This window comes from Lactuca virosa, chromosome 4 (assembly GCF_052849685.1).
Source record: "Lactuca virosa cultivar CGN04683 chromosome 4, Lactuca_virosa_CGN04683_v6, whole genome shotgun sequence".
Classification (NCBI taxonomy): Eukaryota; Viridiplantae; Streptophyta; class Magnoliopsida; order Asterales; family Asteraceae; genus Lactuca; species Lactuca virosa.
The window spans coordinates 416,911,098-416,983,186 of NC_136429.1; the positions used below are offsets into that span (position 1 = coordinate 416,911,098).

Here is a 72,089-nt window from a genome sequence, read left to right on the forward strand (position 1 = left end):
ATGGGGGTTCGTTCCAAGGATTTGGATTTTCATTGGGATCGGAAAGAAGAGTTACACCATGTCCTCAGGGTAGACGAGGTAGCACGAGAGGAGGTGGTCGGGATTCCTTTAGGTGGATATCAGGAATTTGCATCATTTTGGAATTATGATAAGTTGGATTTCAGGTCGGTTTTCTGCTATAGTCTGAGTTAGCAAGTGTATCAGATGCCAGTAAGCATGCCGAGGAATCTTTGAGGAATCTTCAGACGGACATATCTCGCGGAGCAGGTTCCGCATGTACCGTGATTGTTCCGAGTCGTTGTCGGAATCTGTTCAGTGATCTGGGTTGCTACAGGTGTAGCAGGTTTGGCTACATTAGCAGGGACTACCCATAGGGCGCAATTCCGACATATTGTCGTTGTGACAGGTGGGTAATGTAACGCCCGTAGATCCGGGCTAGTCAATTTAGAGATAATAGGGGTCGAAAACGACTTTTCGACAAAAGATTATTTAGAATAAATAATCTTAACCAAGTTGTAGAATATGTCTCAAGGGTTCCGTACATATAAAGAGAGCCGAAATCCGAGTTATAACGAAGAAGTTATGGCCCGTCGAAGTTTTTCGAAAAAACCGGCACGGCACCGGGAGACGTAAATAGTGAATTTACGATAGAGGACTTTTTAGCCTTAGTGATCTAAACAAAAGTTGTAGTATACGTTAAACCGAGAACATACAAAAAAGAACACCCAAATCTGACTTCGTATGAGGAAGTTATGATTTTTCTAAGATTTGGCATAGCAGTGTACGACCCGAAACTCGAATTTTAGTTCGAGCTGTTTTTGGCTTACACAACCTTAATGAGAGTTGAAGATCTAATTAATAGGAACTCAACGGTAAAAAGACAAACGAAAATGGAGTCCGTATGAAGGAGTTACGAATTCTTCGTGGTCATTTAACAGTCTAATCTCCTCCTACTGTTAAATTTAAGATCGGTTTAGAATTAGCCGACTGAGTCTAAATAAATTTGTAGATCTTGTTTTTAGCTACGCGTGGAAAAAAAGAACGTCGAAAATGGAGCTCGTATGCGAAAGTTACGGGGTTTAGAAGTCGGCAGGGTGCTGCTGCAAAAGGGGTGACGTGGCTGAATATGGGCCAAGGCTTTCTCCCCAAGAAAAGCCATCAGGTGATGACACGTGGCACCGACTCGGCGAGTCAGTGAACCGACTCGGCGAGTCAGTGAACCGACTCGGCGAGTCCATTAGGAAATCAGCCTACAAATAGAGGTGTCGGGTCCTCCATTTCCCACACCTCTCCCCTTCAACTTTCTCTCTCTACACTCTCTCTCTAGCCTCCCTTAAGGCCCCTAAAGTCTAGGTAAACCCCCTAGCACCCGAAGGAAGCCCCGATGCTCCCGGAGTCCCGAGAAAAGAGCCTTTCAGCTCGGGAATGCTGCTCCAGCGAAGCCCGGTTTTCGAGAAAACCCGCTGTAAGTGAGCTATGCCTACCCTATCTTTAGTATAGCTTATGTTACAATATAGTAATGTTATTAGGACCTTATAAGGAGTATTTGGGCTATTATTATGGGTTATATAAGTATTGTTTAACGCTTATATAATAGTAATAATAGCTAGACTATTAATTAGTCTCGTCAAACGTTAGACTAAACTCTAGTGGTAATGATACTAGGTTTCGTCAAGGGAAAATTGTTTTAAGAGTAACGAAGTGCTGTCCGAGTGCCGAGTCACCACCTTTTCAAGTGAGTGCATAGTTACTTTCATCTTACACATAGATATGAAGTATTTAATATAAATTACGTGCTATGTGTGCATATTGTCTGAATACTTGCTATCTATGCTGGGTGAGAGATTTTTATACATGTTTTAAATGTTTTAAAATGTATACGTATTTTTATATCTACAAAATATGTTGGGTAAAACATGGGTAGATGAAGGACGAGGGATGAAAGCTGAAATAGAGGAATATTAGTGGTATGGACCTAGTGCCCTATAGGTGAACATTGGCAGCAATGGACCTAGTACCCTATAGATGAGCACTGACAACTGCGCCACAACCTGTAGATGTTGTTAATCTACGATAAACATCCTAGCAGATGCGCTCTAAGGATAGTATCGGCAGCTGCGCCTAATAGAGAACATTATAACCATGACAGTAGCGTCTAAAGGACAATACCGACAGAAGCGCCTCATAGAGAATGTCACAACTCTGGCAGCTGCGCCTAAGTGATAGAACTAGCAGCTGTGCTTGACAGCTGTGTTATTGACAACGATGGACTTCGTACCTATTCCTTAGGATAATCCTTAGGAATGAATGAATGAGAAATAGCTGATTCTTAGGGTAGACCCTTAAGAGTAAAGAAGATAATGGGGATGGGTAATTGGGTTAACTGTTTGATGATTAAACATAACAATTATATTATTGTAGGTTGAAAACCCTATGTACTCACCAGGTTTCCCAACCCGACCCACTCAGTTTATTTATATCACAGGTGTTGATATGAAGTCACATTACACTAAGAGATTAAGGAGATATAAATCACTAGTGATAATGAATGTAAGTTTTGTTTATGCTTATGTTTCTGTATTGACGATGACATCCCAAATGTTTTAAAATGTATAAAAATACTTTTCTTCGGAAATGCTTTGATAACGTATTTATCATGTTTTACTGGGAACAAATTCCGCAACATTTTTATTAAAAGAGGTACTCTGATTTTTATAAATCATAAACAAAATCGGTCTTTTCTGGCTGTGAAAATGGGGATGTCACGGGTAACAAGGAGGTCGAGTGCCTGGCGATCAGGGAGGAACAGCGAGTGCACCTGCTCCAGTTATCTGGGGGTTGGTTCGAGGGCTTGTACGAGGGAGTTATGACTAGTTTTCATTAGCCTTAGTATTTGTGTTTAGAAGAACAATCGGGATTACCGAGGGAAGAGAGAATTGTTGCTGAGGTTTTGGTTAGAGCATCCGTCCTTTGGACTGCGAGATCTTAGTGTGATATCATTTTTAAGCATCTGAAGCCATTGATGTGGTTGGGATTCAAGATATGCTAGCTGGTTTTTGGAAGTTGTGTTGTTTTGAGAAGGGTTACTTATGGTGCACTAGTTTGGTAAGCACTGGCCGTCAGCAGATTGATCATTGGAACGTAAGAAGGATTGATAATCCTTCAATTTTCATGTGCCAAGCGGACTAAGTCGAATCTAAGTGGGGGAGAATCGCGCAGGTGTTCAGGACAGGGGCATGTATGAGACCGGGATGAGTTTCTCATCCCCATCGAGGAAAATGGTGGTCCAAGTGGCTGATTAGTTTGAGGGTTGTGCGAGTTTGGAGTTCGGTAAAATTTTCCCAGCATGTGAATCACGTTTTCTTGGTGCATGATAGCAGAATTTAAGGAAGCAGGTTGGGGCTCCAGTCATGAATTGAGTTCAGTTCGGGTGTTCGGTCGAGTGCGTGCTCGACTCCGTATGCGATTCGAATCCATGGATTACGGGTAAGGCATTGGGATGCGGTTGTATTAGGGCAAAAGTGTTGTAAGACTACGGGGGAGCTGTAGCATTCACTAATGGTCAGTTAGGATGAAAGTGTTGTAAGACTATGAGGGAGCCGTAACATTCACTAATGGTCAGTGGGAGTGAAAGTGTTGTAAGACTACGGGGGAGCCATAGCATTCACTAATGGTCAGTGGGAGTGAAAGTGTTGTAAGACTACGGGGGAGCCGTAGCATTCACTAATGGTCAGTAGGGTGAAAGTGTTGTAAGACTACGGGGGAGCCATAGCATTCACTCATGGTCAGTAGGGTGAAAGTGTTGTAAGACTATGAGGAGCCGTAGCATTTATTAGTAGTCAGATAGCGTGGAAAGTGTTGTAAGACTACGGGGGAGCCGTAACATTCACAAGCGGTCAGATAGTGCGGGAAGTGTAGAAAGACTGCAGGGTAGCTCCGACATTCACAGATTCGTTCGGATGACTTAGGCCAGTGTGGGCCAGTTCGCAAGGTTGTGAGTAGGTCACAACATAATTGGAATAAGGGAACGGTAGGTCGAAGGAGACCGGGTATAATGTAAGACTACAGTTATTCTGGTAGCATTCACCTTTTTGTACGTCGGATTCAGTGGCGACAGGTTGTCAGCCTATCATGATCGGATGAATCAAAGGATTGAAGGAGCCATGAGTGGCGGTATAGATAGGGCAGTTATTGTCAGACGAGGTATCTTTCGGAGGTCATGTGGGACTGCTATGCGTGTGATGATGGCTCAGCAATCGGGTAATTGGAAGACATGTTGGGACCAGGGAGGTCCCGGTTGTTCCTCAGGTAGGCAACTATGTTGCAACAAGATGAGCTGGAGTGATTTCAGTGATTTGGGGTTCGGGTGTGGAGTTGCTTGTCATTCGGGGCATACACTAAGTTGTTTGCAGTTGGATTAAATAATCTTAGAGTAGTTGATCTGACCCTGTTGCGCAGCTCTCGTCTCAGTCTAACCGTTGCAGGAGTGGGTCTCCTACTCGAAGGATTATCTGAGCCTACTGACAAGTGTAGTGATATGCAGGGATAGTTGGTCAATGACTCTGTTCCTAACAGGAAACCCTAATATCAGAAGCCGAGTAGTCGTTTGGGACATTTATGGGATAGATTCAGCTTGGGTTCAGCACGGGCGTCTGTCAGGGAGACAGGCCATCTCGAGACTTCAGGTCTCAGATTGAGTAAACGGAATTATGTTGCAAGGAATTCGTTTCATCTTCGGGTTTTAGAACCCTGCGGGGTTGGTCTTAGTTGCCTTGGGAAGGATGTGGTATTCTCGGGTATGTGGTCGTGTTGCTCAGGTTGTCTGGTATGTCGAGGATGGTGATGCATGATTTCGAGGACGAAGTCTAATTTAAGTGGGGGAGAGTTGTAACGCCCTGTTCCGAATTGACTCCTAGTTTGAGGTTGTGGCTCGAAGGTCGGTCATTAAATGGATTATGGCTTTTGATAAGGTAATATCTAGGCCCATTTGGGTGGGGGTGATGTATTAGAAGTGATCCGGGTGTTCGGTTTGTGTTTTGGAGCGCAGGGGTATTTCGGTAAAGTGGCAGTTCGGGCTTTTGTGGAAAATGAATTTTGTTCGGATGGTTTTAAGAAAGGTATGAGTTAATAGAAGTGTAGGGCTTCTCGTTACCTTTCCGTGCATATAAGGATCGCCGAAATTGGGCTTAGAACGAAGAAGTTATGGCCTTCGTAAGTTTCGTGGTTTTCAGGCTTAGCCGAGTACACGGGGCGTACTAGTGAAGAAGGCAGTAGGCGGGGTGTACCTTGGAGTACGTTGGGCGTATTGACTAGGATAGTCGTGAATGTTCTTCGGAGTACGTTGGGCGTACCATAATTACGCTGGGCGTACGCCAGTCAGATCTGAACCCTATTTTAGGGTCTTGGACCCTATTTAAACTCCTTATCTCAAAACCTAACCCTAATATCTTCAGCCTCCACCCTATAAAACCCTAGAAATCTTCATATATCATTCATGGTGACATTTTGAGCTTATGGAGTCCATTTTTGGGATGTTTGGCCCATTTTCAAGAAGATGGAGCTTGTTGCAAAGATGGGAATCAAGGAGGAGCTTATGGATCTGGCTTTTGGGACTCATTCTCAGCTTGATGAATGTATAAAGCTTTGAACTTGATCATTCATCTCTTAGATCTACCATTTGTGAGTTTTTTTTTTCATTTTGGTCCCAAGTATGAGATCTAGTGGTCTTGATTTCATTCCAGGAGCTTTGAGTTGCCCCTCTTAGTGTTTCTGAAGTTCCACCTCCATAAAGTTGGCACCTTTAGAGTTTAAGACCATCTATGTTGGAGTTTGAGCCATTTCGATGAAAGTAGAATGCTATTTGGTCTTATTGGGGGCATGAAAAGTCACCAAGTCAGTGACTTTATGGGTTTAGACATTATGTGGGACTCAGATCTATGGTTTGGACTTATGACTTAAAGCATTAAGTGCTTAATGGCAGGCGTGAGGCTAGAGGGTAGTACGTTGGGCGTACAAGCTAGTACACGCAGCGAACAAGCCACTAAGCGAGTACGCGCAGCGTACTGCTGAGTACGTCCTGCGTACTCAGCCAGGTTGGGTTTCGGGCTTTGGGCTTCGGGTTTCGGCCATCTGTTTCGGGCCTAGATTCTTGGGCCCTAATGGACCATCAGAGTGATTGTGTTCCGGACTAAATGAAGGATTGGATCTTAGGTTAAGGCCCAATAAGGAGCATGGGCCCAATTTGGAAAATTAGGCCATTCGTGGGCCTTTATGGATCTTATGGTTTTGGACTTCGTGTTTTGGGTCCTGTTGTGTCACAACCAGGAATTCTGATCCCTTGTAAAACCCTTAACAAAGATAACATTGTAGCTAAAACTTGAAAACATGTATGGTGCTTATTCAATGACCACAAATTCCATCAAATACTCTATACACACATTCAAATAGTCAACAAAAAGGTTGGAAACCCTAAAAATCCCGGTTCAAGTCCATTTTGGACTAGGATTTCCTTATTGGGCCTAATGGACCAATAAGCTTCCAATTTGACTATTTTGGGCTTAGGACCCTTAAATGGACCCTAATTGGACCCACTTCCATAAAACTTAACCTTTTTGAGCCTTATATTCCTAAAATGGGCTAGTTTATCTAAATGGGCCTTATTGGGCCATAACAAATCTAATTAGCCCTAATGGGCCATAAAACTCATTCCTTGATGTATATTGGGCCGTGAATTGATCTAAAAGGCCCATTGGGCCGAAAACCATCAAATTGAGCCCAAATTATGGACTTAAGCACAAATGGCCCAAATCCTCTTCTCTCTTTTCTCCCTCTCGGCCCAACATACATTTATAAAAAAAAGGGAAATAGAGGTTGACTTTGGAGGTGCCACCTCCATATTACACAACAAATAACAGAGCCTTTGCATCGCATACTTCCATGCAAGCTTGTATGATCCAACATGCATCAAGGCCTCTTTCTCTCTCTTCTTCTTATCTCTCGGCCGAGATCACAACACACACACATTACACCAACTTCTTTCAACCTCACTCTCTCTAGAAAGTCTTCATCTCCTTCACAAATTTTCGAAGATCTAAGGTGGATCAAGAAGGTTTCCACCAAAAACTCATCTTCCCTTGGTAAGTCCTTACACCTCTAAGTTGTATAACTTCATTTTTATGCTAAGATCATTCATTCTAAGCAATTGTGATCATACTCTTAGAACAACCTCCATAAGTTCGAGATCTATCCAAGGAGGGCTTGCTAAAGCCGAAAATAACATCAAACTATTCCATTCCTCTTCAAAACCAAACCCACAAACTCAAGGAGAGTTCATACCCCTCTCTTTTTGGTTTTCCTAAGTTTTATGGGGGGAGAATACAAGTAAATTGTGTAGATCTATGTGTATGTGTATGTTATGTGTGATTTCATGTATGTATGTGTGATTTTATGTGTTTATGTGGTAAATATGTAACAAAAAGGGAAGAAATCTCGAGATCTATGGCACAAGAAGGGAAACAAACATGATCTAATATACTTTTCATTAAACAAGTCAAGAAAAATTTCTATCTAAAGTCATAATAAACATAATGCAACATGAAACTCATTTTTGGGCTATAATTGTCAAATAAACAAAAGTTGAGTTGAAATTTGTCATTCACGGTTTTATTAAGGAATAAAAGAGTCAACACAGTAAAATTAAATGTTTTTATGAACATTATACTCTTTATAGGACTAGAAATGTAAATTATAGCTTAATGGGCTAATTTTTGGGCTTTTCGGCCCATATGCCCAAAAATTTGCAAAAATATGATTTTAAGGGGCTGAAATGGTACAATTCTCGAAACAGGGGGCAAAATGGGTAAACAAAACTATTTCAAGGGTTAAAATGCTTTTCTTTTCCAAAAAGGATCAAAAATATAAAGTTTTTGGAATTTGGGCCAAAATTGTAAAAGTGGTGAAAAAGTTGGACTTTAACCGAAAGACTCTTTGCTGGAAGGGCTGAAACTGCCAAAGAGTAAATTTTGAACCAAAAACATCACTAAAACAAGTCTATGGGTCAAAAATGTAAAGAAAATGGTTTAAGGACCTAAAATGTTTCTTTTTCAAAATAAGGGACTAAAATTGTCATTTTTATTAAAGAAGGGCTGAAAAGGATCAAACCAATATTTTGAGCCAATTATTTTATGATTAAGATATTTGAGTCAAAAAAAATACCAAACTACAACTCGTGAAAATAAAAAGATGAATATACATAAAATTCCAAATATCGTTATAAACAACCAACCGACCTCGTGCCGATACGAAATTAACAATCGTTCAATCAAACTTCCCAACAATTATACTATACCTAAAACAAGTAAATATTCAATTCTTTGGGCTTGGAAGTCTCAAATCATGCTTATTGGGCCTTCGTGACCCATTAGCATAACTTTTGAGCCCAACGAATAAAAATAAACGTTATTGGGCCTCCTGTGACCCAATTATATGTTTAAGGGATCCTCAATGGCTTTCAAGTGCTATTGGGCCTCAGTGGCCCACTAGCATTGCTAGTAAGGTCCAAATAAATCAAATGCGAAATGGGCCAACGTGTCCTTCGTATACCCAACAGCCTTACATAACACACATAATTAGCAGGACCTTGTAATCCTCTTCTCCTCGTTTGCTAGGCTTACCTTCAATTCAAGTAATCAAATACATGTCGTTAATCAATAGTAATCAATTTCGTTTGGATTAAGTGAGTAATAACGGGCGACACCTCTAAGGGTCGTTCGTAGTCTGTAGTTATAATCAAAGTCTCCTGGAAGGAGAGTGAGATTTTGTGTATAGATCTATACGGGGGTGACTCCCCCACACCTCAGCTGTTCGCTACAGTTAGACTCGGCCAGTCTAGGGTGACAAAATCTTAAGATCAATTCCGGCATCCGCTAGAATGCCAAGACAGACGAACTAGTCATTATCATGCATGGTTATAACGACTCACATAAATAAATGAATCCAATACTATCCGAGTAATCAAGAAAAATCATAATCATTCGTTGTGACGGTATAACAATTTGAAACAATTATATTATAATATCAGAAAACATCGGGTTTTTCGAGGAAATCAACACCATTCACTTGCACTTTCAATAACTATAATGCAAAACTTCTTATTTATACATGTTTGAAATCATTCATACACAAACTTATGGATTTTCACACCTTGGTATAAACAATTGTCTTTTCAGAAAATATCGGATTTTCTGGGTTTTATAAACTACACAAAACATTTTTATAACAACCCTACTTATCAACTCACCAACATTCCATATGTTGACGTTTTCAAAATAACTTGTATTCTCAGGTAACAGGTAAGCTGAAGAGTAATACCAAGTATGTTAGGATGTTATGTTTTGAAAACTCTCAAACATTTTTGCTATGAATATGTAATATTTAGTCAATGTACTTGATGTGAACAATGTCAGTTGTAATGTATTAATGCATGGTGAAGTTTATGTTGCGTTTCATGTATAATCATTGTGATGATATTCAATTTAAGTCACGCTAGCCCTCGGACGTTTCCGCCTTCTGGTTCGGGGGTGTGACAGGTTGGTATCAGAGCTCTGTTTATAGTGAACTGGCATATCTAACCACACATTGATATGCAACTATAAACCAAAGAGGGACTAAAACTGTTGGATTAGGTGTCTAGGCCCATAACTATAATTGGTATGTACTTGAATTGATGGCAGCACAGTCCTTTTGGGTTGCCCTCAACCTAGCAACTGGACAAGGAAATTATGAAAGGAGAGATATTAATTTATAAGAGTAATAAATTAATATATAAATGATTTATTAATATGTTAGTGCATTAATATATTAATTAGAAATCATTATGTTTAATTAATAGTTAGCCAGAAATTAATCAGAATTAATTTTGGGGTTAAAAGAATTAATTATAAAGTGCAGGGACTAGTTTGCAATTAACTAATAGTTGAGTGGAAGGGTCCAGAACCTCCTTGGAAGGAGGTGGACGAAATCCATAGGGGAAACCCTAGAGATTTCGTCCAAGGGGTTCTAGATAAGGCCCTTGGGCTTTGCTTAGGCCTTAAGCAAGGAGCATTAGGGTTTTCCCAAAACCCTAGATCCCTCAGCTATTTAAGGAGCCTCCTGGCTCACATTTTCGGTGACTCTGTTCTTTGGAAGAAACCCTAGGCCGAATTGCATACTCCCTTCCTCTTTCTCTACTTTCCTTCTTGCTAGTTCTTGGGTGTGATTCCATTAGAGGCATTACACTTGTGGTGCTAAGCTTCCAAGAAGATCAAGATCAAGATCAAGGGAATTATCAATTGTTTGCTATAACAATTGAAAGGTATGTAACTCTTAAACCCTAGTTTGTTAATTTCGAAATTAGCCTCTCTCCTATAGGGTTCTTGTTTTGCAATTCAAAGTTATATGTTCAATAGTTAAAACATAGATCAAAAGTAGGTTGCATGTGAACTTAGGAATTGTTTTCTAGTTTATTTGTTTTACCTAAAACCCATCAGTGGTATCAGAGCCATTGTTTGTTTTGAATTGAATTGCTACAATAGTTGAATTGCAAATTAGGGTTTATAGCCATTAAACCCTAAAGGCCAAATTTTCGCTATTAGGGTTTTGGATTGAAGGGTTTTCGTAAACCCTAGGCTCCAAAGAACCCTAATCGAAATTAGGGTTAGGGTTTTGAAAACCCTAGCCTCCTCCCTTGTAAATTTCGAAATATGCTAGAAGTTTTAGGGTTTCTTTGTTTTGGATAATTGTTACTTGATTAGATTAATTGGATAATTATCCTTACCCTAATTTTCGAAATTTAGAGGGATAAGGATTAGGATTAAATTAATTGATTAATTTAATTAGATAATCCTTACATGATTTAATAAATTGATTAAAAGTTAATTAATAGATAAATATTAAATCTAGTTAATTGGTTTATTTAAATTTAAATTTAATAGTTTGAATTTCGAAATTTATATAAACCTTGAAGTTTTAAAAAGTTTTAAAACACACCTTATATATGTATTATGATTAAATGTTTAATATTATATATGTATAAGAATATGGTCAGTCAAATCGCTAGTATGCCTCATTCACGAAGCTAGTCTATAAGGGGGGTATAAGGAAATTGCCTATAAAATGGTAGTTGAATGGGTGTCCACTCTCACCCACCGCTCCCTTGATTAGTGGAGGGTCGTTAGCAGAACGGATTTGATAGGACAACTACTTCTCATTAAAAGTATAATGCTATTAAAGAAAGTACTAGAACATTATTTTACAAAATCCCAACTCTAGTTACTTTAGAAAAAATGTGAAAAGTATGCTAATCCATGAAATTGCACATTATGCTTTATTGGTCGTTAGTGGAGCGTGTGTGGTTAACCAGCACACTAAAAGGCACTAATAAAGAGTAGTAATGGTATCTCATAATTGTCATTTTGATGGAGCGTGTGTGGTTTACCAGCACATTAATAGTTAATGATAAAGACAATGAGGTTACCAAGCACATTTGCATGGTTATTCACATCTTGTTTGTGATCCTCGGCATCCCAATCACAAATAGAAGAGCATAATCTGAGATTAAAACATGCCATTGAATAGTTTCAATGTATCTCAAAGGAATTAGGAATTTCACTTCGTTTGTTTCGTCTAATGGTGGAATTGGTGAATCGTCATTCACCTACCTTTATGAAATTTACACTTGGATCTCGGCATCCCATTTCTAAGTTGTGAATCTTCATAGTTGGATCCTAACCTTAATATTTTATCTTTGGGTTATTATATTGAGGTATCTTGAAATCTAACTTGAACTTTCTTTCTTTTCAGATGTCTACTCCTGGAAACACTTCTGCTTCATCCTCCTCCAACCATAACTTCTCTTTGCTCAATATCTGCTCCAAAGTCGTTATGGATGGCTCTAACTATAACGATTGGATGCGCAACATCAAGATGGCTCTTCGTTTTGAGAACAAAGAATATGTTCTTGAAAAGGAGCTCAAAGAACTTGATGAGTCTGAAGCTACTCCTGAAGAGCTTGCTGCCTACAAGAAACACTACGATGATGCTACCAAAGTGGCATGCATCATGGTAGCAACTATGTCCCCAGAACTGCGGAGGTACTATGAGGACTACTGGCCTTTTGAGATGAACAAGGACCTTATGGAAAAGTACCATAAGCGAGCTCGTCAAGAAAAGTTTGAAGTAGTCAAGTCACTCATGGCTTGCAAGATGAAAGAAGGGGAGTCAGTTGTGTCCCATGTGCAAAGAATGCAACGCTACATAGAGCGTTTGGTCAAGATCAATATTCACTTTGATGAGGAATTGGCCATTGACATGGTTTTGAACTCACTTCCTGAATGTTATGGTCAGTTTATTCTAACTTACCATTTGAACAACACTGAGCAGACTCTAGCCCAATTGCACAACTTGTTACAGACAGCTGAAGCAGGGATGAAGGGTAAAAGTATACCCTCCACACCTGCAAGTGCCCCTGTCTTGGCTATTGGACATGGAAAGGGGAAAAAGAGGAAAGGTCCTCCCAAGCAAAACTGGAAGAGCAAGGCTCAAGCTGGGTCATCTAGTAATGGCCCAAAGGCTAAGCCCAATGGTTCCACTCCCCATGTTTCTGATCCAAAAGAGGCCGTTTGATTTTACTGCAATCAAAAGGGGCATTGGAAGAGATCTTGCCCACAATATCTGCAGGATATCAAGGATGGTAAAGTGAAGCCATCTTCGGCAGGTATTTACACTATTTCTGCTAATAACTCATTATCTTCTCGTTCATGGGTCCTTGATACAGGATGTGGTTTTCATATCTGTTCTGATATGCAGGGGCTAAAGGAAAGTGAGGAGATAGAGTGAGGAAGGATAAACTTGATCATGGGAAACAGAAAGTCTTCACCAGTGACTAAGATCGGAGTTTATCAGCTTTTGCTTAGTAATGATGTTAGATTAGATTTGATAAATTGTTGCTATTCGTCTAAGATGACGAGAAACATTATTTCATTTCATGCATTGTTCAGACAAGGTTTTAAATATTCTTTTAATGATTTGAATGGTTCAATTTCTGTTTATAAGAATGGTGTTTTCATGTTTGAAGCTTTACCTTGTGATGGTGTGTATGAAACAGTGACTTGTGTTGATAGCTTAGGAAATAGTGTACTTAATATTGACTTGTCTAATAGTGTAGACAAGGCATGCTTGTGGCATTGTTGTCTTGGACACATTAACAAGAAACGCATAGCCCAACTCCAAAAGGATGGAGTGTTGGAATCATTTGACCTAAAATCAGATGATATGTATGAATCTTGTCTTTTGGGAAAGATGACAAAATCACCATTCACAGGGTCTTGTGAAAGAGGTGAAGGTCTATTGGATCTCATACACACAGATGTGTGTGGGCCCTTCAGATCAACTACAAGAGATGCTAATCGATTCTGTGTGACTTTCACTGACGATTATAGCAGATATGGTTATATCTACTTAATCAAGCATAAGTCAGAAACCTTTGAAAAGTTCAAAGAGTTTAAGCATGAGGTCGAAAATTAATTGGGCAGGAAGATAAAGATACTTAGATCCGATAGAGGCGGGGAGTATCTTAGTATCGAGTTTAACGACTATCTGAAAGAATGTGGGATAGTCTCACAATTGACTCCTCCTAGGACACCACAATTAAATGGTGTAACTGAGAGGCGTAATCGGACCTTGTTAGACATGGTTCGTTCTATGATGAGTCGTGCTTCGCTTCCTATTCACTTCTGGGGGTATGCCTTAGAGACAGCCGCCCACATCCTCAATCTTGTCCCTACAAAGAAGGTTGCCAAAACACCTCACGAAATGTGGACGGGGAAAGTTCCCTCGTTGGCACATATTAAAGTCTGGGGTTGTGAAGCTTTCGTAAGACGAGAGACTCACGACAAGCTAGCAGCTAGAAGTGAGAAATGTGTTTTCATTGGTTACCCAAAGCAGTCTTTTGGATATTTGTTCTACAGGCCTAGTGAAAACGTAGTCTTTGTAGCACGAAGAGGAGTCTTTCTAGAAAGGGAGCTCATATTCAAAGAGGACAGTGGGAGCACCATTGAACTTGAAGAAATTCAAGAGTTAGCCAATGAAGGAACCTTAGATGACACTAGCACTCAACCAGAGGAAACAGTTCCTGTTGAACCAGTTGATAACTCATTACCTCTTCGAAGGTCCACTAGGGTGAGTGTGCCACCTGAGTTGTATGGCTTTCATATTACTTCAGATGGTGACACATTCATAAGTGACAGAACACTGGTAAACTTAGATGAACCAGTCACTTATAAGGAAGCGATGGCAGGCTCAGAGGCTTCCAAGTGGAAAGAGGCAATGGACAGCGAGATTAAGTCCATGTATGACAACCAAGTTTGGAATTTGGTTGATAGTGCACCAGGTCGTAAGACAGTTGGGTGCAAATGGGTCTTCAAGAAGAAGACATACATGGATGGGAATGTGCATACATTCAAGGCTCGACTGGTTGCAAAAGGTTTCACTCAAACCCCAGGGGTTGACTATGATGAGACTTTTTCGCCAGTAGCTAAGATTAAATCTATTAGGATATTGCTCGCCATAGCTGCCTTTCATGACTATGAAATCTGGCAGATGGATGTCAAGACTGCTTTCCTTAACGGGAAGTTGGTTGAGGATGTTTACATGAATCAGCCAGAGGGTTTTGTTGATGCAAAGTTTCCCAATAGAGTGTGCAAGCTTGAGAAATCCATTTATGGATTGAAACAAGCATCTCGCAGCTGGAATCTTTGCTTCCATGAGAAAGTTAAAGAGTTTGGTTTCTCTAGAAGTGAAGATGAGTTTTGTGTGTATATCAAGGCTAGTGGGAGTATAGTAACTTTTCTGGTGTTATATGTCGATGACATATTACTCATTGGTAACGACGTTCCAACCTTGAAAGATGTTAAGTCTTGGCTTGGAAAGTGTTTTGCCATGAAAGACCTTGGAGAATCTGCCTATATTCTTGGGATTAGAATATTGAGAGATAGAAAGAAGAGACTAATTGGACTTAGTCAGAGCACATACTTGGATAAAGTACTAAAGAGGTTTAGTATGGAAAATTCCAAGAAGGGAGAGCTACCTATCCAGAGCAATACCAAATTGAGTAAGACTCAATGCCCGAGTACAGATGAGGAAATAGATGACATGAGTCGTGTACCTTATGCTTCCGCTGTCGGATCGATCATGTACACTATGACATGTAGTCGCCCTGATGTGGCTTTTGCTTTGAGCGTGGTCAGTCGCTATCAGGGAAACCCATGTAGAGCTCATTGGATAGCAGTAAAGAATATACTCAAGTATTTGCGAAGGACAAAGGACTGGGTCCTTGTGCTTGGTGGCAATGATACTTTGAGAGTAGATGGTTATAGTGATGCCAGCTTTCAGACGGATAGAGATAACTTCCGTTCTCAATCAGGCTGGGTATTTTTACTGAATGGAGGAGCAGTTACTTGGAAAAGTTCCAAGCAAAATACGGTGGCTGATTCTACTTGTGAATCAGAGTACATAGCAGCGAGTGAAGCGTCGAAAGAAGCAGCTTGGTTGAGGAACTTCATCGGAGATCTCGGAGTTGTTCCAACCATCCAGGAGCCTATGAAACTGTTCTGCGATAATGAAGGAGCGGTTGCCTTGACAAAGGAACCAAGAGATCATGGTAAAACCAGACATATCGACAGAAAGTACCATTTCATCAGACATAGAGTAGAAGAAGGCCATCTTATAGTAAAGAGGGTGTCATCTGAAGATAACCCAACAGATCCTCTCACAAAGGGTCTGAGTAGGGCTAAGCATATTCAGCATGCTCGGAGCATAGGACTGAAAGATGATATTAGTTTTAGTAGTTAGATTAGTTTTGTTCTGAAACTTGTAACAAAGTAAATGTAATTGACTTTTGGTGATTAAATAATAAAGTATTGTTTATAAGTTTGGTTACTACCTTCTGTCAATTGTTTATTATTGTGTTTCATATTTTGCATGTTTTACTTCCTGAATAATAAGATTATTCAAACTCCACAGTCGCTCATACTTTTGGAAGTAAGTAGTGAATTAAGACTGTCATGAACTGGATTGTAGATTGTCTAAGGATAGACATGGCAATAGAATTGCTGCAACGTTCATGAGTACTCAGAAATTGAGATTTGAGTATTGGATAAACCCTCGCTCAGAGTATCACTTCATGGAATTCATCACGAGTAATACTGAGACGATAATATCCTATAATCTTGAAACGAAGATATATGAGTTGTAATTTACAAAGTCGGTTATACATTGGTGATACGAAAACGCATCAGTAACTTGGTGTTATAAAACGTATTGTCATGTATAATTTGATGAGTAAAAGATACAAGCATATGAGTCAACGTTTAATCGTTCCTTTTGCCCTAACCGGAAAAGCGATATATGTGGGCCCCTCGATGATTTGGTGTTGACTTATGTGCTGGGCCCAGCCAGGACTAAATTGATGTGTTCGATTAGAAGTCCTACATCATCACAAATCAGGAATCGGGAAACATAGATTCTGGACAAAGAGATTGATTACATTCCATGTCTTATGTCTAGGGATATCTAGCAGAACGAAGGATTATATGATCACTTATCTTAGGACACGTAACTGACTGGGTCAGAGTTCGGCAGCAGCTTTTGGAAGCTACAATTTGCTGGTCATATTTAGAAGGCATACTAGCAATTATAGTTACAGACTTATCCAAGTGGGAGACTGTTGGATTAGGTGTCTAAGCCCATAACTATAATTGGTATGTACTTGAATTGATGGCAGCACAGTCCTTTTGGGTTGCCCTCAACCTAGCAACTGGACAAGGAAATTATGAAAGGAGAGATATTAATTTATAAGATTAATAAATTAATATATAAATGATTTATTAATATGTTAGTGCATTAATATATTAATTAGAAATCATTATGTTTAATTAATAGTTAGCCAGAAATTAATCAGAATTAATTTTGGGGTTAAAAGAATTAATTATAAAGTGCAGGGACTAGTTTGCAATTAACTAATAGTTGAGTGGAAGGATCCAGAACCTCCTTGGAAGGAGGTGGACGAAATCCATAGGGGAAACCCTAGAGATTTCGTCCAAGGGGTTCTAGATAAGGCCCTTGGGCTTTGCTTAGGCCTTAAGCAAGGAGCATTAGGGTTTTCCCAAAACCCTAGATCCCTCAGCTATTTAAGGAGCCTCCTGGCTCACATTTTCGGTGACTCTGTTCTTTGGAAGAAACCCTAGGCCGAATTGCATACTCCCTTCCTCTCTCTCTACTTTCCTTCTTGCTAGTTCTTGGGTGTGATTCCATTAGAGGCATTACACTTGTGGTGCTAAGCTTCCAAGAAGATCAAGATCAAGATCAAGGGAATTATCAATTGTTTGCTATAACAATTGAAAGGTATGTAACTCTTAAAACCTAGTTTTTTAATTTCGAAATTAGCCTCTCTCCTCTAGGGTTATTGTTTTGCAATTCAAAGTTATATGTTCAATAGTTAAAACATAGATCAAAAGTAGGTTGCATGTGAACTTAGGAATTGTTTTCTAGTTTATTTGTTTTACCTAAAACCCATCAAAAACAACTCTGAACAAAACAAATAAAACACAACGATAAAACACCTTTACTTGTGCGATATAGGAAAAAGAACATAATACCAAATCAAATAAGATAATACCGACATCTCGGTTAAGTCGGGACTGTTCCTAGTTGTATTAAGGGGTGAATGTAGCCTGATCAACTACATTTCCTCTGAAGTACAACTATCACATGCCTCGAGGAAATCGTGATGGTCGGTAAACTTAAAAACATACCCCTTTATTACCAAGTAAAGAACATCAACTCAATTTATATAATAATTAAAACATCTTAGGAATAATATTAGTACATTTATATACTCTCGCAGACAGTATGGCCGGCTTCCATCTCCCCGGAGATCCGTATTTCCCTAATCAGGGGAATAACGGATGGTTGGAGGAGGAACCTGAAGAAGACCCTGAGGAGGGATCTGAAGAGGAACCTGAGGCAGAAGTCGAGGGCGGACCTGCTGAGCCAATGGAGGGCCTGGAAGAAGAAGAAGCCGAAGAGGACTTCGAGGAGGAACCTAACGATGATGGTGATTCGGACGCGGAGTCCGAAGTCATCAACCCCCTTACCCGACTAGGGTGCCCGCTCATCGGATGGGCCCGACTGGCCCTACACCCCCTGGGGTATCGATCTTTGGAGGTGGAGGAGACAGCAGGGACATCGACCCCCGTTTGGCATGACACGCGAGTTCTACAACTTGAGGGAGGGAGGACCAGCTGATCGCGCGCTTCCGGTCATGGTGAGACGATTGCGGAACGCTGGCGACCTAGCTCAGAGCACCGTCGATCAGATGCACCAGATGCGGACTAGAGTCGAGCGTGCAGGACAGGAGATGCGAGAGGTTATCCGAGAGTTCCACATGAGGCAGGTGAGGTGGGAGACTCGACTCCGAGACGCGGAACGACAGGTGACTCGCCTTCAGGGAGCGTCCACTTCCTCAACACCACCCCCTGGCGCATCCCACCATGACTAGGGCTAGTCATATCTATCTTTAGTATTATGCTTATATGATCTATGCTATGTACCATCGACTCTATGTTTAAGTGATTACACTACTCATAGAGTCGTTACGCTGCCGAACTTGCACCACTTATGTATGCTCTTTCGAGCAAATTTTCATGTATCAAAATACGGAAATTATTAATGGAAAAATATGTGTTCTATTGTGATGTTGTTATCTGTTATGTGTTATGTATCCATGATTGTATGTTAACATGTGAAACCACTTAAGTACATGCAATACACCTAGTTTATAGGACCACAATCTCACAAAAATCATAGGCACTAAACATCTTTCCGTTCAATGACAGAAAGATGCCACAACGACCAACCCGTGGAAACCCTGGACCAACCCCAACCGAAGTCAACTCAGCTGCATTCCAAGCAGCTGTATCTGCTGCGGTCACCACAGCCAGGGCGCAAATCCACCAAGGGAACAATGGTGGAGGCAATGGACAAGGGGCTGGAAGTTCGAACAACGGAATAAATCAAGGACCTACCAAGACATGCTCTTACAAAGATTTCACCAATGCCAAGCCACAAACCTTTAATGGAACGGCTGGAATGATAACCCTAAAGAGATGGATGGAAAAGGTGGAATCGGTATTTGAGATATGTGAATGCCCCGAGGAGGTGAAAGTGAAGTTCGCCGCATGCACATTCGTTGACCAAGCTCTCACCTGGTGGAATGGACATGTGGAGGCCATGACTCTCCCCGTAGCCAACGCCATGCCGTGGGCGGAGTTGAAAGAAATGCTGATGGCTGAGTACTGCCCACGAGGCGAAATCCAGAAAATGGAGCAAGAGTTGTGGAATCTCACCGTCCGAAACTCCGACATAGATGCATACATATCAAGGTTTAGCGAACTGTCACTGTTGTGCCCTGGCATGATTACTTCAGAGGGAAAGAAAATCGAACGATTCATCTGGGGATTAACCTCCCCAATTCAAGGAAATGTGATAGCTGCAAATCCCGAAACCTTCGACAGTGCCAAGAGATTGGCCAAGAAACTGTACGACCACAACAACAAGAAGGGCAAGAAGCCAGTGGAAACTGAGGGCAAGAAGGAGAGTGACAACAAGAAAGGAAAGAACAACAAAAGAAAAGGGCGACAAGGCTCAGAATCATCAAAGAAGCAACAAACAGTGACAGTCAATGCTGCAACCACCCAAGTTCCCTCCACACCACATGCTCCAGTCTCAGCTAATCCAAGTGCCCCTAAGCAGTATTCCGGGAATCTCCCAAAGTGCAACAAGTGCAGTCTCCATCATAATGGCAAATGCAGGGAGATGCAGTGTACCGGTTGCAATCGAAAGGGTCACATGGAAAAATGTTGCAGGACCTATCCTCCCCAGAACCAACAGCAAGGAAACAACAACAACAACAACAACCGCAACAACAACAACAACAACACCAACAACAGCGACAACAATGCAGGACCAAGCCACACCTGCTATGGATGTGGAAAGACTGGGCATTTCCGTCGAAACTGCCCCAACAACAACAACCCTAGGAATGGAGGAATAGGAAGAATGCTGACCATGGGTCAGGGAGAAGCGGTTCAGGATCCCGCTGTTGTCACCGGTACGTTTCTCCTAAACCACACTTATGCATGCATTCTATTCGATACCGGGGCAGAACGAAGCTTTGTGAGTAATAGGTTCAAACACTTGTTAAAACAACAACCCCAGAAGCTCAATGAACCCTTTACGATGGAAATGGCTAATGGGAAAACAGAATCCACTGGGGAAATCTACATCGGATGTACCCTGACCTTGAACCAACACGTCTTTCAAATAAACTTAATGCCTGTTTCCATTAGGAGTTTTGATGTGATTATCGGCATGGACTGGTTAAGCCCCCACCATGCTGAAATTATGTGTCACGAGAAGACCGTTCGCCTTCACCTCCCAAATCACGAAACCCTAATTATATACGGAGACAAACCCAGCACGAACCTTCGTCTTATCTCATGCATTAAGGCACAGAAGTATCTACGAAAGAAGGACTTGACGTTTCTGGCTCATATAGTGGATAAGTCCAAGGAAGAGGTCAATATTCGAGACATCCCAGTGGCTTGCGATTTCCCGGATGTCTTTCCTGAGGATCTTCCGGGGATACCCCCAGAAAGACAAGTCGAGTTCCGAATTGACCTCGTGCCAGGAGCTACACCCATCGCCAAATCGCCCTACAGATTGGCTCCTGCGGAAATGCAAGAGCTATCCAGCCAACTCAGCGAACTTTTGGACAAAGGATTTATCCGACCCAGTTTCTCACCTTGGGGAGCTCCGATTCTCTTTGTTAAGAAGAATGATGGTTCCTTTAGAATGTGTATTGACTACAGGGAACTAAATAAGCTCACTATCAAAAATCGCTATCCACTTCCGCGAATCGATGATCTATTTGACCAACTCCAAGGAGCAAGCTACTTCTTTAAGATAGATCTGCGATCCGGATACCATCAACTCAAAGTCCGGGAGGAGGATATCCCCAAAACCGCCTTCCGAACTCGTTATGGACATTATGAATTTGTCGTAATGCCCTTCGGTCTAACAAATGCCCCTGCTGCATTCATGGACCTAATGAATCGAAACCGCCGACCATTCCTCGACAACTTCGTCATCGTTTTCATCGACGATATTCTAGTCTATTCTCGAAGCGAAGAGGATCATGGCCGACACCTCCGGCAAATCTTAGAAACCCTAAGAACCGAAAAAGTATACGCAAAACTCTCTAAGTGTGAGTTCTGGCTCCGTAGTGTGAACTTTTTAGGTCATGTTGTGAGTCAAGAAGGGATACATGTGGATCCTTCTAAGGTCAAAGCCATTGAAGGATGGGCGATCCCAACGACACCCACCGAAATTCGTCAATTTTTAGGTCTCGCAGGCTATTACTGGAGGTTCATTTAGAACTTCTCCAAAACAGCCAAGCCACTTACTTCGCTTACACAAAAGGGCGTACCCTTTGAATGGACGGATAAGCAAGAAGCTGCATTCCGAACTCTGAAGCAAGCACTCTGCAGTGCACCGGTATTATCACTACCAGAGGGAACAGAGGACTTCGTAGTTTACTACGATGCGTCGAATCAGGGTTTAGGCTGTGTACTCATGCAGCGTGGAAAGGTGATAGCTTATGCGTCCCAACAATTAAAGACACATGAGGTGAATTATACCACCCATGATCTCGAATTGGGAGCTGTGGTCTTCGCCTTGAAGATTTGGAGGCACTACCTTTATGGTACCAAGTGCACCATTTTCACTGACCACAAGAGTCTCCAGCACATTTTAAATCAAAAGGAGTTGAACATGAGGCAACGAAGATGGGTTGAGCTGCTAAATGATTATGAGTGCGAAATAAAGTACCACCCAGGTAAGGCTAACGTGGTAGCTGATGCCTTGAGTCGAAAGGATTACTCGAATCGTCGTTTGAAGACTCTCTCCATAACCATCCAATCCCACCTGACCTCGCAAATCAGAGCAGCCCAGTTCGATGCCATGAAGGCAGAAAACAAAACAAGCGAAGTGTTACGAGGAATGGAAAAGAATTTCGAAGTGAAGGAGGACGGAGCATATTACTTCATGAACCGCATTTGGGTTCCTAAACGTGGGGGACTCAGAGAAGTAGTCATGAATGAAGCCCACAAGACGCGATACTCCATCCATCAGGGTTCAGATAAAATGTACTTGGACGTTAAGCAACATTATTGGTGGCCTAACATGAATGCAGAAATTGCCACTTACGTTAGCAAGTGCCTCACGTGTGCTAAAGTAAAGGTGGAATATCAGAAGCCCTCGGGATTGCTACAACAACCAGTAATTCCCGAGTAGAAATGGGAAAGGATTACTATGGACTTTGTGACCAAACTACCCAAGTCGACTGATGGTTTGGATACCATATGGGTAATAGTTGACAGGTTAACAAAATCCGCTCATTTCCTGCCAATAAAAGAGTCATACAAGATGGAACGTTTGACAAGGATCTATATCAAGGAAATCGTGAGACTCCACGGAGTGCCCATATCTATCATCTCAGATAGAGATAGTAGGTTTGCTTCACGCTTTTGGCAATCGCTTCAGAAAGCTATGGGAACACAACTTGACATGAGCACTGCCTACCACCCACAAACAGATGGTCAAAGCGAGCGAACCATTCAAACGCTAGAAGATATGCTTCACGCATGGATGATAGAATTTGGAAGGTCATGGGATACCCACTTGCCTTTGATCGAATTTTCATACAATAACAGTTATCACTCAAGCATCAAAGTTGCTCCATTCGAGGCATTGTATGGGCGTAAATGTAGATCGCCGTTGTGTTGGGCTGAGGTAGGTGACACTCAGCTAGCAAGAGGACAGACACCAGGCAATGCATTCACGGGACCAGAAATCATACGCGAAACGACCGAGAAGATAATTCAGATCAGAGCCCGACTGCAATCATCACGAGACAGACAGAAGAGCTACGCCGATAAACGGCGAAAGCCCTTGGAATTCAAAGTCGGGGATCGGGTGTTGTTAAAGGTCTCTCCTTGGAAAGGGGTGATTCGTTTTGGGAAACGGAGAAAACTAAACCCTTGATACATTGGACCCTTCGAGATTCTTGCCTGAATAGGTCCAGTGGCTTATAGACTGCAGCTACCCGCTGAGCTCAGCAGTGTACATCCCGTGTTCCATGTTTCCAATTTAAAGAAGTGCTTATCCGACGAGACTCTCGTCATTCCCTTAGAAGAAATCGAAATCAATGAGAATCTCCTGTTCATCGAAGAACCAGTCGAAATCATGGACAGGGAAGTGAAGCGTACTAAGCAAAGTCGCATTCCGATTGTGAAAGTTCGGTGGAACGCGAAACGTGGACCAGAATTCACATGGGAACGCGAAGACCAAATGAAGCAGAAGTACCCTCATCTATTCTCACATTCTCGAATCTAGCTTTAAAAAGAATTTCGGGACGAAATTCCCTCTAACGGGGGGATGATGTCACAACCAGGAATTCTGATCCCTTGTAAAACCCTTAACAAAGATAACATTGTAGCTAAAACTTGAAAACATGTATGGTGCTTATTCAATGACCACAAATTCCATCAAATACTCTATACAAACATTCAAATAGTCAACAAAAAGGTTGGAAACCCTAAAAATCCCGGTTCAAGTCCATTTTGGACTAGGATTTCCTTATTGGGCCTAATGGACCAATAAGCTTCCAATTTGACTATTTTGGGCTTAGGACCCTTAAATGGACCCTAATTGGACCCACTTCCATAAAACTTAACCTTTTTGAGCCTTATATTCCTAAAATGGGCTAGTTTATCTAAATGGGCCTTATTGGGCCATAACAAATCTAATTAACCCTAATGGGCCATAAAACTCATTCCTTGATGTATATTGGGCCGTGAATTGATCTAAAAGGCCCATTGGGCCGAAAACCATCAAATTGAGCCCAAATTATGGACTTAAGCACAAATGGCCCAAATCCTCTTCTCTCTTTTCTCCCTCTCGGCCCAACATACATTTATAAAAAAAAGGGAAATAGAGGTTGACTTTGGAGGTGCCACCTCCATATTACACAACAAATAACAAAGCCTTTGCATCGTATACTTCCATGCAAGCTTGTATGATCCAACATGCATCAAGGCCTCTTTCTCTCTCTTCTTCTTATCTCTCGGCCGAGATCACAACACACACACATTACACCAACTTCTTTCAACCTCACTCTCTCTAGAAAGTCTTCATCTCCTTCACAAATTTTCGAAGATCTAAGGTGGATCAAGAAGGTTTCCACCAAAAACTCATCTTCCCTTGGTAAGTCCTTACTCCTCTAAGTTGTATAACTTCATTTTTATGCTAAGATCATTCATTCTAAGCAATTGTGATCATACTCTTAGAACAACCTCCATAAGTTCGAGATCTATCCAAGGAGGGCTTGCTAAAGCCGAAAATAACATCAAACTATTCCATTTCTCTTCAAAACCGAACCCACAAACTCAAGGTGAGTTCATACCCCTCTCTTTTCGGTTTTCCTAAGTTTTATGGGGGGAGAATACAAGTAAATTGTGTAGATCTATGTGTATATGTATGTTATGTGTGATTTCATGTATGTATGTGTGATTTTATGTGTTTATGTGGTAAATATGTAACAAAAAGGGAAGAAATCTCGAGATCTATGGCACAAGAAGGGAAACAAACATGATCTAATTAACTTTTCATTAAACAAGTCAAGAAAAATTTCTATCTAAAGTCATAATAAACATAATGCAACATGAAACTCATTTTTGGGCTATAATTGTCAAATAAACAAAAGTTGGGTTGAAATTTGTCATTCACGGTTTTATTAAGGACTAAAAGAGTTAAAACAGTAAAATTAAATGTTTTTATGAACATTATACTCTTTAAAGGATTAGAAATGTAAATTATAGCTTAATGGGCTAAGTTTTGGGCTTTTCGGCCCATATGCCCAAAAATTTGCAAAAATATGATTTTAAGGGGCTGAAATGGTACAATTCTCGAAACAGGGGGTAAAAGGGGTAAACAAAACTATTTTAAGGGTTAAAATGCTTTTCTTTTCCAAAAAGGATAAAAAATGTAAAGTTTTTTGGAATTTGGGCCAAAATTGTAAAAGTGGTGAAAAAGTTGGACTTTAACCGAAAGACTCTTTGCTGGAAGGGCTGAAACTGCCAAAGAGTAAATTTTGAACTAAAAACATCACTAAAACAAGTCTATGGGTAAAAAATGTAAAGAAAATGGTTTAAGGACCTAAAATGTTTCTTTTTCAAAATAAGGGACTAAAATTGTCATTTTTATTAAAGAAGGGCTGAAAAGGATCAAACCAATATTTTGAGCCAATTATTTTATGATTAAGATATTTGAGTCAAAAAAATACCAAACTACAACTCGTGAAAATAAAAAGATGAATATACGTAAAATTCCAAATATCGTTATAAACAACCAACCGACCTCGTGCCGATACGAAATTAACAATCGTTCAATCAAATTCCCAACAATTATACTATACCTAAAACAAGTAAATATTCAATTCTTTGGGCTTGGAAGTCTCAAATCATGCTTATTGGGCCTTCGTGACCAATTAGCATAACTTTGAGCCCAACGAATAAAAATAAACGTTATTGAGCCTCCTGTGACCCAATTATATGTTTAAGGGACCCTCAATGGCTTTCAAGTGCTATTGGGCCTCAGTGGCCCACTAGCATTGCTAGTAAGGTCCAAATAAATCAAATGCGAAATGGGCCAACGTGTCCTTCGTATACCCAACGGCCTTAAATAACACACGTAATTAGCAGGACCTTGTAATCCTCTTCTCCTCGTTTGTTAGGCTTACCTTCAATTCAAGTAATCAAGTACAGGTCGTTAATCAATAGTAATCAATTTCGTTTGGATTAAGTGAGTAATAACGGGCGACACCTCTAAGGGTCGTTCGTAGTCTGTAGTTATAATCAAAGTCTCCTCGAAGGAGAGCGAGAGTTTGTGTATAGATCTATACGGGGGTGACTCCCCCACACCTCAGCTGTTCGCTACAGTTAGACTCGGCCAGTCTAGGGTGACAAAATCTTAAGATCAATTCCGGCGTCCGCTAGAATACCAAGACAGACGAACTAGTCATTATCATGCATGGTTATAACGACTCACATAAATAAATGAATCCAATACTATCCGAGTAATCAAGAAAAATCATAATCATTCGTTGTGACGGTATAACAATTTGAAACAATTATATTATAATATCGGAAAACATCAGGTTTTTCGAGGAAATCAACACCATTCACTTGCACTTTCAATAACTATAATGCAAAACTTCTCATTTATACATGTTTGAAATCATTCATACACAAACTTATGGATTTTCACACCTTGGTATAAACAATTGTCTTTTCAGAAAATATCGGATTTTCTGGGTTTTATAAACTACCCAAAACATTTTTATAACAACCCTGCTTATGAACTCACCAACATTCCATATGTTGACATTTTCAAAATAACTTATATTCTCAGGTAACAGGTAAGCTGAAGAGTAATACCAAGTATGTTAGGATGTTATGTTTTGAAAACTCTCAAACAATTTATTCTATGGATATGTAATATTTAGACAATGTACTTGATGTGAACAATGTCAGTTGTAATGTATTAATGCATGGTGAAGTTTATGTTGCGTTTCATGTATAATCATTGTGATGATATTCAATTTAAGTCACGCTATCCCTTGGACGTTTCCACCGTCTGGTTCGGGGGTGTGACATGTTGGGCCATTAGGTTTTGGGGTTGATATTTATTTGTAGAGGCCCATTATGGTTTTGAGCCCAAATTGGAAAATTGGGCCATGGGTTGGGTCTTAAGTAATTTTTGGTAATTGGGCCTTGTGGACTATTGGGTTTGGGCCTAATTTGGAAATTGGGCCATTAAAGGACTTATGGTCATTATAGTGTCGGGCTTTTGTGTTGGGATTGGGCATTAGTTTTGGATCATACTGGGCCAGGGGTAGAATGGTTATTTTACCCCATGCATGGATTAAGGATTATGGTACGGGACCCAATTGCTAATTGGGTATATTGATCGGTATTGATAGCTCAGGAAATGGACAGGGCAACAGCTAAGGATTTCATTCGGGAAGCGTCTGCATTCAAGGTGAGTTTTCTCACCATACCAATGGGTCTAAGGCACCAAGGCCGGCCCATTTTATGTTATGTGGTACACTAGCTGTAGTAGAGATATGTGGTATGATAGTTAGCTTTATGCTAAGTGGTATGCTAGTGATTATATGATATTTGCATGGAAGACCCCGGGGAGAGCCCGTGGTAGTTGGATATAAGACCATGTGGGGAGCCCATGCCATTCGTAGGTAAAGACCATGTGGGGGAGCCCATGACATGGTGGTATAAGACCCTGGCAGGAGCCCACAACATCCTTATATGTTTATGTATGTGTTATGTAGTATGATAGATACTTCTATGATATATGATATGCTAGTTGATTATATGGTCATTGCATGGAAGACCCCGGGGGGAGCCCGTGGCAGTTGGATATAAGACCATGTGGGGGAGCCCATTGCATTCCTAGGTAAGACCATGGGGGGAGCCCATGGCATGAAGGTATAAGACCTTGGGGGGAGCCCACCTCATCCTTATATGTTAGTATGCATTGCTTATGTGATATATGTAGCTTTTATAACTAATATGGTATGTGTTATGTGGATTGTATGTGGGGTATGCTCTGGGGGACTCACTAAGCTTTGTGCTTACGGTTTACAGTTTTGGTTTTCAAGTATCATCGATTTGGAAAATAAGGGCTTGGATTGATCATAGTGCACACACCTATGATTTCCGCAATGAATGATTTTGGGATGAACTCTGATAAATGTTTTACTTAATGATGATTTGAAATGTTTGAAATAAATGGTATCAATGTTTTAGCTATATTAAAAAAATGAAATTTTTACCCGTGATTTTTGGGTCGTTACAATAATATAACTATATTTATATTTATGGTCCTTTAACTTACCCTATATTTACAATAAATAACGTATCTTTATTTGAGTGCGGTGTAAATGAATACCACTATGATCAAATCAAAATAATATAACTATATTTACATTTATGGTCCTTTAACTTACTCTACATTTATAATAAATACGCTATCTTTATTTCAGTGCGATATAAATGAATACCACTACGATCAAATCTAAATAATATAAGTATATTTACATATACGGTCCTTTAACTTACCCTATAATTTATATAATATTCCTTTTCATGTCAAAAGTTTTACTATAAATGAATGTGTCCCAAACTTCATTTGCATTGTACGATATTTTGAAAAACAATAGGCTAAGTAAAAAAAATGAGTCGGCCATAATATTTGCCATCATTTGATGAGTTAAATTACGAGGTATCTTCGTTTATTATTATTCATATATTTATGTTTTTATATATCACATATTTATATTTGTATGTATTGATTAGGCTAATGATATTTACACAAACAATGCATCTCAAGATGACGAGAATGAAAATACTTACTTCATCAGTGACACTTCAGAATTTGAAACTAGCATGGTATACAATTTTAGATTTATTAATATGGTTATTAATCAATAAGTTTACTTGTATCTAATAAAAAAAATATTTTTTAGGTATTTAATTCTCGTCAACAACTAATAGTCTGGGTGCAAAATACGGGGAGTGGACTTGGTTACGTTATTGTAATAAAAAGATCGACTCCTAACTTAAATATATTTTTTTTCAATGTGATCGCAGCGGTACATACAAAAGTAAAAAAACATCCACAAAAAATACCGGTACCAAAAAATAAACTGTCAATTTGCACTAAAAGGCAAGTATTCATCAAAAGATAATCGTTGGTCATTAAAAGCCATATGTGAAATACATAATCACGAGCCCGCCTTATATTTAGAAAGTCACCCATATCCAAGGCGTCTTTCTGAAGATGAAACCCGATTAGTGGAAGATTTGATAAGAAAAATGTGAAACCAAAAGATATATTATCTACATTAAAGAAGGAAAATGTAGAAAATTTATACATTCTTCCAACTATATATAATGCATGCCAAAAATTCAATATGAAAGAGAATAGTGGCAAAACACAAATGCAAGTTGTTATGTCTTTCTTGGCTGAGAATGGCTATATCTACTACAGTCGTGCCGATAAGTCAACCAACGAGCTTCGATATTTGTTTTTTGCTCACCACAGATCATTGGAGATGTGGCGTGCATTCCCACATGTCATGTTGATGGATACAACATACAAAACAAACAGGTACGAGATTTCCTTCCTTGAAATAGTTGGTGTAACTCCAACTATCAGGCATTTTGCGTAGCATTTGTCTACATGCATAAGGAAATAGAATCCAACTACACTTGAGCACTAGAGTGCTTAAAATCAACAATAGATAGACGCATGTTTACACGTGTAATTGTAACAGATAGAGACATGGCTTGCATGAACGCATGCAATAATGTATTTCCAGAAGCTAAAGGATTACTTTGTAGATGGCATATCAATACAAGCATTAAGAGAAAATACAAAACATTTTTAGTGCATCGTCGTTGTTGGACCTCCTTTTATAAAGGTTGGAAAAAATTAGTTGAATCTGAAACTGAGGAAGCATACAATTCCAATCTCTTACAAGTAGAAAACATTCTGGTGGACTACAAAGGTATTTATTTAACATATCTTTTAGATTTGTTAGAAGATGATGATGTTGATGTTGAAGGCCAAATGTCTAACACACAGTTGAAAAAACAATCAAGATCTAGTAAGTTCAGTTGGGTGCGGAAGTTAAAACATATATTTTCACCATCAACAACTTCGCTTCGGGAACCTACTTCTCACAAAAACAAAGTACCAAGTGGACATCCGCGGTTGAGTACACAAACAAGACCTCCTGTTCTGCCTACTTAAGATCCAACAACTCAATATCCTCGTAGACATAGTTTTGCGACGTCTATGTCAGATTATAATGAGTCTAATCAGTTTGATTTAAACCAGGAACCAGAGAGGCACAATACATTTTCGTTTCAACAACCTTCAACATTTTATTCAAATTCACTTATGAGTGAAATTCCAAATGAATTACATCCATACGTTACAAACATTATAGATATGGAGGGAGATGTAAACTGTGGATTTCGGGCAATAGCTGTCTCCCTCGGGTGTAGTCAAAATTATTGGCGTCAAATCCGCTCAAAATTATACAATGAGTTATTAGAAAATTGGGGACGATATGCAATGATTTTTCGGGATGATATAAACAACGTACATCACTCGTTGAGTTTCACTGGATTGGGTTCTGCACAAAGTGCATATTGGTTGATTATGCCGGATACTGGATTCCTCATTGCTAATAAGTATGGTGCAATCATTTATTTTTTTAGACAAACAAGGTTCATTGACCTGTTTTCCGCTTTGGCATGGCCCGCATGACATCTCACATCATATTGTTATCGCCTTCGTTTATAATGACCATTACGTAAAAGTTGATTTACAAGAATCACATCCAATGCCTACAGTTTTGTCACTTTGGTGTCACCACAGATCAAAACGTTCTATTGGATGGGAAATAATGTATAATGCTCGACTTAATGCATATATTCCACCGAATGCACCACGTAATAATTGTAATATTCATATAGTTGATGTCCCTGATAATTAATAAAATTAAAATATGACAGTGTTTGATAAAACGATGGTAAATAAAAATGACAATTTTATTTATTATAGTTGTGAAAATATCATATTATGTTTTTTATTGTTCATTTAATTGTTCGTGATCGTTATTTATCGTTTAAGGTTAAATGAAGTAATATGAACAAATCTATATTCATGTTCGTTAGGTTCGTTGCCCGGTTGATATCGCTAATATTAAAACTTAAAGAAAATTTTAAACTTAGAAATATTATATGAAATTCCCTATAATAAAATTGAGATATTATACAAAATAAAATTGATTATGTAATGATAAAAAATAAATTGGATTATGTAAGTATACAAAATAAAATTGATATATTATATGACAATTTCAATATTTAATAGTTGAATGTGTAAATTAAAAGTTAAATATATGTTAAAGGGTCATAAATAAAAATTTTAATAAATTCATAAAGGAAGAAATCGTAAGTTAAGATATTTTATTTATTTATTTATTTACTTTACTAGTTTTAAGACCCATGTATTACATGGGTTAATTTGAAAAAAAAAAGTTAAATATAAAGATCAAAATATTTGACAACGTTGAATTTATAAAAAAATAAAAAAAAAAAAGAATGAATTATTATAATGAAAATGTTTTTTATATTTTAAATTTAAACAAATAATTTAAATAAATAAAAGAAATTAATGAGCTTTAATTTTGGAAATTTTGAAATTAAAAGGTAAGTTCATTAATGAAATTGATATCTATTTATTACTACATTTATTACAATTATTACATTAAAATATTATATGAAATTTTATAAAATAAAAAAAAAACTCATAAAATGACATGTGGAAAAAAATTAATTCAAAATAACTACAAAATGATATTTGGCAAATTGAATGAGAGTGTGACAAGTGGCAAAAAAAACTTTCATTTATTAGAGAGGATTAACTAAAGACAATAAAGACATCATTATGATCGAGACTCCCCATCTTTATTATGTAAATTAATCATCTTCTGTCCCATCAAATTCAATTAATACAAGTCAAAACCATTTTGACACTTAAAAATGGTTTTTAATCGGGTTTATTTAGAATACCCCTTCCCTGTCCTAAAACCTCACATACTTGAGACATGAACGCTGACAAATAAGATATCTTGGCATAGATTTTAGGGTTGTTTGAAATTTTGCAGTTCATATAATTCTTGATAATGGAAAGTCTCGACCTCGTCATCAGTTCTTTCAGTACCTACAGATTTTAAGATGAACACAAAGATCGATAAAAAGTAGATTGCCTATTTAGGGATCAAAGGAAGGTCAATTAACAATATTATTCACCTCAGTTGGCAAGATTGTTGAAGAATGAAATCTATGTAGTGTTCCATCCTCCATGTTCAGTGCAATAACACCTTGGCAGCTGCCTGGTAGAAATCAATTATATGATCAAATCACTTTTTGACATATATACATAAACCATACGAAATCAAGGGAAAAAAAACAAAGTTAACATACCATCACTACCCATGATTAGATCCAAAGAAAAATAGTCCATAAAGAAATGTGTGTTATGTTTCATGTCCAGTTCTATCAGCAGCATACACACAAAATAAACCTGGCCCTCTATAAAATAACATGAAGAAAGTTACATGTGGAAAAGTTTTCTTTTATATTATAAGAGAACCATCATATAAATTCAGAGTATGATGATCAACAGAAAACAGAGGAGACTCCTCTTGTAGGTGCCTGCATGAATCAAGAATCCCTCTACCCAACTATAGCATTGTACTTTTTAAACTTTTCTATTTAAAAAAGACAAAATTGCAAAAATGGTCCCTGTAGTATGCAAAATTTTGGGGTTTTAGTCAAAACCCCGAGTTTTTTGGATTCATGGTCCTTTTAGAGTGGTTTGTATGTGAAAATAGTGCCTCCGAAAATTGAAATGACTATAATACCCTTGAGGTATTTATTTTTCATTTTTATTTCATTTTTTAAAAAAATTTAATATTTATTTATTTATTTTAACAATTAAAAAAATAATAGAGGACCTCTCTCTCATCACCCAAAACACCCACTCTCATTGTAGAACCAGTGACGAAGGAAAGGACCGGTGATTCTTTGCTGGTAGTAGCAGACCCAACCTTCTCCGCCTATTTCCACCACGCACCCACTGTGAAACACCCCTTCACAGCCCTCTCAACGATTGTCATCCCGTTCGTCTCCTTTCCCTGTCGAAGAACTAGAATCACCGGTGATGTTTTCCCGGTTCCCCATTGCCGCCACCTCCATATCCCTTCCCTTCCTCCTTCTGCAGAGAAACACCACCACAAGCACCCTCTCTGGCTGTTGCTACCCTTCTCAACCCCCACAACCCCGATTGAAGGCTTGAACCGTCGGAAAAATCGACTCCTCCTTCGTGCTTCATAGCGAATCAGGAAAAGAAGAAAGAAAGAAGGTTGCTGTTGCTTTCGGTCCCTTTTCGTCTACGATCAAATGGGAATCGAAGACCCATTCCCTTTCGTTTGACTGACAGACCAAACACAACCATCACAAGTCTCGATTTTCACCCTTATTGCTCGATTGAACTCCTCAGGACCACCGAATTTATTCCCACATATTCCTATCTTGCAATCGGTTTGTATCACTTCACATATATCTTGAATCACCATCACAAAAGTAACCCATTACTGCCAGAAAGAACCCATCACAACTAGCCACTTCTACCATTGGAATCTGAATGATTGGGTCAATGATTGAGTCAGATTGAGATCTAGATCTAGGAAAGAACACAACACTCAGAGTGATGATTGCTTTAACTCGATCTGGCCGGAAAAGGAAAAAACGTCAGGAAGCGTATGCACCATGAAGGGTGCGACGAAGGGGTGTCAGGTCTTTTAGCGGTGTGGGTGACGAGCCATGGTGTGTGCCATCAAACGAGATTTTCGTTGCAACCGACATGAACCTAGCTGCTGTCGATCACGAGCTCGACATTCTACACATCAGGATTCAAAGGAGGACGAGGTGTAGACATCTTGAATCGCTTTCATATAAGAGGGATGAGAGTGTTTACGTCTGCAATTTTTTTAAGAGAGAAACCACGACCAAATGAGAGATGGATAAGTGGGTCCACTTTTATATTTAATAATAATAACATTTTTAAAAAGTAAAAGAAAAATAAAAACTAAATTCATTAAGGGTATAATAGTCCTTTTAGTTTGAACTGGGACCAAAACTGCAAACAAACTAGCTCAAAAGGACCACCAACCCAAAAAACTCGTTGTTTGAACCAAAACCCCAGAAAAATGCATACCACAGGGACCATTTTTGCAATTTTGTCTTTAAAAAATTATACTTCCAAAAAAATACCCAGTTATAACATCATACTTTCATTTTTTATTAGAATGTTTTAATTTGAAAATCTACCAAAGGTTCTAGCATCGTCATATACATTTTTAACTTATTATGCACTTTAAAAATTCCACCCTGACTATATTATGGCACTTTTAACTTTTTCATATTAAAACATTATATTTTGAATAATCTACCCAATTATAACATTGTACTCTAAAAAATCTTATGAGAACATAACACTTTGAAAAAATACCCAAGTATGGCATTCTACTTTTAATTTTTTACTTATTAGAACATTATATTTTGAATAATCTACCTAATTGATAGTTTGGAAGAAACCCATAAATGACAAGTAAGATATTCAATGAAAAAAGAAATATCATGGCTGGATTTTTGAACTCGGATAAGGCTACAACTTTAACAGAAACGAATACGATATAGTATAGATTCTTGTATAAATATTACTTGTATTTTTTGAATATAAATTATAGTCATATCAGTTTTGAAATTGAAATCAAAGTAAGATGATCGATGAAAAGTCAAAATTTAGAAAATACCTGCTATAATAGTTCTTTGTGAATTGGTTTTTTTGGGCCTTCTGAGCATCTCAAAATCATCCCATCACTAAGTAGCAGAATGTGTCATGGTATTCTGATGTTTGTATCTCGGATGTAAACACACACGACTCAAGAAGCTGTCTCGACCCTCGAATACGCAGACCTTTCAACAAAAGAATGCTTTTTGGAAGATGACTTATGCTTGTACCTTCTATATCTAACTCTTTTAAACATTGCAAACGTCCAAATTCCTCAGGCAATTTCTCAACTTGAATACAATAGCGTAGATAGAAATATTTTAGACATTTAATCCTATAGATGCTATTCGGGATATCTTGTAAAACCTTGCAGTGTGTTAGGATTAGCTTCTCTAAACATTCTAATTGGCCAATATCCTCAGGTAACTTCTCAAGCAACGAACATGCATGAAGTTTGAGATGTTTCAACATACAGATGCTATCTGGAAGATGTTCAATCATTGTAGATGACAAAGTTAGCTTCTCCAGACAATCTAATCGGCCAAGATCCTTGGGTAATTTCTCAAATAGCATACAGGAATTAAGTTTCAGTGCTTTCAAATGTTTCAATATATAAATGCTATCTGGAAGATGGTTGATTTTAGTAGACGATAAAATTAGCTCCTCGAGACATTTTAACTGGCCAAGGTTCTTGGGTACCTCTAAAATACTGCCTTCCAGTTTAAGCTTTCTTAAACGTTGTAACCCACAAATGCTTCTTGAAAACGTATCAAGGTTTGTGCAAGCACACATACCTACAGAAATAAGCATCTCAAGATTTCTAGTCAGTGAGTGTTGATCTTCTATATAAAAACAACTAAACTGAAACTTTGGCAAGTTATTGTCAGGATGAAATGGGCATCTTTCTAAGGATTCTGCAGTCAGATGCAACTCGGCTAAAGGATCGGCCTCAAGTGATTCATGCACACTACAAGAGGTGTTATCCTTTATGTCAAAAAACAAAGAAATCTAAACCCCAAACAACTAGTTAAGCCCAAGTGGAAAAGCCTCTTTAGACATCCAATGGGAGTGTGAAGTTCAACCAAATTACAACATCCCTGAAGATCTAACTTCTCAAGATTTGGAGTCATCCCAAGGTCAAGTTTCCTCAACTTTGAATGACTGATGTCAAGGTTGACGAGCTTTTGACATTTATCAGTCATGTGAATTTCTTCCAAAAAATAACAATTTTCAAGATCCAACTTCTCGAGATTCGGAGTCAGCCCAATGTCAATGGTACTCAACTTTGAATTAGTGACTAGTAGGGATCTGAGATTTTGACATTTACTGGGCATTCGAAGTTCTATCAAATCACAGCATTCAACAAGAATCAAAGTCTCGAGATTCAGAGCCAGCTCAAGGTTAAGGGTCCTCAACCTTGAATGATTGAGGTCAATGTATATTAGCTTTAAGCATCTAATGGAGAGGTGAAGTTCTACCAAATTAGAACATCCTCCAAGAGTCAAAGTCTCAAGATTTGGAGTAAGCCCAAGGTCAAGGGTACTCAACATGGAACGACTAAGGTCAAGGAATCTGAGCTTTTCTAGAACCTAAAATAAGCAAACAAAAAGTGGATCAATAATTGTGTAATAACAAATTAATGGATGTATAACATTATAATTAATCATGCAAAACAATTTACCAACCCTAATCCTACCTTCTTTTCTCCCCCTTCCCAAAATTGTAGTAATCTGCTTCCAACCATCTTAAGTGCAACAAGATTATTTGCTTGAAATGTTTCGGGTAGAGACCTAAAAGGGTACCGCTTGAAATTCAGATATCTTAAAGCATTTGGAAAATCTAGGCTGACTATATTAATTGTCCAAGATTGCGGACGATATCCCATAGCCACAGAAAGAAATCTAAGTTTCTTCATCTTTCCAAAACCTTTCATTACAATAAGCTTACGGCGTTTTTGAGTGTCCAGTCTTATGCATCTTGTTGCTTTAGTGCCCTGTAATCCAAAAGAAATCACTGTGAAACTTGTCTCCTACCAAATGAAAATGTTGAATGTGTTATTACCAACTTACAAAATAAACCGATCCTTACCAAATCATTAGCCAATATATCTTCAATTTCTTCGTCTATCCACAATCGGCTATGTTTATGAGATTTATCTGGGTGTGAGCGACGAACAATATTCCTGCCCATTTCTTCAATATGGTCATGCATGTCCACCCACTCATTATTAGAATTACTCTTAATAGTTACGAGAGATCTTTGCTCAAGAACTCTTAAACCATTTCTAGCATGAAATCCACAGCTTTCAAGTGCTTTGATTACGTTGTCTTTGTGCCAACCTTTCAGGATGCATGCAATATCCAAGAATATCTCCTTGTAATCCTCTTCTAGACCGATATAGCTTAATTCCAATTTTTTCAAAGTTTCTGCTAACGGAATTGTTTTTAGTCTGTTTAGGGCATCTATCCATTCAAGCTCATTTTTACCACAGAGAAACGAACCCAACACTCTGATCGTTAAAGGAAGACCAGCAGCATATCGTACAACTTGTTTGGATAGCATTTGGTGCCTTTGAATTGGAATATCTCTGCCAAATGCATAGTTATTGAAGAGGCAAATTGCTTCTCGATCCGATAAGAGATTGATATTATGGATCAATTTCATTCTGTGTGCTTCCAAAACTTGCTCGTCTCTTGTTGTAATGATAATTACACTTCCCGGCTTAAACCAGTTAGGCTCGCCTGCTAATGCCTCAAGTTGGTTTATATGATCCACATCATCTAGAACAACAAGAACCTTCCTATCATGCATCATTTTCTTCATCATGTGTTTCCCATCATAAACACTATTTATGTTGATGCCATTATCATTTAAAAGGTCTGAAAGGACTTGCTTTTGCAATGACTTCAAACCGGACAAAGAAGCATTTGAAACTTCTCTGACATTCTCAACAAAGCTTTTACCTTCAAACTGAAATGATATATGATCAAAAACAGCTCTAGCCAGAGTTGTCTTCCCGCCACCTCCCATCCCCTTGATCCCCATCATGCGAACATCATCAGAACCGGTTTCTAAAGATGATACAACTTCCTTGACCCTGGACTCCATTCCTACTAATTTTTCATCGATGTTGAAACTGATGGAAGTAACTCTAGTGAAATCTCTGCAACAATTTTTTGGATAAATTTAGCTTCATGCCTGTATTTTAAAGAAGATTCAATTAGCTTACTCAAAATCTCAGATGACAGGTTACTTTGATCTATCTATAAAATACAACCCTATATGAAAAATGACATATATAGTTGTATAATCATATTTCATGGTTAATCTTTTTGACGTGACTCAGAGACTGAGTTAAATCTAAGATGCAGGGTACATGTAGATCAGAAAGAAACAAAATACGAGAATACTGCAGTTAGCTAATGAAAGAATTACCCATCAGTAGTGTTCTTCAACTCCCACCCAGCCAGATCTGCTGCTTCTTTCAGAGCCTCCCTCCATTCCTCAGCAACCTCTTCCTTTTCATGTTTGGCAAAGACTTCTTCAATTACTGCCCCACTTTGTTTGCGGACTTCTGAAGGTTCCACATCATAGAAAACGGGGTAAGCAGTGTGCTCGGTCGTCTTGTGAAATTTCATTATCTTCACAAGCTCATCCAAGCACCAAGAAGAAGAAGCATAGTTCTTGGAGAAAACAATGATATAAAATTTAGACTCTTCAATCGATCTGGTGAGCTCATCACTAATCCTTTTCCCTTTCTTGATTCTCTCATCGTCCTTGTATGTATGAATGTTTTTCTGTTGAAGAGCATAATAAAGATGATCAATGAAGTTCATACGAGTGTCTTCACCTCTGAAACTCAAAAATACATCATACTTAAAACTCTTGCGAATGGATGAAGTTGAAGAATACGCCATTGAGGTATGCTTGAAGGATTCTATGAAATTAAAACCTTTGGAGAAAGTTTATGGGATACGATGCAAACAGACTTGGATGAGAATATGAGATGAGTTGACTTACTATCAAAAGAGCAGAATTGGATGAGAATATGAGGTGAGTTGACTTACTATCAAAAGAGCAGAAAGAATCTAGAACAGGTGTGTGAACATGATGTGTTTGTTTGAAAAACCTTTGGAATATAGTGTAGAAAGCAAAGATGCTTTATGGTCGAAAGAGAAAGGACAGTTATTACGAGTGTTTTAAAAAAATATTTACCTACCATTGTGATTTGAAACTTATTTACCAATTTATGGTAGTTTACACTCCCGCGCCCCAAAAAATATTTTTTTTCTTAATTTATTAGTTAGAAGATTTATATATTACAAACTATACCATTTAAATAATTTATTATTAGTTAGCAAACCACTAGATTGGATCGATACTACACAACATTATTATATTTTAATCACATGCATTCTATATTTACTGGTTTATACATAAATCAAATTGCATTCAATAAATAAAAATATTTTCTTAAATATATGCTTTAGAAAATTATTATTTCACAAGGCATTGTTAGTGTAAAAATTTGATAATGCTTACAGATAAATTGTAATAAAAAGGTGATAAAAAAATCTGGCGTAATTAAAGGCTAATAATCACCAATAAAATATGAAAAAAAAAAAAACAAATCGAACACCATTAACATAAGCCGCATAAGGGTGATAGATACACAATACACAAAATTTGAACAACGTGCTTATAAAGTGAGTAAATTTTGATAAAGTTTTTTTAACAAATCTAATTCGATCAAACACCATCATGGATCAGCAAACATTTTTCTAGGTTTGGAAGGACATGCTTTTGGTAATGACCGGATTGTTTACAAATTCCGCAAAGATTAGTTTTTTTTCCCTTCTTTAATATCCTTTCCATTCCATAGTTGTGTCGATCGAGGGCGACCATTTTCCTTTCTTTTAAACTCCAAATTTGGAAGCATTTCTCAAATAGATATCTTGGGCCAATATGCTTTATGAGGAACCGGTAAAAACTCGGATGCCCAAGTAGCAGAATATTCAAAAATTGAGTAATATGGCTAAGGGAAAATGATACATAAGACCTATGAACTTTCTAGGATTTACCCTTTTAGTCACTAAACTTTTTTAGTGGCTTTATGAGGGAACGAATTGTGTTGCAACCTAGCAATTTAGTCCCTTTAACTTGTTATAGCCAGTTACCATGCCACATCGTCCCATTTTGACACATCATCGATGACATGATGAAAATGTATTTAAGTCTTGGACCCAAACGACGTCGTTTTGGAATGTGAAGCGTACAGGCCACGTTCACACTGTTCGCCGCCTCCGTATAAAATGTGAAGCTTGTGCCCTAAAATGGCACAATTCATAACCTGGTTACCCCGACTGCACCCTAAACTTCGATACCAATCGCAGAAACGATGCCTTCACGATCATCTAAAGATCACAGTTGGTCACCTAACTACAATCAGCACATGGTTGAAAATGTCTCGAATGGTGTCACAAATGAAGACCTGACGATCAATCTGCTGACACAGTTGGAGGTGTCGCTTGTGAGGGAAGAGATTGCAAACGACCTTCGTGAACTACGCCACAGCCTCATTAGAGAGATGGACGCCCTAAATCATGAAGTCGATGATGTTAGGGCAGGTCAACTCGATCTATCTAATATGGTTGCTGATTTGAAGAATCATTTCAGTTCATTGCAAGCGTCGTATGTCAAACTTATTCTGGGAAAAAAGAAGTCGAAGAAAGTGAAATGGGTCTTTGGGGTTTGTGTCATTGCTGTTTTGGGGGTTTTAACCTACAGGTTGTTTAAATGACAGAAAAATTGTAGGTTAAACATTTTAATCCTGGGTTTCTATTTTGTTTTGATGTGCATCTTGTTTATTCTCCTTATTAGTAATAGTTTTTGGTGGTTGTCTTTTGGTTTGTGATCATGATGTTGTGATGATCAATATTTTGATGGTAGTCACAGGTGATGGTTCTCGTATGTACTTAGATAGTTGTGGAAATCCTGTTATAAGTTGTTCAATAGATGTAAAGATGCAAAAACCCATGAATGAAATGTTGATTAACTTAACTTGTTCCTGTTATAAATGGAGTACTCTTATGAACGTAAATGTGCGTGTGTCGTGAAGAAGTAGCCCTTTTTATGTTGATTTTGTTCTTGGGACAACATGAAACACTCAAACATTTTATACCATTAAAACATGAACCCCAATGTTTGTGTTTGTTTGTGGGGACATGGGACAAAAGAGAAAAATCTAATACCCAGATTTGTCGTTGCCTCTAACACATAAATGGAAAACACTGAAAAGTGCTTTTTTGTTGTATTTGTCCCTATTTGTGAATGCCCATTCTGAAATATTGCCTAGAAGAAATGAAGGGAAGAAATGAAATACCCCTAATGGGTTAAGTCAAATAACAAAGTTATGACTGAAATACCCCTAGTAGGTTAAGTGACATAATTACTATTGACTGAAATACCCCTAGTGGGTTAAGTGACATAATTACTATTGACTGAAATACCCCTAGTGGTTTAGGTCATATAATAAAGATTGACTGAAATACCCTTGTTGGGTGTGGTAAACAAAATGACACAAATACCCCTAGTTCTTTAACTAATTAAAATGAGATTAATACACCTTAGGGGACTGTATGTAATTAACTCATCCGAATGACTAAATTACCCCTAAACTATCATGGACATGCCCTTTTTAACTAATTAAAATGAGAGTAATACACATAGGGGGACAGGAGACTGTATGTATTTTATGACTCTTTAGTTGACTAAAATACCCCTACGTTAATAATAACTTGAATACACCTATTGGATTAACTCATTTGGATGACTAAATTATCTGTAAACTAACATTCACAGGCCCTCTTTGATTGACTAAAATACTCCTATTATATTAACTGATTCAAATGACTAAAATACCCTTACTATAATAAGTACATGAAATACCATACCCCTATTATATTAACTGATTCAAATGACTAAAGTACCCCTACTATAATAAGTACATGAAATACCATACCCCTATTATATTAACTGATTCAAATGACTAAAATACCGATACTATAATAAGTACATGAAATACCAGTGTTATTAATCTAATTTCGTTAACTAAAATACCCCTACTGTAATAATAATATTGAAATGCCCTCCTGAAAAATGTTATTGACTAAATTACCCCTAATGTGTACACAATACTATAAATAAGACCATACATATACATATTATAGTATTGGCAAATCAAAACAATTTAGTCAATAAACAAAAGCTTGCTAACATGACCTAACACTACTATAAATGTTATTGACTAAATTACCTCGTACACAATACTATAAATAAAACCATACATATTATAAATACAAACACACATCCAAATATCAAATGTTAAAATAGTTATAACATACATCAACATAGCAAACATAAATTGCTTTGTTCAATCCACATAACAAAAACACATATAGAAGTGTAATTAATCTAACTCCATTGGCGATCCAACACTACTACCTTCACCTGCAACTCTTTTAGCAAGCTTTAGTTTAAGAATTCTCTCTGACTTTTTCCTCTTGCTTGGTTGACCCATAGTATTCACTTGCCTAACAACTTGATTAACCCTGCCCAGTTCCTCAACTTCATTAACCCTCACCTCTTGCTCAGATTCATTTACCCTCATAGCTTCATCAGTTTGTGGCTCAACTGCATCACCCATCACAACATCCTCTCCACCCCCTTGCATATTCACTGATTCTTGTGTTTGCATTATTTTTTGTTTCTTTGTCACATTAGTTTTAGGTGGCCTTGGAACTTGAGTGCAAGTGGTCTTGTTGTGCCCTTTTTCTTTGCATATGCCACAAGAAACCTTTTTCCATGCCTTTGAAATAGTGTGTTTTCCAGACCTTTCAGAAGCATCCCTTATTCTTTTGACTGTTAGCCTGCCTGACATTCTTCTTTTTAAAGGAGGCAATGGAGGTGTAAAGGTTGTTGAAGGCCACATGTTCATCCCATTCATACCACTAATAGACTATTTGTAAGTATTATTGTAGAAGGTTGCCAGGTACAAAGGGTCTACATATGGCCCATCAGGTGTTACGTTTAAAAACGCTAATGTAGCTACTGAATGAACACAACCATACCCATTTAGTTTCCATAACCTACAACTGCATTCCTTTTTTGTGACATCAACAATGTAAGACTCATCCATTTTCCTTGTTTCAAACTTCATACTCCTACAAGACACAACTTGCCAATGCCTACATAAAGTAATGCAAATTTTAGAGTTGACAGAGGTAAGTTATGTATGAATAAAAAGTGTGCATACCTTTACTCATTTTGGAGAATATTCAATCTTGTTCTGATGTTTGGACAAACAGAATAACGTTTCCATCCTTGACCTATGAGTTTCATACTGACCATCCTTTGCATGACATATATACGAATGTCCTCCAACATGCTAATAATAGGTTTCTTCCTAGCATCCAAAAGGACATTACTAAAGCTCTATGAAAAACCATTCTCCACAGATTCACATGATGAATGATGAACTCTAAAAAAGCTAGAGACCAAGTCTTTGGATCTCTATCAATAAGATGCTTAGCCGCTTCTGGATTCAACTTTTCAATATCTTTCATGACTGTGTTAAAATGTGCTTCAGTTGTTGCCTTGCTTGCTCTCCAAAACAAATTTTCAAACTTGGCTCCACTAAACCTCTTTCTAAAGTTAGCATATATATGCCTAGCACACTGTCTAAGTTCTGCTGCTGGGAATACTTCTTTGAATGCCTCAACCAAACCCTGCACATATACCGGTAATAGGTGAAGTTACAAATGTAAATATTTACTATACTATGTTAAATACTTTATAAACATACCTTGTGTTGATCAGAAATTAAGACCAAACCGCTTCCATCATTCCAACATTGCAAATCTTCTGCAAGATTTTCTATGAACCATTTCCAATTCTCTTTGTTTTCCACACATACAACTGCCCAAGCAATTGGGAATATTCCATTGTTAGTATCCCTACTAACAACACACAACAACTTACCTTGACAAAAAGTTTTCAAGAAACAACCATCCAAGTTAATGATCCGTCTACACCCTCCGCGCCACCCTTCTTTGACTGCATGAAATCATATGTAAATCTAGATGAAGTAATTCTTACCATCAGGCATTGTACCCACATAAATTTTAACAGTGGATCCAGGATTTGATCTTTTAATCTCCTCACCGTAAGACCATATTCTAGCATAATTTTCTGCAATCGTGCCTTCAACTAGACTCAATACATACTTCTTGGCTCTCCTACACTGACTCATACTTACTGCAATGCCAAAAGTGGTTTTGACCTCCTCTTTTATTAATCTCACACTCATCTTCTGATTGTTGAAAAATTGTTGGGTAAAGTGGGTACCTATCCATCTATAAGTTACAATTGATCCGAATTTGAAATTCTTTGAACAATTGTGCTCACTAATAAAAGACTTAATTTGGAAAGACTTATCATCACTCATCCATGAACCCCAAACCCTAAATGTACATTTTCCATCACAACATTTGGTTAGCAACCGTCTACTATCATTTTTCAGAAAACATAATTGATAACCATTTGCAACAACATAGTGACAGAGCATGTATTTTAATTGTTTAGGACTCTCAAACCTCATACCTAACACAGGTTCCTGCTCCATCCAGTGAAGCTTTTCATTGAAAATGTTTTGCAACTGAGGATAAACATCTTCATCATCATCCATTCCTTCTTCCAAAGGGCCACCCAAAGAAGTTGCATTCTCACCCATTTCGACATCATGGCCATTATCCTTTTTGACAAAATGAGGACTACTATGGTTATCCTCGTCTTCATCAGCATCCACATCTTCAGCCCCATGGTCATCCTCATCCTCATCTTCATTTTCATTTTCATTTTCAACCTCATCATCAAAATGGCCTGACCCAATTTATTTAACTAGTCCTACAACATCAAGAACTTCTTCCACTATGCTATCAATTACCTCTTCTTTGTGTTCTTCCAACCATTTCTGCATGTTAGTATTACCAAAATGGTCTATATACATAGGAAGTATAGCACCACATTCATACGCTATTGCTATAAAATCGACATAATCCAACTCATTTGAAATTAAGGTCAGACCTTTGGGAAAATTAATATCTGGTTAACAGTAATAGAGTTTCACACACTTTTCTCCGGTGAACCTTTCCAAAAATTCATAACACTCGTTCTTGTCCATGCCTGAGAAATCGATGTCCAACAACCTCTGAGTAATCCCCCTGGTATAGTGTATAGAGTATTTTGCAAAGATTCCTTGGAAATGCACATTGACTTAGATGAATGCGAGATCCATGTTTGAGCTTTGAGGAGACAGAACGAATTGAAGGGTTTATTGAATGAGCTGGAAGTGGTGAATGGTGAACAGTAGACGAAAAAAGATCTCGTTTAAGTAAAACTATAAAACTATTAGTAAATGACATGGAATACACAGTCAACAAGGCAAGGGGTTTAAGTAACACATGTGGCAGGAATCTGACCGGCTAACCCCTTCAAAATTGACATAATGACATAATTGACTCGACGAAATAAAGTTTTGTTCCCTCATAAAGCCACTAAAAAAGTTTAGTGGCTAAAAGGGTAAACCCTAGAAAGTTCATAGGTCTTATGTGTCATTTTCCCTATGGCTAAATATATTGATAACTATGCAAGGACAGATAAGCACATGCACTTAATACATGAGAACATGGATATTTATATACCTCCCACTTACCACATGCAAAGGTGGAGCCACATGAGAGTCAGGGTAAGCCCCAGCACACCCTCAAACTCTAAAAAATAAATTTACTTATATATATAAGCATATTGGTCCCTTTGTCAATTATTTTTTGTCCTCTACATTTTGTACAAGCATTTTATGCATAAAATCCGGCTAAAATCAAGTAGATCCATTTGAGTGCCAGTTGGGAAAAACCAGGTTCTCCGCATCTGCAGTCAACTCCTTCCCCACCTTCATTTCCAATGGAAGAAATGATGTTCTCCTCTATAACCTCTAGCAGTTCCCTACCACGTTTTGCTTCTCCATAGAAGTTCAACCTCCCACGTTTGATCTAACCGATTCTACTGCACGATTTATAACCAGATGGAAGTCTTTTTGTTAAGGAGTATAAAAAAGGCATCCCACCCTTTGATCCATTTTTCTTTATTTTGATTCGTTTTCTTTTCACCTAAATTGATTTGATTTATTGTTGTAGGTCAGGTTTGGTGTTGGATGACATCCAATCACCGTAATCGATCATAATTTCTCGAAGAAAGTGATTAATCTTTTATGCTAATCGATCGCAATTTCTCCTTTCTAGGTTAATCGCTCCTTCTTCTATCAACAAGGATTCGGTGCTTTAAGAAATCCCCAAGAATCAGGTAACATTTGCATCAATTTGTTTAATCAAAGCATTCAAATGTCATGTTGATTTAAGGATTTTCTTAATTCCCGTTATTTTTGTAGATTGGAGGATATTTCAAACTCTAATTCTTCCTTATGATATTCGGACAATTAATCTATGATTTATTCTTTGACAGGTTAGAAATACGGATGAGGTGAAACAAAATGGTAAATGTTAAGGTATGTTAGAACCCTAATAAATTTTATTCTTTTGGTAATTTCATCTGAATTTAGTAGGATTTTGAAGTAATTAGTGGTTTTAGAGATATGTTATCAGTGAGAACCTTTTACATAATGTTTTGGGTGTTATTCCTCCATAATATAACCGCGATGGCTTAAAGTATCTGCCTTGACTTCATATATCCCATTTAGACAAGTAATTAAATTCTACCCATAACTACAACAATAGTCAACTTGGATTGATTAGAAATCTTGCAGATGTTAAAGTTATTTCTAAATGGGTCTTTCTTTTCTTGGTAAGCTCATGTAGCTTTATCCATCTTTTTAGTTCTTAATTTATCAAGCTTTATCCATCATTTAGATTGTAACATTCCGTTTAAAATCAATAAAATAAATAATAAACTCTAAAGCCCTGGGATGTAATTATTATTATTATTTTATAGCCAAATCAATAATATTTAGCGGAGTGTTGGTTTCGGGGAGCCAATTGATATATTTTAGACTTTCGGGGGTTAAAGTGTAATTTCAGGATTTATGTTGAGAAGATTTTCAGAAGTCAGGGGGTGTTTGGTAAAATATTGGACTTATATTGAACAAGATTTCGAGGCTAAGGGGCCAAATGGTATATATTCGGGTTATGTTGAAAAGTTATGGCGAAGGAGGGTACAAACTTGTAAAAATGGATGGATGTTTGAAAAGAGCACGGGTTTAGACTCAGACTACCCTTTCCTTCTCGCTTCAAGTTTTAACATCGGTAACCCTAACCTTAGCGTACTCATCTTCAGCCGCCACCATTTTGAAGACGTTCTCAACCGCCGCTTGCACCACCGAGCTCAGCCACCACTCTTTCCGACTGCTACCTTGCCGAAGATCGCCGCCGCAACAACCCCTAATGTCGGAGACGCCATGGGCAACAGAAGAACCGCCGAAGACGGTGGGATACGCTGTGTTCGTCGTGCGTGAGTCATGAGCCACCGGAAGCGCTCGGTAAGTCCAACCGTAAACCTACCTTCTCTCTCTCTCTCATTGTTTTCTGTGGATACGATGTTGGAGACATCGTTATCATCGTCGGTGGTCGTTGGGCCACTGTTTCGTCTTTCCGGCAACGACTGCCGCCTAGGCGGTGGCTGTGTGGGTGCATGTTCGAGTATTTACATTGTTGTCGGTGTTGTGATTATTGTAAGAGCTATATTTAGCCGGAAAAAGCAAGTAAGGACCGCCACCACCACCGTGAGGTGGTAGCTGCCACCCACTGTCTGCATTCTGCCACCGCTAGCCATCATCTCTGGTGGTGGTGTGCATTTGGGTGCGTTTGGACTATTATTTGGAGTACTTTTGGTGTTGTCTTGGCCTAAAAACACAACCGCCACCACCACGAGGTGGTGACTGCCGTCGCGGACCGCCATTGACCACCACTACCCGAGGTGGTAGTGGGTGGTGCCCAACTTATGTAACACAAATTGACCTAAAGACCTAACCACTAATTAGCATGCGATTGTGTTGGAAACCCTAATTAGGGTTTAGAAAACCCTAATTTTGAAAATGTGAGTTTTGGATTTATCGGGACCCACGTTTGGACCATTGGATTTGGAATTTTGAATTAAGCCCGACCACATTGTATGTTTGGACTAGTGAAGTGGTAGACTTAATGGATTGAGTCCTTAATGGGTTAAGTAGGAACACTTAACCCTAATCGTCATTTTATGTGAAAACCCCTAATTGGGTTTGGGTTCTTGTTGGGCCATTTCTTGGATCGGGTTGCTGTGGGCCTTCTTGGGCCAAATGGGAACATGTTTATAGACTAAGGAAATTATTGGGCTTTTGGATAAGGCCCATTGGGAAGGATTTGACCCAATTTGGAAAATTGGGCCATAAGTGGGCCAAAATTGGGCCTTGATTATTATGAGATATTGGACCATCGGAATGCCAATTGTTTGGACTAGAATAAATGATTGGGCCTTAAGATAAGTCCTTGTAGAGGTTTGGGCCCAATTTGGAAAATTGGGCCAGATGTTGGGCCTTTGTTCATTGATTGGTTTTTAGGCTTTCAGAGTGTGTGTTTGGACCTTGGTTTTGGACCAAGTTAGGTTAAGGGTAAAATAGTCTTTTTACCCAAAGCATGGACTTATGGTTATGTATTGGAACCTAATTATTAATTGGGTGTTGTTTTGATGTTGACAGTTCGGGAATTTGTCATCCTGCAGCTAGAGTTTTATCTGCGGGACTTCGACAGTGTGAGGTGAGTCTCCTTACCATACCAATGGGTCGAAGGCACCAAGGCCGACCCATTTTATGATATGTGGTACACTAGTTGATATAGTGTTATGTGGCATGTTAGCTGGTCATGTGCTAGGAGGTATGCTTGTTGTATATGTGTTATACTTGTATGGAAGACCATGGGAGAGCCCATGGCACTTGGATGTAAGACCATGTAGGGAGCCCGACTTGATCGCAGCGTACACACCCGTGTTTCCGCAATATATTATTTTGGGACAAACTCTGATAAATTTTTTTAATTAATCATGTTTTTGGAATGTTTGGGTTTAGAAGATATCTGTGTTTGGACTATAATAAAAATAAATTTTTACCCTTTATTTTTGGGTCGTTACAGAGATGAGGTTAGAGGTTTCATTGGCATGTTCGAAAGCTCTTGCAAAATTCACATCTGGTATGGGTTTAACACAAGTAAGAATTTTCAAATAATTATCATTAACAAATCTTACATGTATTGTATTTTGTAACATCCCAAAAATGCCAATAGAATTTTTCATTTTAAACCATTAACTCAAACAACCAATTGCTCCCAAAACCAAACAAAGTTAAATGTATTTTCAAACATTAGAGTATATAAAAAGTAGTCAATACGGAAAAAGGCCATCAGAGGATGCGGTGCAGTCAAGCCATGCCCTTCCCTTTGGAACTGGAAGTACCTGAAAATGTTTAAACAACAAAACTGTAAGCACAAAGCTTAGTGAGTTCCCCAAAATACCACATACCATACATACATTGCCATATGCTACCCCCATGGTCTTCCCATGAAATGACATGGGCTGCCCCCATGGTATTACGTCCAAGTGTCATGGGCTACCCCCATGGTCTTTCATGCAAATGTCATGGGCTACCCTAATGGCTTTCATGCAAATGACATGGGTTGCCCCCATGGTCTTTCATACCAATGTCATAGGCTACCCCTATGGTCTTTCATACAAATGTCATGGGCTTTCCCCATGGTTTTTTATGCAAATGTCGCGGGACCCCTAAGGTTTTCCATGCAAGTATCACAAAGACAACTAGAACTCTACACAGTATAATGAGAAGACTCGCCTGACTCATGAAATCAGCTAAACCAAAACTCAATGCCCCACAATAGATGCTAAACACACCTATTAAAACATATAAGGTCTAACATTAGCCTATACATTGAATCCATCAATTTGACCAAAAGTCAACCATGCCAAAAAGTTAACGGTCAAAGTCAAGTCAACAACCAATAATACCAACAGTTGATCCTCACGTCATGACCAACCCTTGTTCATGTTGTGAGAACGCACTCAACCTGATTCTAACTCATTTCACACCAACTCATCCAACTTGTGTTGGATTAGTGTCTAAGCCCGTAACTATATTTGGTAAGTACTTGACCCGGTTGTGCATGGTCCTTTTGGGTTGCCTTCACCGTAGCAACTTAACAGGGTAACTTATGGAGAGAGAGAAAATATTATGGTTTATTAATATATTATAAGAATAATATATTAAAGGAGAAATCATATTATTTGATTAATATTAGTCATAGATTAATTAGGAATTAATTTGGTGACTAAAAGAGATTAATTGAATAAAAGGGACTGAAACTGTCAAATGTTTGATAGTTGTATTTTGGGCTGGGAAACCTAATGGACTAAGGGGTGAACGAAATTATGATGGGAGCCCATCATATTTTCGTCCATGGCCTTATTCCAGAAGGTTCCATGGGCTGTTTAATGTTTAAGCTATCCATTAGGGTTTTGACTGAAACCCTAGCTGCTCACAGTATAAATAGAATCCCTAGGTATATCAGACACTTGCTTTCCTAGAACCCTAGAGCCGATTTTGTGTGCTCCTCCCTCTCTCATACACTACCCTCTTGCTAGTTGGTATTTGTAATCCATTAGAGGAGTTACACTTATGACTCTAAGCTCAAGGAAGAAGAAAGATCAAGAGTTATTCAAGAGGTAATCATCTAGATCTCATTAGTTACATTGATTTTGTAATATGTATGCTAGATCTAGGGTTTCAAATCTTTGATGAATTGCATGTACAATAGTGAAACCTAGATCTAAGTATTTAGGGTTTGCATGTACACATAGGAATGTTCTTATGGCTCAAACCCATCAGTGGTATCAGAGCCTTAATTGGTTTCTGTTGTATGTGATGCAATGCTTGTTTATCTGCTGAAAATCGAGTTTCTGGCCTCTGCCCGACGCGACTCGGCGAGTCAGCGTCAACGTGTAAGCTGCACCATGCTGAATGAGAGAATGACATTCCCTTTCAATTGAGATATTGCGTATGATAAAGAGATAAAGGTTCCTGTGAATGAAAGCGAGAGGCACAGGCAGAAGTCAAGACCTCGGTCTTTCGCAAACCTATCCTATTCGCATTCCCTTCCGAGTCCACTTCATTCAAGAAAGTGGATTTTTACCTAATACCTTCAATCCTGCCAAATTCAACTCGGAGAGTCCAGGTAGTGACTCGGCGAGTCCGGGAGTCAGGCAGAAGATATTTCGGGATTCATTGCTGTTTTGATGAAGATTAATTGCTAAAATCGTTTTTTAATAATAAAATCCGAATTTTATTGTTTCTATGTGATTATCCTTACACAAACAAAAGATAATTTCTAATTATTTGAATAATAATTTCCTTATATGATAAAAGTTGATTATTTAAATTATTTGGTAAATTATCTTGTAAATAAATTGGATTAGGTCAAATTTAGATAATCATTAAATTAATTGTTTAATTTAAAATTATTTGCTATTTGATCCTTTGAGTTTTGAAAAGTTTAAAACTTGTCCTCAAGTTTTAAAATTTAAATTTTGTGATTAAAATGTTTAATTTGAACTATTTAAATTTCAAACCCTAGAATTTTACAAGTTTAAAATTCGACCTTATACTTTATAATATTATAAGATTAATATGTATATATGTATAACCTAAAATGTTAGTCTTACCGTTAGTAAGCCTCATTCACGAAACCGATCTATAAGGGGGGTATAAGGTTATGGCCTATAAAATGGCCATTTAATGGGTGTCCACTCTCACCCACCGCATTCTTGATTGGTGGAGGGTCGTTAGCCGAACGGGTAGGATAGGGCAACCCTTCCTCATTAATAAGTATAATGAATTATTAAAGTAACTAAACGTTTTTTTCAAAAATTCCCAAACATAGTTACTTTAGGCAAAGTGAATTGATGCAATTCCATGAAATTACACTTTGTACCCTTGCTAAGACGTTAGTGGAGCGTGTGTGGTTAACCGACACACTAAATGGGTCTAAGAAAACGTGGCAAAGGGTGACTCATTGTTTGTCATAGTTCAATGGAGCATGTGTGGTTAACCGACACACCGAATAGGTAAATGTAACAATGAGGGTACCATGTACATTTGCATGGTTATTCACACCCGCTTTATGATCCTCGGCATCCCAGTCACAAACTTGAGGGGAATATCGAGATTTAAACATGCCATTGAAAAGTTCAATGAATCTCAAAAGGATCTAGGAGTTTTCAATACATTTAAAACTTAATCTTCTTTTCGTTTTTCATGGTGGAGAATTAGTGAATCGTCATTCACTTACCTTCAAGTTATTTGCATGTTAGATTACGACATCCCTCTTCTAATATGTAAATAATGTTGTTGGATCCTAGCCCTAATTTCTCATTTGAGTGTTTAATTAGGGATTCATTACTAATCAAACTTTGTTCTTTTCCTTTTCAGATGTCGAACATGAACAACAACAACGCTTCTGGCTCGAGTTCCTCCGACTCTTTCTCACTCATGAACTTGTGTGGGAGGGTGATATTCGACGGAAACAATTTCAACGATTGGATCCGTAACATTAGAATGGTCACCCGTTATGAGGACAAAGAGTATGTCCTAGATAAGGAGCTGAAGGAGATCGATATGAACACTGCTACTCCCGAAGAGATTGCTGCCTTTGAGGCCCATGAGCGTGATGCCACGAAAGTCCATTACATCATGCTAGCGACAATGACTTCAGAACTCCAAAATTCCTATGAGGACATGTATCCCTATGAGATGCATCAAGACTTGCTAGACCGGTACCACCAAAGTGCGAGGCAAGAGAGGTATGAGATCATCACTTCGATGATCACTACCCAAATGGGTAGTGGAGAGTCCCTTACCACTCATCTGCAAAAGATGCAGAGATATTTTGATCGTCTTCTAAAGTTGAATGCAAACTTTGATGAAGAGCTGGCGATTTACATCATCCTTCACTCCCTGCCTCCCTGCTACAACCAGTTCCGCATGACCTACCATATGAATAAGGAAGAGGTCACCTTGAGCAAGCTTCAAGGCTTGCTAAGGACTGCTGAGAGCAATCTCAAGGATAAGTCTGTTGCATGAACTCCCGCTCCAACCGTTGCCCCTGTTTTGGCAATTGGGCAAGGGAGGGGTAAGAAGAGGAAAGCTCCCTCAAAGAGCAACCACAAGGGTAAATCCCAAGATGGTACCTCTTCTAGTGGAACCAAAGTTGGTTCTGCTAAACCCAACTCTAAACCAAAAGAGGCAGAGTGCCACTACTGCCACAAAATAGGGCATTGGAAGAGAAGCTGCCCAGAATATCTACAGGCCATCAAGGATAGAAAGATCAAGCCATCCTACGCAGGTATTTACACAATTAAATCTAATGATTCATCACATTCCATTTCTTGGGTACTTGATACAGGATGTGGTTTTCACATTTGTTCTGATTTGCAGGGCCTAAGAAGAGATAGGGATGTGGAGCATGGGAAGATAAATTTAATCATGGGGAACAGAAGATCGTCGCCTGTCACCAAGATCGGAATTTACTCTTTAATGCTCAGTAGTGGATTAGGATTAGATTTAGACAATTGTTGCTATTCGCCAGGTATGGCAAGAAACATCATTTCATTTCAGGGTTTATATAGACAAGGTTTTAGATATTCATTTGATAATGAAAAAGGTTCTATTAATGCTTATCTTAATGGTGTATTTTATTTTGAAGCATTGCCTTGTAATGGAATATATGAAACTGTGATGGTTGTAGATAACTTAGGAAATGATGTGTTGTGTGTTGATTCATCCAATGGTTTGGATAAAGCATGCTTGTGGCATTGTCGTCTAGGACATGTCAACAAGAAACGCATAGCTCAACTCCAAAAGGATGGAGTGTTGGAGTCATTCGACCTTAGGGACGATGACGTGTGCGAGTTTTGTGCACTTGGAAAGATGACCAAGTCACCCTTCACTGGCACTTGTGAGAGGGGTGAGGGTCTATTGGATCTCATACACATCGATGTGTGTGGGCCCTTTAGATCAACCACAAGGGATGCGAGCCGCTTCTACGTGACTTTTACCGATGATTATAGTAGATATGGGTATATCTACTTAATCAAGCACAAGTCAGAAACCTTTGAAAAGTTCAAAGAGTTTAAACAAGAAGTGGAGAATCGGTTGGGCAGGAAAATCAAGATGCTTCGATCCGATCGAGGAGGAGAGTACCTAAGTCTTGAATTCCACGACTATCTTAAGGAATGCGGAATCGTTTCGCAATTGACGCCACCTAGGACACCGCAGTTGAACGGTGTGCCTGAGAGGTGTAATCGAACCTTGTTAGACATGGTTCGTTCCATGATGAGTCGTGCTTCACTACCTATCTCATTTTGGGGGTATGCCATAGAGACTGCCGCCCATATCCTTAACTTAGTCCCTACGAAGAAGGTCGCCAAAATACCTCACGAGATGTGGACAGGGAAGGCTCGCTCGTTGGCACATATCAAGGTTTGGGGTTGCGAGGCTTTCGTAAGATGAGAGACTCACGACAAACTCGAACCTTGTAGTGAGCGGTGTATTTTCATCGGCTACCCGCAGAAATCCTTTGGATATCTCTTCTATACACCGAGTGACAATGTTGTCTTCGTTGCGAGGAGAGGGGTTTTCCGAGAGCAAGAACTCATAAGCCAAGGAGACAGTGGGAGGCAAATCGATCTTGAAGAGATTCAATAGTCGAGTGATGAAGGAACCTCTAATGCTGGCGATCAACCCGAGGAGGAAACTCCGGTTGAACCGATTGACGAGTCCTTACCTCTTAGACGTTCCGAAAGAGTTAGAGTTCAACCCCAGTTATATGGTTTTCATATTACTATAGAAGGGGACACGTACATTAGTGATAGTACACTAATAAATCTGGACGAACCTAACAGCTATAAGGAAGCCATGGCAGGCCCGGAGTCTACGAAGTGGAAAGAGGTGATGTACAGCGAGATTCACTCCATGTACGACAACCAAGTTTGGAATTTGGTTGACCATGTGCCCAGACGTAAGACGGTCGGGTACAAGTGGATCTTCAAGAAGAAGACCGACATGGATGGGAATGTGCACAGGCACGATTGGTCGCGAAGGGTTTCACTCAAACTCCCAGAGTTGACTATGATGAAACCTTCTCACCGGTTGCCAAGATAAAATCTATTAGGGTGATGCTGGCCATTGTTGCATTTCATGATTATGAAATATGGCAGATGGATGTCAAAACCGCTTTCCTTAATGGGAAGTTGGCTGAGGATGTTAACATGGCTCAGCCAGAGGGTTTTGTCAATGCGAAGCATCCCAATAGAGTGTGCAAGCTTGAGAAGTCCATTTATGGACTTAAGCAAGCGTCTCGCAGATGGAATCTTTGCTTCGACGAGAAAGTCAAAGAGTTTGGTTTTCTGCGAAGCGAGGATGAGTCATGTGTATATGTCAAAGCCAGTGGAAGTATAGTTAGCTTCCTCGTATTGTATGTCGATGACATACTACTCATAGGAAACGACATCCTGACACTGCAGGAGGTTAAGTCCTGGCTCGGGAAGTGCTTTGCTATGAAGGACCTCGGAGAGGCTTCCTATATTTTGGGAATAAGGATACTGAGAGACAAAAGTAAGAGACTAATAGGGCTTAGTTAGAATACTTACTTGGACAAGGTACTAAAACGTTTTAGTATGGAGATTTCTAAGAAGGGGGAGTTGCCGATCCAAAGTAATGCCAATTTGAGTATGACTCAATGCCCGAGTACCGAAGTCGAGATAGCAGAAATGAGCCGAGGACCATACGCTTCCACAGTTGGCTCGATTATGTATGATATGACTTGTACTCGCCCTGATGTGGCCTTCGCTTTGAGCATGGTTAGCAGATATCAAGGGAATCCTGGCAGGGCGCATTGGACCGTAGTCAAAATGTAACACCGTAAATTTTCAAACAAAATTTTCATTTTAAAAATCGCATAGTTTTCATAACATATTGTGTAAAAATCTCGTTTATTCAATTTACAAATCACAACCCCATTAATAATCCAGGATCCTCATAACTATTTCTCTGGTGTGTACAATTAAGCCGATGCCGTCCCGCGATCCTGAGAAACCTGAAACACATAACACATACACGGTAAGCACAAAGCATACTGAGTTCCCCAATATACCACATACAACACATAAGCCACTCGAGGCTATAACTCTATATGACCCTCCGGTCAATGTGTCTCAGCGGGACCCTCCAGTCCCGTAGCTCGTTGGACCCTCCGGTCCGGTCTGATCGAGGACCCTCTGGCCTCATGAGTCGTTGTACCCTCTGGTCCGGTCTATATAACACATAGCATACATATAACACAATGCACATAAATGTCAAACATACACATACACATACACATAAGACCCTCTAGTTTTCACATAGATACCACTCTAGGTAATGTATAGTGAGAAGACTCACCTGACAAGCAGCAAGTAAAGGCCTCGCTCCCGAATCCCGAACTAGCCTCCGCCTAATCACAAGGGATGAATATTTCTAAGTGATATTCTAATCACCACTCTAAAGACCGAAGGCTATTCTTCCTCTCTTTAACTCTTTGAAGTGGATAAAAGACCATTTTACCCCTCCATGGTCTCTACTACTCATGTTGACCAAAGCCCCAAAGTCAATAGAAGTCAAACTCGAGTCAACAGTCCATGTTTGACCCGACTTGCCGAGTGCACCCTTGCGACTCGTCGAGTCCACTTATTTTCCTCAGAAATCTCGTGACAGTCCAGCTCAGCTCGTCGAGTTGACCCCCAACTCGTCGAGCTATCGCATGATTCAGTTCTTCGGGACAAACCTTAACCAACTCATCGAGTCGGCTCATCGAGTCGGCGAGTTCATTCAGACGATTTCAATCAGATCTATCACTCCAAACACTAGATCTATCATCCCAAGGCTCAATAATCACGTAAAGCTTTAATCTTTACGTTCATACACGAGGTTATTGCTCCAAAATGCTAATATATGCCTTTCATGAAGGATTTAGCTCATCAACCCTCATTTGAACGACTAAAGCTGGGACACCTAGACTCTAAGGACCTTAGGAGGTCCAGATCTGAGGTTTCCAACCTCAAACCATGTCTCATTCAACTCATAGATTCAAAAGGATGGAAGCAAAGCCCTAAAACTCCCAAAATGAGATCTAGTACAAGGAATGAGCAAGATGAGGACTTTGTACCTTATTTAGCAGCTGAAACACTCAATACCACAGATCCACTGCCTTCCTTTGCTCCCCATCAATAAGCTCTTCGTCCTTCTTCTTAGAAATGCACCAAGATTGCCCAAAATGATCACACACTCACTTTACCAAGGTTAGAGCGGTTTAAGGGTTTCTCTCAGGCTCTCAAGGGAAAGTGTGGCCGCAAATGAAGGCCATAAGGGCCTTTAAATAGGTCACAAACCCGGACAATTAGGGTTTCTCTGCCCAGTACCTACTCGGCGAGTCCCTCCCCTGACTCGTCGAGTCTACCCATTAAATCCACGCAATCAACTCGAATCGACTCGGCGAGTTGGTCCCTCAACTCGTCGAGTCCCTCCTTCAATCTCAAGATTAACATACACAATAATGTCCCTGAAAATCCGGATGTTACAATTCTCCCCCACTTGAATTAGATTTCTCCCTCGAAATCGCTCCTCAACAACAACAAATCTAATCCAATAACTGAACAATACCATCGAAAGGATCTCATATCACACAACTATCTCTTCCAAAGACACCTGATTCCATTAGGCACTCCCGACCCCGAAGAAGGACAGACCCAACTGCCGTTGCGGTACTCGATCTGAATTTTTCCGAACTTGAAAACTCCGGTGGTCTGTCTCCCTGCCAGACCACCCTCGCAAAATATTATGTTAATCTCTCATCGATTAATAGACTCTAAGAACACTCCATCAACTCTGATTCTCTAATCGAACCCGGTCGAACTCAAGAGGATTGGAAAGGTCATAACCCACTAATCACTGCCTGAACAACTATCAGAACTCATCGGAAAGAATAAATCCTGCAAATCTGACCTCAACAACAAGAAAAGACCACACTCACTTGGAAGTATCCTCTGGCTCCCATAGACATAAGCCCCGGCTTCATCTCAGATTTTCCCCCTTCAACACTGAGCACCAAGTCAGCTCCCGACCCAATAGATGAACCTCCAAGGTTACTCATTGCAAATCAAAACGTCTCACCGTCTTTCTTCTTACGATGACTATCTTGGCTCATCGCGACACACAAGTCACGAAGTTCGCTATATCCCAAGCGAGTGCTACAACTCATATGAAATCGTCTCGCTTCCGACCCTTGGTTATCTTCCACCCACTGGTTCCATGCGCCTTGCGAGTATTCTCATACCCACGAAACTGACCCACTCCGGTATAATAAATTAGATGAAGATCAAAATCCCTCAAAATGAGACCCATCTACAAAACCGAAACCTCATCTCACCTACTCAACACACGAACGAATCTAGACTCAAGCTCGAGAGTCTGATTCAACAGCAGGCTTGGAACCACTCAATTCCAATCTGGTACTCAACTCATGACCCCAGATCTACGAATTTAAGCACACACCTTCTCCCCAATTCCTTCCGATTACGACAATCCCCACTTAACCTGGGATATATCAGTTCCCAACTGACACAGAGACCCCCGTCTCGCCCCTGGTTCGGCAACCAGGCTCCCGAAGACTCAAACGGTAAGGCTACCCAAGCCTAAGAACTCCCCTGCGCCATACTCTGACTAGTGAATATTATGGCTCCCCGTAACATCACAACACCCTCTCGCTGACTAGTGAGTACTACGCCCCCCCGTAGCATCACAACACCCTCTCACTGACTAGTAAGTACTACGGCTCCCCGTAGCATCACAACACTCTCTCGCTGACTAGTGAGTACTACGGCTCCCCGTAGCATCACAACACCCTCTCACTGACTAGTGAGTACTACCGCTCCCCGTAGCATCACAACACCCTCTCACTGACTAGTGAGTACTACGGCTCCCCGTAGCATCACAACACCCTCTCACTGACTAGTGAGTACTACGGCTCCTCGTAGCATCACTACACCCTCTCTCTGACTAGTGAGTACTACGGCTCCCCGTAGCATCACTACACCCTCTCTCTGACTAGTGAGTATTACGGCTCCCCGTAGCATCACTACACCCTCTCTCTGACTAGTGAGTACTACGGCTCCCCGTAGCATCACTACACCCTCTCTCTCCAACTCATGGATGTTGCAGCTCCCTGTAGCCTTACAGTAGTTTCTCTTACCATCCCACGGTCTCATCCTCTAGTCGACCCCACCCACTGCATCTATTAACCCACGCTCCATGACCCAACATAGGTAGATGCACACACCGTCTGAAAGTAAGTATCACTACTCCTGACGGCAATCGTCATAACCAAACTCCTTTTCTCACTGTAATTCTCATTCTTAAATAATCTCTTTTGACATCAATCAGTCGAAGAGCTCCCGCTGGAACCATAGAAACTTGTTACACCGCTTGCCATCTTTTAACCCATAACTCAAAATAATCTGGAATTAAGGACATCATACCCGGATACCTCGATACACTATCACAAAATTCTCACGATGTTTTACCCAAACCACAAATGTCATACCTACAACACCATACTCGGATACCGCATTGCTCTTTCAGAATCTCACAACCCATCTTCCTCTCGCACCACTCGAATCTCAGAGTATTCCATCTTCCAATTGAAAACACAGAGGCATCGTCAATGGCTCAGAACATGATGTCGAACACCCGAAACTCCCCTTCTACTAATCATTACTCACACGGAGCTACTCATATCGACCCTGAAATTGGGTGATGAATCAGCAGCTGCCCTTCCGGGGGTGTAGATTACAATCTATACCTTCACTTACAAATCTCGGCTATTACATCCTCAAACCAGCGACCCAATCGCACTCGAACTCGACATATGCTAACTCCGAAAAGCACAGGCCACAAAGAATCTTCCAATTCGCTCATCCTTTCTCAAACATATACCACATGCGTTATCTCGTTCTGCACCTAGCCTCGATCACCAATAACCCTGGACTCATGAATCTGCACCGCAGGTCTCTATATCCAGATCTTTAACCGTTCCCGAACAGATCTCTGATCCCCTCAATAAAATACCCGGTTCTCCCCCACTTAGGGTTCGAACCGTCACCAATTGGCGCACCAACAATCTATCCCATAGATTGTTTCCACTAGTAACACCGCCCCTACTCTTGGAGGGTGCTACGCAATGCTCGATGATCTCCCCGACAGAGATCAAGCAACTCCCATTACCCAAAATTTCAGATGAAGTCCTCAGTACTTCCCATCATGACTGCCTTTAGTCATTCAAAATCTCACACCATTCCATCACCGGACCTCTCAACTGTCCAGTATCAACCTTGACTCTTGGTCTGGAAATAACGAACTATCATTTTCCTCATCCTTGACTCCTCAACTAACGCTCCATCACGTCACTTATGATAAGAGTAGAACCCACATTACCGCTCTCGATACCCATCGAAGGCAATGAGAGCCACCGCCCTGATACACCCATCTTGATCGTCCGACATTGCAGCTAACACATGCCCTACTATACTCAAATAGGGTGTATCCTGGTCCTTGACCATCTCAGTCCCCACTGACGACCTGATCAAGCTATATATTTACCTCGCGGCATACCTACTGCCATATACTCCGATTGAAGATCACCATCAGTGCAATCCCACAGAGCTCACTCCCAAACTCAGAAACCGAAATATCAACACCTCTTACGTCTCCCACAGGAAACGAAATTAGCACCACTCTGGTCACAGGAAGTGACATCCCCACTATCGGCTGGTCGCCTAGCCCAGACCGAATTCTTCCATAACGCACCATCCCTACTCATCCCTGAGTCTTGTGACTCCAACTGGTACCTCACCAATAATCCCTCGGAGCTAACTCGATTTCCCTCTCAAGGGATACTCCACTAAAACTCGTTTATCATGGCCCTCTGGCCCCATACTCTTTCACATCTGATCTCAGCCCAGACAATCACCACAGAATAACCGATGAAACCAGAAGCACTAACCGCCACATGTCATGGTACTCAAACCATGACATCACCTCTCGATCTGCTACAAATCATGGTACTCGAACCATGACATCACCTGTCGCTCTGCTACTTATCATGGTACTCGAACCATGACATCACCTCTCGATCTGCTACTTAATATGGTACTCGAACCATGACATCACCTCTCGATCTACTACTTAGATCCTCCGGAATACTCCCTGCATCGAGTATGGGTCCTCTGCTTTTAGTAGTACGGGCCCATACTACCTGCCACATCTACCCATACTCTCTACACGGACCATCCCAAATTCCCTAAGTAGCTGCTCAACCTCCTCAATCACCAATCCCAACACGCGAGCTCGCTTCCCAGCGAAATGCTCTACTCTGACAGCGTACTCATCTGACTAAGGTCACTTCCTAGGCTCTTCCTAGGTTCTCACACTTCTCCGTCATCAGCTGCTAAGAAACTCCTTATGATGCCAGTCATCCACCTCCTGAATATCGTCACATTCACTTGGTAGCTGACTCCCATCATCAGAAATTCCACAAAGCACGAAGCAAGCAGCATTCGGGCATCGAATAAACACGTAAAACCCAATATAGGTGATAACTCCACTTGCTCTATTCATACTTAAAAGGTATCACCGAATTCTGCAACTCTACCCCTCGCGGGTATCTAACTACTCTCTCGATAGGCTCCACAAATGCTCATCTAGGTATCTCTCCTAGATTACTCCTCTACTCAAATCCCTCTCTAAAAAGGATTCCTTCTGGATACTCTTACTCAGCACATACTCGAAAATACATCACAGATAACAACAAATCCTAGGCTAAGGCATCACACATCAGGCCACTCTAGTCCTAAAATATGAAATACCTAGCCTATCTCTAGCATGCATAGTACCTCATAAATATCTCATAATACAAAAGTAAGGGTATTTTGGGAAATCACCGTTCGGGCTCTGGCTGATTGTACACACTTGCTCTTTCTCGTTTTCCCCTTAGAAACTCTCGTTCGCTTTAGAAAAATCATTTCTTTGAAAACTTTTCTCAAATCCCCAGTTTGAGTCCAGATTTACCCGAAGGTGCATCCGAATCCCTCAAACCAAGGCTCTGATACCAACTTGTAACACTGTAAATTTTCAAACAAAATTTTCATTTTAAAAATCGCATACTTTTCATAACATATTGTATAAAAATCTCGTTTATTCAATTTACAAATCATAACCCCATTAATAATCCAGGATCCTCATAACTCTTTCTCTGGTGTGCACAATCAAGCCGGTGCCGTCCCGCGATCCTGAGAAACCTGAAACACATAACACATACACGGTAAGCACAAAACTTAGTGAGTTCCCCAAAATACCACATACAACACATAAGCCACTCGAGGCTATAACTCGGTATGACCCTCCAGTCAATGTGTCTCAGTGGGACCCTCCAGTCCCGTAGCTCGTTGGACCTTTCGGTCCGGTCTAGCTCGTTGGACCCTCCGGTCCGGTCTGATCGAGGACCCTCTGGCCTAATGAGTCGTTGGACCCTCTGGTCCAGTCTATATAACACATAGCATACATATAACACTATGCACATAAATGTCAAACATACACATAAACATAAGACCCTCCAGTCTGCACATAGATACCACTCTAGGTAATGTATAGTGAGAAGACTCACCTGACAAGCAGCAAGTAAAGGCCTCGCTCCCGAATCCCGAACTAGCCTCCGCCTAATCACAAGGGATGAATATTTCTAAGTGATATTCTAATCACCACTCTAAAGACCGAAGGCTATTCTTCCTCTCTTTAACTCTTTGAAGTGGATAAAAGACCATTTTACCCCTCCATGGTCTCTACTACTCATGTTGACCAAAGCCCCAAAGTCAACAGAAGTCAAACTCGAGTCAACAGTCCATGTTTGACCCGACTCGCCGAGTGCACCCTTGCGACTCGTCGAGTCCACTTATTTTCCTCAGAAATCTCGTGACAGTCCAGCTCAGCTCGTCGAGTTGACCCCCAACTCGTCGAGCTATCGCATGATTCAGTTCTTCGGGACAAACCCTAACCAACTCGTCGAGTCGGCTCATCGACTCGGCGAGTTCATTCAGACCAAATGTTCATTCAGACGATTTCAATCAGATCTATCACTCCAAACACTAGATCTATCATCCCAAGGCTCAATAATCACGTAAAGCTTCAATCTTTACGTTCATACACGAGGTTATTGCTCCAAAATGCTAATATATGCCTTTCATGAAGGATTTAGCTCATCAACCCTCATTTGAACGACTAAAGCTGGGACACCTAGACTCTAAGGACCTTAGGAGGTCCAGATCTGAGGTTTCCAACCTCAAACCATGTCTCATTCAACTCATAGATTCAAAAGGATGGAAGCAAAGCCCTAAATCTCCCAAAATGAGATCTAGTACAAGGAATGAGCAAGATGAGGACTTTGTACCTTATTTAGCAGCTGAAACACTCAATACCACAGAACCACTACCTTCCTTTGCTCCCCATCAATAAGCTCTTCGTCCTTCTTCATAGAAATGCACCAAGATTGCCCAAAATGATCACACATTCACTTTACCAAGGTTAGAGCGGTTTAAGGGTTTCTCTCAGGCTCTCAAGGGAAAGTGTGGCTGCAAATGAAGACCATAAGGGCCTTTAAATAGGTCACAAACCCGGACAATTAGGGTTTCTCTGCCCAGTACCTACTCGGCGAGTCCCTCCCCTGACTCGTCGAGTCTACCCATTAAATCCACGCGATCAACCCGACTCGACTCGGCGAGTTGGTCCCTCAACTCGTCGAGTCCCTCCTTCAATCTCAAGATTAACATACACAATAATGTCCCTGAAAATCCGGATGTTACACAAAAACATTCTTAAGTACCTTCAGAGGACCAAGGAATGGTTTTTAGTCCTCGGTGGGAGTGATGACTTAAAGGTGCGAGGGTACAGTGACGCTAGTTTTCAGACCGACAGGGACAACTATAGTTCGCAGTAGTGCTGGGTCTTTACCCTTAATGGAGGAGCAATGACTTGGAAAAGTTCCAAGCAAGAGACCGTGGCTGATTCAACGTGCGAATCAGAATACATTGCAGCAAGCGAAGCGTCAAAGGAGGCAATATGGTTGAAGAACTTCATTGGAGACATTGGAGTTGTGCCAGCCATAAAGGAGCCCATGGAAATTTTCTGTGATAATGAAGGAACGGTTGCCTTGACTAAGGAACCGAGGGATCACGGCAGATCTCGACATATCGACAGAAAATATCATTTTATTCGACATCGGGTGGAAGAAGGACTCCTCATAGTAAAGAGGGTATCGTCAGAAGATAACCCAACAGATCCGCTTACGAAGGGACTGAGCAGGGTTAAGCACTTGCAGCATGCTAGGAGCATCGGGCTGAAGGACGATATTAGTTTAGATTAGATATTTAGATACATGTAATAGATAAACTGTAATTAACATTTGATGATTAAATAAAAGAGTATTATTTATTAGTAATATTACTGTCTTATGTTAATTGTTTACCTATTGTATTATTTTGCATGTTTTGACTTCCTGAATAATAAGAATTATTCAAACCGTCCACATTCGTTCATATGTTGGAAGTAGGTATGAATGAAGTCTGTCATGAATTGGTGTGTAGATTGTCTAAAAGGTATTAGACATAGAAAAAGTTTGCTACAACGTTCATGAGTGCTTATGAGTTTGATTTGAGCATTGGAATAAACCCTCGCTTGCTGGAATCACTTCATGGAATTTATCTCGAGTGATCGCAAGATGATAATATCATATGGTCTTAAAACCTAGATATATGGTTTATTGTTTGGTAATTGGTTATGCATTGATAGTGCGAAAACGCATCAGTAACTTGATGTTATAAAACTTAGTGTTGTGCATGATTTGATTAGTGAATAATGAATGCATATAAGTCGAAGTTTATCTGTTCCTTTTATCCTAAGAGGGTAAAAGCGATATCAAGGCCCCTCGATGATTTGGTTTAACATATGTGACGGGCCCGGTCAGGACTGAATTGATGTGTTCAATTAAGTTCTATGTCAAACGAATTAGAGATCGAGAACAAACTGCTGGACAATAAGTATGACTATGTTCCATGTAATTGTCCGCACGATATCTAGAATGGAGGACTATACGATCCCTTATCTAAAGGACAGGTTACTGATAAGATCAGAGTTCGACAGCGTCTTTGAGAGCTACGATTGCTAATCGGATTGTGCTTACATTTGTAGTTACTAGACTTATCCAAATGGGAGATTGTTGGATTAGTGTCTAAGCCCGTAACTATATTTGGTAGGTACTTGACCCGGTTGTGCATGGTCCTTTTGGGTTGCCTTCACCATACAACTTAATAGGGTAAATTATGGAGAGAGAGAAGATATTATGGTTTATTAATATATTATAAGAATAATATATTAAAGTAGAAATCATATTATTTGATTAATATTAGTCATAGATTAATTAGGAATTAATTTGGTGACTAAAAGAGATTAATTGAATAAAGGGGACTTAAACTGTCAAATGTTTGATAGTTGTATTTTGGGCTGGGAAACCTAATGGACTAAGGGGTGAACGAAATTATGATGGGAGCCCATCATATTTTCGTCCATGGCCTTATTCCAGAAGGTTCCATGGGCTGTTTAATGTTTAAGCTATTCATTAGGGTTTTGACTGAAACCCTAGCTGCTCACAGTATAAATAGAACCCCTAGGTATCAGAAATCGGACACTTGCTTTCCTAGAACCCTAGAGCCGATTTTGTGTGCCTCCTCCCTCTCTCATACACTACCCTCTTGCTAGTTGGTGTTTGTAATCCATTAGAGGAGTTACACTTGTGACTCTAAGCTCAAGGAAGAAGAAATATCAAGAGTTATTCAAGAGGTAATCATCTAGATCTCATTAGTTACATTGATTTTGTAATATGTATGCTAGATCTAGGGTTTCAAATCTTGGATGAATTGCATGTACAATAGTGAAACCTAGGTCCAAGTATTTAGGGTTTGCATGTACACATAGGAATGTTCTTATGGCTCAAACCCATCAACTTGGTCACAGACAGCTCATTCAGAAAGCATCACGACATGAACCCTCCTTGGTCACATCGTGAACTCATCAGGATAAGACAATCGCCAAATCTTCCTAGGTCACGTCATGACATCCCCTATGTAACATCATGACCACAGTCTGAGGCACAACTTAATGATTTGAGTCCTTAATTCATTAAGTCTTCAACTCCCACTTTCCAGAAAGCTTTAAAGGACTCCAAAGGTTTATAAAAAGGACAACTTTATGGACATGCATGCTCCATGCATGCCCTCTATCCAATCTAGGTAAAAAGGAAAGAAAGTGACAACAAACTCATGCTAGGTTCTCAAACCATATCCAATTCTTAAATCCAAAACATATCATGTTCTAAGGACTCAGGAGGACCATAAAGTTTCCAACTTTATTCCATTCCTTCACTCAAATCTAAACAATGAACCAAAAAGAACATAATCAACTTAGATCTAAGAGAATAAGCCATAAAGGTAGAAGCTTAAACCCTTACTAATTGTCCAAAAGGTGATATCCAACGTAAGAAGATGTTGCTTGCTTGATCCTTGCCCCAATCCTCCTTCTAATTCCTTCAAAGTGCACCAAACCACCAAAGTGAGCCAAGATCCTGTTGGATTAGGTGTCTAAGCCCATAACTATAATTGGTATGTACTTGATCTGATAGTAGCATGGTCATTTTGGTTTGCCTTCACCATAGCAACTTGACATGATGACTTTGGAGAGAGAGATTATTTAATGATTTATTAATATATTATAAAAATAATATATTAATAGGAAATCATATTATTTAATTAGTATTTAATCAGAAATTAATTTGGTATTAATTTTGGGATTAAAATCAACTGATTAAGTGTAAGGGGACTGGTTTGCAAATCATTGATAGTTGCATACTAGGCTGTTGGACTTCCTTGTGAGGGGTTGGACGAAATCTATAGGAGGCCCTATATAAATCGTCCAAGGTCTTACAGAAAGGAGTCAATAGGCTGACTCGGAGGCTAAGTAAGGAATTAGGGTTTCACCTGGAAACCCTAGCAGCCACAAGTATTTAAAGACCCCTAGACCTCTAAATTTTGGCCACTGGTTCACAAGGTGTAACCCTAGCCGAATTCTTGCCCCTCTCTCACTCATCCTTTGCTTTTGGTGTTTGTGATTCCATTAGAGGTGCAACCCGTGAGGCACTCAAGCTTTCAAGAGTCAAAATCATTCGTGGATTACTTCTTATTACGAGATAACAAGAAAGGTAACATCTAAACCCTAGTTTCATATATATCTTGAATTTTGTATGCTAGTATTAGGGTTATTGTTTTGGAACTTCTATTTGCATGTATAACTAGAGAAAAACTTAGATCCAAAGCAATTAGGGTTACATGAACTGATGAGATAAAATCTCTAGATCGTTTAGATCTTTCACAGGTAAATCAATGAAGAACAAATAACAAAATCAAACAAGACAATGAACACAATATGGAATCAATATAATGCTTATGATTCACACGTAGTCACGCCTCAGCAGAGCTCGATTAAGAACTTCCACTGTAGAGGCGAGCTAGGGCTTACAATACTATAATGAGAATAATCAAAAGCGTCTCACACAAAGGATGCATGCATGCACCTTAAATACTAAAACCCTAGAATAAAATAATGCACGTTGGACAGGCCCAAACCGGTTACAAAACTGGGCCAAAAGGAATGAGCCCAAGACGCAACAATATGATCCCAACAATCTCCCCCTTTGCGTCAATTGGGGCGAGACCTTCACTTCGGTTGATTGGCAGCAGTTCGCTTCACCACCTTGAACAGACATGGAATCACAGCAAGAAGAACATGGCGAAAGTCGATATACCATCTTATCATATCCGTGAAGTACTTCTTGTCACTTTCACTGTTCTGCTTGCATCTGTGAATAATTCCCAGAACATACTCCAAGCACGAAGTAGTAAAGAGATGTTTATCACTTAAAGCGAACATACATTTCTTACCATCCTGTTTGGTGAACATCACAGAGTTTAACACCGGATCAATCTTTCCCATCTTCATCTTGTTGACATCACTTGCAGAACCAACAGGCAAAATAGTGGGCTTCTTCCTGAGAACCGAAGCGATCTCTTGATCCATCTTAGCTACCTCCAGAATGTAGCTGACTAGCAATCTTTTAAGATGATCAATTATTGGCTCATACTCAACCGGGTTGGAGAGTAGAATGTTGTGCAGAACAATCCAATCATGAGGATTGAGATTGGGTAGATCAACAAGGGAGAAGGTATGCTCAGACATAGCCGAACCTCTGGTAAGCTTGAACTTAACATTGATGTTTTTTCCTGCTGCTTGAGGCTTAAGGACCCGAACTGTGATGATTTTATGAGCACTCCAAGTGAGATATTGAGGTTGAGCGAACTCCAAATAATAGTCGATTAGCTCACGATCAACCTTCGGGTCTGGATGTGGGGCTTCTGCAATGGGAAGAAAGCAGTGAAACACAAACGCCTTTCGGGTGATAGGCATATCAAATTGAGAGTCCTTTGTGTTTTCATAGTCCAAAGACACTACAGGCTCAAGCCAATGAGTGCTAGGGGAATCAATGGCTTCTTTGATCAACTTCTCCAGAGTCCAAAAGGGAAAGAGGGTTTTCTTGCTTTCTAGGAGATCTTGAGCCTCCTTTAATCTTCTTTCTTTTTCTTCAGCTTCTTTTACAATCTTGGCTTTGAGATCGATTTCCCTTTCCCTTGCCTTTCGCTTCAAAGCCTCAACGATTGTCTCATTTTCCTCATCACTGTCATCCACAGTACCCTTGCCTTTAGCCTTAAAGCTCGAACCCGAAGCATGCTCAGTCTTCTTTTGTTCTGGCTGGGAAGTAGGAGGAGGTTGAGACTTAGGACGAGGTTGAGACGAAGATGTTAGTCCTTCTCCCCCTTGTTTCGGAGGGACCATAGTCTCTGAAACACCTTCAATGCGACTCAACATCCCAAGGGCAGGACGGAATTTGTCAGCAAGATGGCGTCGAACTGAGATTGTCAGAATAGGATCGTGAGCCTCCAGGACGTTCGATAGAATGACGTGTACGTCTGAGACACAGCTTTTGACGACAGCCCTTTCAGAGCGAAGTTGATTGACCTCGTTGTTCGCCTGAGAAATTTAAAGATTCTTGGTTTTCAGCGGAGTAGTCTTGAGAGCAAGCTCATCCATGAGTGAGTTCTCCATGGCTAGATCAGCTTGAAGCTTCGTGAAACGTTCATTGAGAGAGGATAAAAGAGCAACATTGTCCTTTTGAATATCTTGGCAAAGAGTGACAAAGTTTTGCTTCTCAGCAGCAAATGCTTCTTCGAGCTTGGTGATTGAGTTGGTCACTTTAGAAGCATTTAACTCAGCTGCTCCCTGTAAGGACTCAAGAAAAATATTAGCATCTTGAATTAGTTTATCGACTTTTTCGGTCGCTTCTGTACACACTTTGGTTGAAGCGGTAATAGCTGCTGTGGCGTTAGAGATGGAAGCATCATGAGCCTTGACAAATGAGTCAAGCATAGTCTGAATGGCAGCTTCAGAATAAGGATGATGAGATGAAGAAGAGGCCATGAGAGTGTCGAGTTTGGCATTCAGCTCCTTAATGTGCTTTTTGGTAATAAGAGCATCATCATCTTCATCACTTTGAACACGGTAGGGGCTGTAGTAGAAAGAATCAAATTCCATGTCTTCACCACCAAGGACAGTGTTGGTTTCGGTTGAAGGTGTGGGAGATAGTGGTTTGGTTGTTTCTGGGACTGAAGACCGAACCCCCTATCAGATAAGTTGGTTTGAATTCCAGTGGTGGTCGTTGTTGTGGCTTCAGAAAATAGAGGAGTGGGAATGGGAATGGTAGAGGTGGGTTGTGATGTGATAACTGGGAAGGTTGTTGGTAAGGAAATAGGAATAGAAGCAGGTGGAGAAGAAGGTACTGGGGAGCAAACAGGTGCCTCGGGTGTGGGTGACCTTGGTGGAGTATCACCACGAACCGAAATCTCCTCATCAGAGCTTTCGCTCTCAGATGAAGTAGGAAAAGGTTGTTTATTGCCAGTAGGAAGATACTCAGAATCTGGGTCGCTGGAAGATTGAAGGATGAGCTTCCGGGCTGGCTTTTTGGTTTTCTTCTGCTTAGGCTGGGAAGGAGCTGCCTTTTCTGACTTTCGCTTCCTTGGAGTTTGCCCCTTAGCTGCTTTGATGACCCTTACTTCCTTTTGTTTGTCTTGTGTCTTTCCCCTCTTTTCCGGCTTGTCTGCTTCCTCTATGGAGCGAATCATAGCAGGTGTGAGTTCCCTTGGACCTGATGAAGGAAGTTTCTTGTACTCTTGAATGACCAGGCTCGCCTCAGACACACAAGCATACATGGATGCCGGAATGGACCCAATGAACGAAAAGTTTGACAGATCAGTGACAATGATCTTCGTCGTATGGAAAGTTGCAATGGAGGAGAGAAGCGAGTCGGCCATGATTGGAACATGAAACCGATCCATCGCCCACTTTGTGACAATCGACCAGAACCGGCCACAAGAGACTTCTGAATGGCGAGAGGAGGAAGTTAAGCTCTGAACAATCTGTTGCCATAAGATTGAACCATAATCAAGATGTACCCCATTGTACAACCCATAAAGGATAGTCATGAATGATTTACTCGCCTCATCTGGTCCAGCACTGTGTTCTGAAAGAGCTTTGAACAAGATAGTGAAGAGGCCGTTCCATTGTGGGGGAAGGCAAGATTTCTTGAACTTCGTTACAGTGGTTAGGGTTTCAGTGTACCCCATGTTGTAGAACATAGAGAACAATTGACCAGTAGTGATGGAATCAGGGTTTACCATAGTGGGTTCATGGGCAAGACCTAGCAGTGAGCAGAATCGATTTTTGGAAATTGAAGTCTTCTCGTTGTGAATATCGAAGTGGATTCGTTCTGCAACTTTATCATAGTGGGCAATGGAGTAGATATGAGAGAGATAGGACATGGGAACTACTTCCACCTTTGTAAGAGCGTTGACAAGAGGAGAATATTTGAGAGATTCCACAACCTGCAACATGTAGGGTTCATAGGTGAACGGCGTTAGGTCAACCAAGAGGTTTTGTTGAGGCTTGATGGTCAGAAGAGTGGAACGAACAGATGTATCTTGAACAGAAGAGGATTCCGCCATGGATGAAGCTTGAGAAGAAGACGATGAACAGTGATAGAGATCGTCGTTTGCTTTTGGAAGAATTGAGAACGGTAAAAGAGTAAAGTTGATTGTGAGAAACCCTTTTATATGTGAGAGTAGGAGAGAGAAAAATCCGTCTGAAATCTCGCTTTTTGTGAAACGGCTCCTGATGCAATGGGGATTAGATAGTTGGCAACCCCGATGATGACGCAGGAGAGAGAAAGACGTTTCACTTTTACGCGCCTTTCCATAGATATCACCTTTTTCAAATCGACGAAACTTTTGGATAACTGCTGACTCATCCATTGTACTTTATCTGAAACGTCACCAACAGAAATAGCATGAACCCTTATCAACCTGATTATTTCGATTGAAAATCACCATAATGCTTTTAGAACCCAAGCTATAAAAAAAATAGCTCATACAAAATAGAGCCAGATTTTTGGAAAATCAAAGTTTTTCGTGCATAGAGTGTGAATGATAAAGAAATAAATCAAACTTTGTGGGATATTGTGATGTCGATTAAGACATGAAACAGTGGATCCCGGGCACGAATATCTTCCTTTCAAATCAAGAGAGACTTCAAAGTGTCTGTGAGGTTTCCCGTTAGAATACGATCAAGTGCCTTTTAAGAGGCAATGAAAGGCATCTTTTATATATTAGGCTTGTATGGGTGGCTTTTGCTTCAATTCAAGTTTCAGTTCTTAATATAAGACCGAAAGAGAAAGAAGTACTTGTGAGACCAATGTGGCCTATTGAACAAGTAGGTTTGACATGTATCCAGTGGCTGTTGAAAATAAGAAATCTCAAAACAATATAAAACTAGATCCTTGGGGTAGAAAAGTCTTAGTGATAGACAATTTCAAAAGGATCACTCAAAATAAAAAGAGATTTCATTGGTGAAAGCTAGAACATAGTAATTCTTCACCGTCAATGCATTATGGGTAGTGAATTGTGCGTTTCAC

At 39.7% G+C, this 72,089-nt stretch overlaps 1 protein-coding gene and 1 pseudogene across 2 annotated transcripts; both read right to left on the reverse strand.

Annotated features, from left to right (window-relative positions):
• Positions 1-31,693: 31,693 nt before the first annotated feature.
• LOC145108951 (disease resistance protein RPV1-like) lies at positions 31,694-38,800 on the reverse strand (annotated as a pseudogene). The gene is made up of 8 exons (XR_013708676.1): positions 38,098-38,800; positions 36,751-37,860; positions 36,359-36,655; positions 34,685-36,251; positions 32,825-33,848; positions 32,292-32,399; positions 32,118-32,200; positions 31,694-32,028 (listed from the first exon to the last, which is right to left on the reverse strand). The product of XR_013708676.1 is annotated as a disease resistance protein RPV1-like (transcript).
• A 3,879-nt stretch (positions 38,801-42,679) lies between these two features.
• Positions 42,680-44,690, reverse strand: LOC145106549 (uncharacterized). Its single transcript, XM_079043503.1, has 6 exons — positions 44,666-44,690; positions 43,819-44,601; positions 43,702-43,776; positions 43,526-43,638; positions 43,069-43,448; positions 42,680-42,908 (listed from the first exon to the last, which is right to left on the reverse strand). Exons 1-6 carry the CDS (start codon positions 44,688-44,690, stop codon positions 42,680-42,682), a joined length of 1,605 nt encoding a protein of 534 aa, XP_078899629.1.
• Positions 44,691-72,089: the final 27,399 nt, after the last annotated feature.

Excerpts from the sequence above, each read along its gene's own strand:
- LOC145106549 (XM_079043503.1), bottom strand. The coding sequence starts at position 44,690 with ATGGTTGGAAGAACACAAAGAAGAG. Across the intron at positions 44,602-44,665 it reads TGGAAGAACACAAAGAAGAG|GCCATTTTGATGATGAGGTT; the intron begins GTAATTGATAGC and ends AAATTGGGTCAG. Across the intron at positions 42,909-43,068 it reads TATATGTCATGCAAAGGATG|GCATTGGCAAGTTGTGTCTT; the intron begins GTCAGTATGAAA and ends TACTTTATGTAG.